A 72,089-nucleotide genomic window follows, 5' to 3' on the forward strand; every position below is an offset into this window, starting at 1 on the left:
GAAAAATTACTTTGCCGTAAACCATAAAAAACAAAGTCTTATTACCTGGAAAAACCTATTGCAAAAGATACAGCTATATTTCTGCTACTTCTCAGCATAAGAAACATCGGAACTATACCAATTGTCATAGCGTCGGTTACCTATTTCCATTAGAGTGTCATAGAAGTCTGTCGCCTGGGAAGAAAGGCAGCCCGTCACATTTGTCTGCAACATTTCACCTGTAGGAAAGTGTGCCCAGACAAGAACGTCTTCAGGTGCAATAACACGTGAAAGTACTTGACAGCAAGATCGGAGCCATGATGGTCAGACATCTCCCAGCGAAACGTCTACAACATATATTTTGTGGAATTCCCCGTATGCGTCCGATGTTGTCGTAGGACACCACAACACCAGCACTGAGCATCCCAAACCATTTGTTCTGAATGGCTCTTCAGATGTTCTATAGTAAAGCGCAATAAAGATCAGCTTTCACCGGAGCACCACTCGCCAATACGTCAATGAGCAGAATGCCTTTACTATCCCAGAATACCGTGGACTTCAATTTCCGTGCATAGACTGAGGATCGTCCGGCGCGTGGATCCCTGTGACGCCAATCAATCGTGAGTTGCTGTTTTCTGTGGTGAAGTGAGCTACCCACATCTCATCACCTGTAACGATTCTGTTAAATTGCGTTCAGTAAACTGATTTATGTATCTGCTGGCTCTAGTTCTTTGTGTTTAAGTTTTGAGTATTCGAAATGGAACTCAAATGCAATCAATCATATATATAGATTACATATTAATTCATATATTTGAATTAAATACATATTTACTTACCGGCCCGAAACTTTCTTAACACGTTGATCGCGGCGCCGCTCTCTGGGGACCGACAGTGAACTTTCCGTGTGGCCGGCGTCGGTCCCTGGGAACCGGCACTGGAATTTTCGTTTGCCTGGCGTCGTTCCACGGAACCGACAGTATATGTTAAAAAATAAATATAGTCTGAATGAAATGTGATCAAATTTAGCATTAATGAAATGTACTGAAACATTCTAAACACAAATACGGCTTAGCTTTAAGGCTTAGCTCGCTGCCGGCTGAACGGAAAGGACAGCAAATTCGGCGCAGAACTCAGCGTGTTAATTAGAAAGCTACCGCTCGGCCTTAAAAACGCACAGCAGTTTGGTTTAAATAACCATTGATAACACTATTCTATAACGTTCTATAACATTTCTATAGCGTTTCTATAACGTTTCTATAACGTATCTATAACGTATTAACGTATTATTCTATAACGTTCTTTGTACGTTAAAGTACATATAGCACAAGAGTGTGCAAGGAAACTGATATATAACAAATTTATTTAATATTTTTCATATAATAAGGATAATTTCAAACTGTAAACATAATTCTAAAAATCCATGACATTATCGAATTGAGACCTGTTTCGATGTCAGATATATCTCGTAATGAAATCTGAAATTTTTTGAAATTTAACAACTAATTTTTCGAGGTATTTGACAGTCCAACCTGTATAAGTTTCATTTATTTGTTTAAATGTTTGTAAAGTGTTATCACAGATTTTCATAAAAAAGGGTGTGAGAGATAAATGATAAAATTGATAGATAGAAAGGGAGGGAATATTATGCATTTGTTCAGAAACATAAACGTAGTATTTGTGAGATTTCTCGCACAGCCAAGTTATAATTGTTTTGTTAAATTCTTTTTTTTCATATTTAATTCTTTTAAATTACTTTCTCAAAGTTTGTCATAATTTATGTGACTCAACTAGGTACGAAAAATTGATTCGGAATGTAAAAGAAATATATGTATTCTGTAACATTATTTTTTGTAAAGTTTAATTTTTTTTAATTAACAAGGTCTGTAACCAATGTTTGCACTTATTTAATGCACGGAGTTCCAAGCAATTTCACTCATCATCCTACAAGCTGCAATAAACACAAAAACACAACTCTGAAAATGAAATATTCTAACAAGGATTGTAAAGCCAAAGGCATATAATTAGTCTCCTCTGTATGCTCAGTTCATTCAATATGATTTTTCTCACAGCTTATAAATTTTCAGATGAGTTACTCACGTTCGTTTTTAATGGTAATCAAAATAATGTAAAACTGCAATTAAAAAGATTAAAATTTCGACAAATTGACTAAATGAAAAATATATTCGCTGGTCGCTTAAAATTGCTTCAACGGTACCTAGTTCCAAATTGCAAGACGGGTATTCCACACACGGATAATCGAGAATTAGTATAACATTCTATAGCAAAATAATGCAAATTCCATGCTTTTTCATATAATGCATTCATGCTGTCAGATTTATTATGTCTAATCTTATAATATTATTGTAAAATTACTGCCGGTAGAAATCATTCCTTGAAAATGAAGGCCCCTTGCCACCTTCTTGATGCCTAATTTCAAATGGATAATTCAAACGTGGCCAAAGGAGAAATATTAAAATTTTCAAAAATTCGTGTTTACGGTTTTTTAATACCTAGATTTACCACTGCTAACTAATATTATGATATAATAATATATTAATAATTAGTCAAATGAAATTTATGTGGCTTCGTGTCAACCACTTGGTATTTTTAACGCTGTGTTTGAACAAAAACAGAATATTGTTTATTTAAGCTATAATAAACATCCTACAGTAACATTTAGTTATTGTACATTGTTTTTTATCAGCACTTACGAGCTGAAGTTTCGTCTTATTAAACTATCCATATTGGTGTTTTTCATGCTCCTATATTGTTTTTGTATATAAATAATGGAAATTACAATTGTGATGATCAGTTCCATAAAACTCTCAGTATTCTGCAATCCTAACCACATGACCAATGGTGCCCCAAACATACAAGAAACAAACAGATATTTACTAGTAGGAATGATTTTCGAAACGTTTGCTTGAACAAAACTCAAAACAAAATAAAACAAAAGGGTCGAATCAAAATGTTAATGTTTCATAAAAATGTGCAGGATAATGTTAGATGTAAAGCCTGTTTTCGTTTCCCTGGCAGACGTACTAGGAAGTTTCATAAATGAAAGTTTTCTCTTTTGGTGGGATAGTGGCTGTGACTTATACATCGAACATTCATTGCTGGACAGTACGTGTATAATTACAGATAGATAGAGATAAGTAATTAACAGAGTATTTGACATATATAAACTCATCATTCAGATTTCCAAAGTGTTCAAATAGTAAAAACACGATACCGTATGCTTTTACCACTTCACTTATGATGTATACTATGCCCATATGAGGTACTTCTCCCTGTTAGAGTTAACTAAATCTTAGCTATTGAAATATAGCATTTTCAAATTCTTTCCATTTGAATTTAACATGAATAATTTTACTCTGATCTCTCTCTTTCTTTTCTGTTTGTTTCTTACTTCTAGCCATCTATATCCAGATCTATATCTTCTACTTGTGCCTCTGATATTTAATGTAACGGCATTTTGCTTTAGAGTAAATAGATTTAAAATAATTAAAAATTGCATTCCTATTTTCAAAATACTTTTATTAATATTTCAAGGTAAACATTTTGATATTCGTCAAATGGAACTCGAACCTAAAATTTAATTTTTATTAAATCTTTAATCTATTTCCAGCACTATGCATAAAAATACCCTTTCTTGTTAAAATAACGAAACTGATTTCAGATTTACTAGTAATGAATCAAATTGCAAATTGCTTAGATGACATTTTTCAGCTCTCAGAATACATTCCATTTAACTATGCAGTAAATCGAATGATTGTTTGCAGTTAACAATATGTAAAAAGCTGTTTGGGCCAGGTGGAGAAACAGGTGGTTTACATCTGGAGAAAACGAATGTTTGACAATGTCTATATACTATATATAAACTAATAATTAGAAACTTCCGCGTAATGCCCTTATGAAATAATTCACTGTATATTAGAAAAGTACGAGAAACAGACGCATATTTTTTCGAATGAAAAAAATCGAAAAATTATGTGCTTACTAAAATCAAAAATCTCAGGCGAACAACACATAAGGCCTTGTAAAGGCGTTATGTGTTGTTCGCCACATAACGCCTGGATATAGATAATCTGGATATAGATATATATAATCTGGATATAGATGGATATATATTATGTTATGTTCCTTATTAGTTATGTGAATTTCCTTATAAGGCCTATTAAAATATACGCACTTTTTGCTGCTGATCATTTAAATTTATTTCTTCGAATTGCTCTTTCAAACTTGAATACCCGATTCCTAAAAGAAAGTTGCTGATTTTGAAATTACGTATACTGCACAATTTTGGTCGTGCGTTTATGAATTTTTTCTAATTTTATTTCTTTATTAGCGGAAGTACCCGATGTCAGTTAAGTTAGATTGAAAGCAATGTATCTAACAACAGAGAGAACGATACCGTTGTAATCCTTCTCTAACGATGTAAAAAATACGATTCATAGTTATACATTTTTCAGTCTGGTGCGATATGCAACCCCACATAAAATATTTCGATAGAAAAATATAATTCTCTCTCATTGTATCAGAAGCAATGTCACTCAGCTTTTAGTGATTTTCGTCTTTCTAATCAAATGGCCATAACAGCTCAAGTTCCATCCAATATTTCACCTATATTCAACTTTAGTCGATTCAATGTCGCAAAATATTTATCATAATTGATCAGAAATCAATAACGCAAACAAACAAACAAACACACAAACAGACATTCTTCTTTATATATATAGGTTATGTAAAATTTACAAATTTTTTTATTAACAAAATGTACGATTTGCAAGCGAGCAGTAGCAACACTTTTCGAAATAAAACAATTCTATCTCCAACGCCCGAGACTGTTACCACTAGGAAAAATGAGTGCGAAAATTAGAACTTTCAGAATTTTTAATTAGTATTTTGGCTCATGAAAGTGGTTAAGATGAGAATAGTCGAAATGGCTTCCCTCGAATTTTCGGAATCGGGAACAACGTATTTAATGTTTGGGAAAGCTATTTTTATTTCATCTTTTATCTATTTTCGTATTTTAACAAACTTTAGGATTTGAAAGAGAGCAATGGTAACAACTTTTGAAATAAAGCAGATTTTCGTCTCCAGCTTGCGAGACTGTTGCCACTCGGAAAATGAGAAAGAAAATTATCGTTTTTCCGAGTTTTTAATTTATAGCTCTGATTTTAGCTACTTTTTTCTTTTTTTTTTTTTTTTTTTTTTTTTTTTTAGAAAAGTGACGTCGACCTAATTGTAGAAAATTTGGTGGTGATAGCTATAATAGTGACCGAGTTATGAGAGGACAAACACACAAACTTTCTTCTTTATATACTATATAGATAACAAGTATGAAACTTTCCCAAATGTAAGTATACGAACCGCGAGACTGTATTAAAATTTGGATTTACTTATTTGTCAAAAAAGAATTTTTTTAAAAATTTGACATCGCCAAAACATGAATATTTTCGTGATTTAAAAACATTTCAATAACTGGAAGTATATTACTACAAGCAACGATTGCAAAAATAAAGGTCGTGTAGGGACTTTTAAGCCGGATAAAGGATGTTGGTGTACATATACGTGAGCATATACATATACGGTTGGTACAGCTAACCTGCAATATAAAGAGAGAAGCAAGCCTACTCTTTAGAAAATTTCAATATTCTTCGGCTAATCGTTTTTGAGTTATGCGAGATACATACACACATATATTATATCTACATACATACAGAGAACACGAAAAAATCCCTTTTGAACGCATTATAAAATATACTATGAAAAGGAAGAAGTCTTTATTCTGTCCGTATGAGATGTCGCACAAAAATCATCCAAATGGATTCAGATATGGACAAAATGGATATTTCCACTGAAATGTGATACTTGAAAATTTTCGTAATTATAATACTTCCTTTATATTGTAAAATGCAGTAATAAAATATTACCTAAATGGGAAATCTTAAAAAGATGAGAATTAGTACCAGAATTCCACAGCTATACTTTAAGAAGTGGTCGTAAAAAAAAGTGGTTCGCTGAGAACTTCGTTCTAAAAGTTCAAGCAATAACTAAAACATTTTCGAATAAATTGTGTGTGAAAACTGTATGTCCCGTCGTTCAAAAGTAGTGGACTGTAAATTCACTTGATGTTCCCTCAGTGTAGAACCCAAGAAACCTCAGAGTCATAATGTTGACCGAAACTACTTTATTGGCTTTCAAACATTAAGTTGGCTGAGGAACGGCGGCTAACTCTTTGAAATCTCCGACTTCAGTAGCGGCTCACCAAGTAAACTCAGGAGAACCTCTGCTTAGTTGAAACTCACCGCAACTTAAAAGCTCTAAACCCGAGCTTTACGATCCTAACAAATTTGTGTCTGCGCCTCTCCTCGGTGCAAAGGGAGAAATACAATTTGCGTAACATAGAACTAAAATATTTAATCCTTTGCGGCGCACTGTACGTTAAAGTCGGAATTTCAGCAAGAAACGTTGTATTCAGTCTATTTAGTCCTAAATAAATATACAGGTAAAATGTTGTAAAAATTGCACTTACCGTTTTAATTCTGTGGGTGTTCCATGAGGTGGAACACTGCGCCGCCAGAGCTTATAAAAGTGCGACTAAGCGAGCTTTGCAGTGAAGCACGAAAATGAGTAGAAGCGTTTGCATAAGAATGAAAAAACTCTGTATTATGGCTGTATACATGGTTTCCTGGATATACACAATATTCTTGAATATATACGAATAAATGAGATACATATCTATATACACAAGTCCTATATACAAAAATGTTTATAAATTTTCCTATTTCTTAGCTTCGTGAAATTGTTCAAAGCAAGTCACACCTTTTTGATGGAAGCACAAACCAACTAGGATTAAAATAATTAACTACGATTAATATTAACAAAAAAGAAAAATAAGCTTATAATATATAGATACACGAAAAATATCTACACAATTATTGAAAATAAACGGGAATGAGACTAAAAAGACAGCAAAACATTCGCGTAGGTCTAAGTAAAGATGAGTGAAGCTACTAATGAAATTCCCGCCTAAAAACTACCCCCAAAAATTTCGAGATGCCAATATTAATGCTTTCATAACACAAAACCCACCTCGCCCCTCAATGCTGCTTTGTTTGAATTCATTCCCTCCCCAAAAAAAATCAACGGAAAGAGAAAACGAAAACAACGGATGTTCTCTCCTGAGAGCACAGATGTTCTGATTAGTAAGAGCATGAGATTGCTAAAGGCGCAGTGTTCCCGCTAATGGAACACCTGGTTTTATTCAATGATTCTGCGTATGATTTTTGTATGAAAGATTAAAAAAATAATTTGGAGTACAGCCAAAAAAATTATGCCTATTTTTTCTCCAAATAAAACTTTTATATCATTAAAAAACAGAGAAAATTACTTGAAAAAAATGGATTTTAATAACACATAATAAATTAAAGTTATGTGTCTCCTTGTGATATGCTGCTATCTACGGTTTAAAAAGAAAAGTTCAAAGTATATTATAAAAGCATTTTTATCTATTTACGGTTGAATTTAGAGGCTTTCGAAGCGATTCAATTTGGGTGTTCCATGTAGTGGCACACTGAGACACAAAAGCTTAACCATATTTTAGAATCATTTATAAAAATATATAAATGTAAAGTTAAATATAAAATAATCGTTTCAAAGCGATCGTTGACGATTCCATATCTCTTTAGTCTTCCGTTAATGCGGTCATCTTAGAGAGACATTGTGAAAAACCTATATTTACTTATTTTTTCAAAAACATCGGTCATCTGAGGATGGTAACCGACAAGAGGATTTATTGTACCTATATTTTCTTTTTGTAAAATTCTGCGTTTACATTTTCTAGATCTAAATTTAAATTTGATCTTTCTCAAAAAAATAGTGTGAAAATGAATGCATTTCCGTTAATAATCTATTCCGTTAATAACTCTATCTGGCTGCAGTGGTCCAGAGGTAAAGTCGTTGAACGCTGGTAGCTAGACCCAGCACAAAAACACGCTGCTTGAGAATTTTGTGGTTTTTCTAATGTGTAATGTGCGTACGAAACTTTTCCTGAGAAAGTCCTCCCCAAACGCTTCCCTCCCCTTAGTAAAAGAGCCCTAACGCGCTCTTCCAATAATCCAATAAATTTAAATACGGTACTGAAATATTACGTAGTTCATCCTGACTTGTGTCATCTCAACTAACGAATCGCAACATGCAAAGGATACTTATATAAAAGGATTACTTTGAAGAAGCTGAAGGAAAAAGAACAAAAGAAGTCTTAATTTTATTCAAAGAACATAATATTAGAAATTTCATACATGCATAAAACTTTTAAATACATTTAATCTAAAGTAAATGCTCCTTTTCCCTTTTTTAATTTTTTAAAAATATATTGTTCATGAAGAACTGCCAATACAACTTTATGAAATGACTTAATTAAATAATAACGTTTAATAGTTAAGTAAATAAATTTAAAATTCTCTTAAAATAAAAAATAAAAAACTGCGTAGTACTCCCATACGTATCATTAATTTTCTACTTCCTTTCAACTTTTCAATGCAAGAGTTCCTTCTTGGATTTTTAGCAAAAAATTATTAATGAAAGGAAATATATGAAATATAGAGGTAAAAATATTCCTCATTCTTACTCGCACCTAGAATTCATTATTCGAATACGCACCAGCACCTTTTAAAAGTAGAAAAGATATATCTGCAGAATAATCGTCATGCGATTATTTTATTTACTCTCTTTTATAGGAATATATTTTCCACGACGATATTTTTAAACTGCGAAGTTTTGGAACCGCTTTCTGTTCTTTGTCGATGTTTTGTACCACGATTGTTTTCTTCGATGATGTTTTAGACTTACGATATGTTTTCCTGCCTTCTTTTCTCCCACATGTTTTCTACAACGAAGTTTCCGTCTTACGTTGTTTTCTCCGCTACGTTTTCGTCCGTGATGTCTTCGTCGGACCTCCTAGAATTCACTCGCAAGCAAGCGAAGTAATCGTTCCATTTAGACTCTTGTCCTTCGATAAAATAATACCTGGCCCATTATGGATTTATGCAAATGTACAGAGACGTATAAGATTATGGGGTTCATTTAAAAATGACTTTTCAGTCCACTTTCATATTAGTTTGATTACCATTAAAAACGAACATGAGAAAGGTGTCTAAAAATTTGCGTCTTATAATTAGGAATTTTTGAATAAGATTACAATCAAATTTTTTTTCTTATGGTTGGCACTTGCCTATGTCGGCATCGTCCTGCCCTAAGAACAGATCGGTAGTCTCTTTATCATGGAGGCGCCTAGTAGGCGGGCCATCATTGCCTCCTATGAAGGGACTTACAATTTTACATCCATGCCTTCTCCGGGATTCGAACCCGAGCCCTTCGGTATCGCACTAAGTTTTCCCTAACCACCATAACGCTAAAAAAGGCTTGCAGCTACAGATTTGATTTTATTCTTGACTTATCATTATAATCGTTAGAATATTTTATTCTCACAATTAAATATTGTTTTTTTTTCTTTAGCTTGTACAACGATGATTCAAATTTTAGTGTTTTTCCAGCATCAATGCGGTGCGCACATTGATTACAGACATGTTGTTTAAAAAAATAAAATTTACGAAAAAAAAAATGCAGATCAATTTTTTAACAGTGGGAATCAATTTTTCGTAACTATTTCATTAGTGTCAGTTAGGTCAGACTTGTAGAGATTAATATTAAAATATTAAAACTGAGACTCGGTCTTTCAGAAAGCCTCACAAGTACTTTCTCTCTTTCCATAACAATGTATGTTATTGTCGTTATGATTGATCAATACCAGTATTGATCACCGATAATTTTTGAGAAAATCTGTGATAACTCTTTACCGACTTTTAAACAAAGGAATGAAGCTTATACAGTGTGAGCTGTCAAGTACTTCAGAAACTGTGTTCTTAAACGTTTAAAAATATTTCATATCTTTTAATGAAATACATCTGACACTGAAGCATGTCTCCATTCGATGTTGCCACCGATGCTTGAAATTATATTCACAGTTTCAGCATGTTTATAATAAAAATTGTAACCAATGTGCTACTCACTGGTTTTCTCATATACTCCTGCGCTTTATGTACTTTAAAATTACAAACGGCTACAACTGTGTCTCTGTTCACCTTGTTTATTTAATCAAACTACTTTGTCTTTAACTGACAGAGTGTTGGCTTTATAGTAATATATACTTCTCACACTTCTGCTGCTTTGTTTTGTGTTAAAAATGTTTCTTCAGTTTTATTTGGACCGTAAACTCTTCAAGAAAGTAATTCAGAAATCTGATTTAGAATGTGCGTGTTGATGATTGACTGATTCAGATGCTTGATTATTTTCTGATTAGATCTCATTTGCGTCTGCAAGAAGTGCCAATAATTAGGTAATAAATCTATGCAGACTTTCGTCAGAACTCGTTGGTATGCAAGTAAATAAAATGCTTACACAAATGAATAAAATACTCCTCATATTACCATTTCGACGTTTCATATACAGATAATTTGACTAAAATCTGATAATAATTTATATTTTCTCTCTCATTGTAATGTTTCTTTATACTTTTATAAACGTTCTTCCAAATAAATGTTTCCACAAAATTATTACAATAGGTTCTCAAGCATTACCCTCTTAACCTTCTAAAACCGGGCCGAAATTCTCATATTATAGCTTTCAGACCAGCACGATCCGAAACAGTTTTGCCCCCTCTTTGACATTTTCCTAATGAGAAAAGTCGTCAGTTCTCCATGGATGAAGTAAAATTTACATGTTTGTCGGACGCCTACGTCCCATAGTAGAGGAGTTGCTAGATTTGCAATTTTTTCGATGATTATTTTGCTTTCATATTTAAATGAAAGCAAATTTCTAAATAAATAGTGCATAAATAAATGTGCAGTACTGGATGCATATCCAGTGCACACTTTATTTAGAACAAAATGTATGCAATGTTTATATTTCATTCATTATTTCTAATCAATCTCGTAAATAATTTGTGAATTTTTTAACTTTGTTTTCACTCTTCATTTATATTCGCGTATTTTCGTATTAGAAATTAGAAAGCGAGAACAAAATTTAACAAAATATAGTAAATACAGACTAGATCTGTAAGTCTGCAGGCCGGAATGCGATTTTTAATAACATATTTTCATTAATAAAATAATGGTAATGACTAAGTTAATGAAATAATAATAATAATATTTATTACCATTAGATGATTAGAATGAGATTCAATACAATTAGATTTTGAGATGAACTTACAGCAATAATAAAGCTTTACATAACAATAACAGAGATTTAAATCTGCTTTTTTCGATAATTTTGTTATTATAATATAAAAATCAAAATCCGAGATACATTGGTTGCGTTTAATAATTAATTTTAACAAATATTACATTGGACTATCAGGCAAAGAAGGTATATCTTTAACGAGAATTTTTCTTTGTAAAATTGGCTTTTGTATATGTTAGCCGAGAAAAAAATTCGTGACTTATACATGCAATCATCAAAAGAATTTTGAGAACAGTTTTAAATGTTCATGAAGAATTAATTATACCTCAATTTCTTTCCATAGGTAGAAATTTCGTCTAAAACTATCGTTATATCCAAAAGTTGAAGTCTATTTCATTTTCAACGAATATTCTATTTGCCCATAATATATTTTCTAATTTATTTTAGAAAGAGTAATCTTTCACGTTTTCAAAAGAATAAGGAAATATTCGGTGTAGATACCATGTAGTAAATTTGTTTTTTATATTTCTTCCAGTAATGAAAACGATTACACTGCCATATTTTCAAAGCGAAATTAAGAAAACCGTTTGAGCCAAATTTTGCATAAAGTATCTTCTCGTGTATATTTTTATTTAAAGTGTGGAATTTTCTCTTTGAAAATATCAAAAATCATGAAGAGCAAAATTAATTCATGAGAAATAACTTTGAAATGCAATAATTCCATTGTAATATGACATAGTGGATAAAAGTCCAATACAGTTTATTTATTCACAAATAATCCCCCTCATATGCGAAATTTATGTACTGTCGATTGAGAAATATAGGTTAGTAAATTAAACCGGTTAATTCAATACTTTTCCTTTATCAATATTTTTACCTGCTCTTCAGTAAAGCGGTAAAGGTGGCTGAACACTTATAGCTCGCTTGGATTTGAATCCCGGATAAATAGTTGGATTCATGGTTTTTGTGTAACGTAAATGCAAGCCAGCTTCTCTTAGAAAGTCCTCCGCGAAGACATAACTCCCCTTATACAGGTAATCGTTGGGTGCTTTGATGTAATTCAGTAAGCGAACAAATTAATCCAATCAATACCGAAAAACGGGTTGATTACATGTGGAGTTTTCCACCAGGAATGTAAATGCGAGCAATTTTCTCTTAAAAAGGTTTACACGAAAGCATCCATTCCCTTAAGCAGATAGCGTTCGCGTGCTTTTCCGTAATCCAAACCTAATTTTCATACATTTAGTAGTAAGTTGACATACACCTTATTACAGACAAAATAACAACTTTTTTAAGATATTTTTTTATCAACTTGTCTGAATTCTCTCTATCTCTTGAAGAGTATAAGAATTTCAGCAAATAAAACTGGCCAAAATTTTATAAAATTTTACTGATGTTTTGATTCAGTTTAGAAGTAACGTGAGCTTTACTGATATTTAAATATTTTTTGGCAGATCTCATCCTAAAATAGGGTGTAAAGATAAATTAATTTTATTTAATTTACAATCAATGAAAATCATTGAAAGCAATCACTGAATGAATGAAAATCAGAAAAACTATTATGCATACAATTGTCTCTTATTTATCTCCTGATAAATCAGACAAAATTGCCTGCATAATAGAAGCACTTTGAAAGAGTTGACAGTTCTTAAGGGTTTTATGCACTCCACAAAACAATGTCAAAATAAAATCTTATTATTCATAAGTATGAAAATGAAGTAAACGAGTAAACGATAAAAACGGTTTTACCTATTTTCTAGAAGGGCATTAAATCTAAAATATTAATCTATTCTTATTTGTTATGATTAAAGAACATTAAATATGGTATGCTTAAAGAGCGTGCAAAATCGCTGACGTTTTAATCATAGCAAAAGTCAGTACTAAAAAAAATAGCATTAAAATTATGAGACAGATTGAGAAAGAGATGGCCTCTATTTAATTTTCAAGTATATTCGCGCGAGACGAAACCTGCGGTTTTTGCCAAAATGTAGCTAAACTGATAAGAAGAGGGAAATAATGCGTAGCCAGCGGCTACTCTGAGCAGCGACAATGGACCACCCAAAGATCTACAGATAGGCGATTCTCTAAAATGGGGAGGGCATGGATGGTACGACAGTTGTACCAATGCCGGCGTCTGAGAAAGTCATTCTCCTTGTACAACTGCTGTACGAGCCGGCTTCGAGAGGTTAATCGCATTTACGTTTACTCGGCTGGAGAACTCAGTAAAGGACTTCTTACCACAATGCCCACAGTTGGATAATCTTCGGTTTCTGGCAAGTACTATCTTAGCTGGTAAAAGGCAGCAGACCAACAATAAAGTGCTATTCACATTCAATGTTCCCATGTTTAGCTATTGTCTATTTTGCCTTTCTGCTCACTTTTCGAATATTTGATTTTGAGTGAAATGATCGTTAAGATAGTAGGTGCTTTGAAATTTATAATCATTCATCCTTTGGTATTTAAATAGGAAAATTCTCATCGGAAGACTCAGTGTGAAAGTAATTCAGCTGACAGGAAAGTACTGCTATATGCGGTAGAATTACATTTGCATAAAGGTATAAAACCGGCCCTTTAAAAGAGCTTCAACGTTTTCATATGAACGTGTATTTCTGTTGAAATTCAACTAGTTGCAAAAGCACAAATCATCATAATTTATTTTGAGATGTTGGAAAAACAGTGCTGATGTGTTATCAAGCTAAAAAAAAAAAAGGGGGGGAGGACTGTGCTATATCTCCCGTTCTACTGGGCCGATTGACAAAATTCAAACTGCGTTTTTCATGTCTCGAAAGCGCGACTTAGGAATATATTAGATTTATACATAGCACTATTCTAACATAGGCATCTAACATAGGCATGTGTTGAAATCTTACTCCAGCTTTGGATTAGCGTGAAACGTGATTGCTTACAAGCTCTTTTGCGATTTCTAAATTTCTTTTGACTTTTTTGAAGGTGCTTTTATTATAACAATGCAATTTTTGTTTAGTATTTTTATCACCTGATAATTATGGAAAATTGTAAGGAAGATGTAAAAAATAAAAGGTCTTATATTCATCGACCAAAGAAAAGAAAGTTCCAGGGAAATCAGCATAATGATACAATGAATAAGAAGTGTGGTGTCAGTTCTTCGTTTAAAAAATTATATAGTGACACTGTTTTGCCACCAAGAGATAACGATAACTTTAGAGCCTAATTTTAGTGGTTATAGACTATTTGATTTGGATATCCTATTTCAATTTATTGAAAATAATTTATGTTGTAAAATTTGTAATGTTCATTTAAGTGAACTATTTCATCATGGTTTAAGCTCAAAATTTGAGTTACTATGCTCAAAGTGTTCATGTAAAAGAACTTTCAGAAACTCTAATATGATGGGTGTCCGAAAAAATATATCAGAGCTAAACAGAAGATTTACGTATGCAATGCGAACTCTTGGTCAAGGGAAAGCTGCTATGCAGAAATTCTGCTGCGTTATGGATCTCCCTCCTGTGATTGCACACCGTTCTTTCAAATTCGTCGTTAAATAAGACTGTAAGTGGTGACGGTACGTGGAAGACTCGAGGACATACGTCTTTGGTTGGAGTCTGTTCCGTAATAGGGTCAGAAAGCAACACAGTAATCGATACAGAAATACTGTCTTTATATTGCAAAGGTTGCGAGTCATTTCTAGGAAATGGCGTAAGTGAACACAAGGCCTGTTTGGAGACTCATGCTGGTTCTTCAGGAAAAAAGGAAATGAATGGAAAGATAAACAATTTTTCATGTTCCATGGAAAACAGAGGTGTAAAATATACTTCTTATATTGGTGACGGTATCAGGTTCAATGTTCTGTCTTACTTTCTTCGGGAACATGCAAGGACCTGACTCGGAACAGAGAGCTTACTAAAGCTATGTTCAATAACTGTGGGAAGTAGACAGGATACACAAGAAGGGTATACAAAAGCCTTTGTTTTACTCTCTTTACAATAATTTCCGTACTTTGGAATACAAAGACCCACTACTTGTGGTCTAAACGTAAGAATATAAAAATATTTAACTAAACTCTAACTTAACTTTGGAATAATAAACGTGGAAGATTGGCCGTATATTAACAGGAAGCCGTATGTAGTACAGAGAACTGTTAACACTACAATACGTTTAAACATTATCACGAGGATTAAAACTCTGGCCTGGAAGGCAACCAGCAACTGAGTAAAACTTCTAAAGTAAGCGGCCTGCTTCGACTAACTCCTTCCTCTCTCTCGCTTGGCAAAAACCATATCTTAAGTACTTGGCGTTCGCCAGATAAATTTTGCATAAATAAGTTAACGCTTTTAATTCTGGCCGGAAGTAGAAAATAAGAAGTGATAGTAAAGATTTAAAATAAAATAAACGTTAGTAAAACTTAAGATCCTTACATACTTCCCGCCAGAGTTAATTAGTTTTAAACTGAGGTCTAAAGCGACCTTGTTGAAAACTTTTAGCTCTAGAATCTAACGCGAGGCCTAATCTTTTACAAACATTTCTCACTAAAAACTTGAAATTAAAAAAAAAATTTGTTTTTACAATAGCAGCTCCAAGGACACGCAATTTTTCATCTGTACTGCATCTAAACAGGAGCTTTTATTCAAATCTGGTTCCTTCCAGAGATCTGGAAGGAAAACTAGTTTAATGAAATGTTACACAATGTAATGGCAAGTAACATGCATATTTATATTTCTCTTAACATTCTTATTTCATTCATGACTATTTTAATTATCTCTCCCCGTGCTCTCTGACATGTGTTGTAAAAGAACACCAAACACGAATGTGTTTATGTATACGTGTTCAACACTTCCTCCTACAATCAAAACACTAACGTGTTAAAAATTCAACATACCAAGACCTCGTAACACACCCTAACTTCAACTCTAAACCCTGAGGTACTATTCTGAAAGTGGCTAACTCTGAAGTGTAGCGTCAGAGAACCTAACTACATTCATTCAACCTTTAACACATATTCACCATCATTTGGTCTTTTTACAGTCACACGAATAAAAAAAAATTAACATTACTTTCACTTTTACCATATCACGGTATTTCTTAACATTTAAAATAACAGTTCACGTTGTATATAAGAACATATTAAAATGCCGTTAATTTTACGCATTTGAAAAACATACATTAGTAGTACATTGTTAACTTCTATTCTTTTCAAATCAAGTGCCAATTCTTCTACATTGAAATACTACATTTCAAAAAGTCTTTCAGACTAAAATTTCTTTCTTGCCAGAATGTTTTAAATAAAATTTATACAATAACTTTTACAATATTTAAGTCTTTACATATTCCTATTATACATCAACTTTAGTTTTACGCGCGAGTAATTGAAAAACATAATACCAAAATCGGTAACAAATCATTTCTCGCCTTTTTGGCGATAAAGGTAGACCTCGCATGACGTAAAACTTCTTGAAATCTGCCACTTGCAGTAAGAATGAAAGATTAACTTAAGTTTGCAAAGTAACATAAAATTTTACTTATGTTTGTTATATTCGGACATTCTTTTCTGAGCCCAGTCCTGGAAGGTAGCAGAGATTCTCGTTTGATTTATTCTCCTTCTTGTGCGGGCTCGCCCTTCAGTGCCTTCCTCTAGAAGCTTTCTTTTTTTCTCGCGTTCGGTCACCCTTGAATACCTTCTTTTTCGCCTCTGCCTGTGGTCTTGGCCGTTTGATGGCAGCTGGTCTTGGCGGAACCGGGAGACTTCTTTCGCGTTCCTGCTTGGACCTCGTTGCTGGCCGTTCAAATTTTCCTTGTAACTTTTCTTCCGCCGCTGGTGGCCCTTCCGCAGTTCGGCGACATTTGCTGCGGAGAGTCCTGTCGGATGAGTAGATCTTCCGTTTTAGAGCCGGATTATAGTTGCCGTCTTTTGTACTGGCTCTCTTTGCATACGTCGTCCTTCTCCCTTCTTCATTCTGGGGGTGTTCGTGAGCTCTCTTTTCTGGACGGTGGAACGGCTTCTTTTTCTTGTTACCTTTAATTTTCCAGCGGGGAAACTTTCTTTTCACTTGCTCCTGCCTCTTAATGGCTTGCCCTTGTACTTGTCGTTGTTCCACATCTGGAGCTTGTGCCCGCCGTGTCTGCCGTGCCGGATCCTGCAAAAGATCTGTAAATATTTGCATTTTATTACGATCATAGTAGGGTTTGATTTGATCAATGTTTGCGGAGCAGGTTTCACCATTCCTGGCTTTTAACACTACTACAGCGTGAGTTATTTTTTCTATGACATATGGATCTTCAAATCGTGGAAAAAATTTGGCAGTTTTATCTTCTGGTGCTGAAGAAAGTGAATGCTTAATTTTTAACACTTCATCCCCTACTTTATAAGTTACTCCCCGTCGTTTCAAGTCATAATACAGCTTTTGATTTCTCTGTGCTACTTCAGTATTCTTTTTTGCTTCTTTAATTAGTTTTTCTATATCAGCCATTTTAAATTCTGTGGCTCTTTGTTGCACATAAAATAATTTTTCTAACGGCGTTATAATCTTTCTACCTAAAAATAACTCAGCAGGAGTTTTGCCCGTTGTATCATGTTTTGCGGTCCTAAGGGCGAAAGCAAATTCATTGAGATAGTTATCCCAGCTTTTATGAAAATTGTTAACATAACTACGGATAATTTTCACTATATTTCTGTTGACCCGTTCCGCTATATTTGATTGCGGCCGATACGGGACCATTTTTAAATGACGTATGCCTAGTTTTTGGCACATGTCTTCAAATACATTACTTACAATTTGAGGACCATTATCCGATATAACTTATAGGGGCGCTCCGTATTTTAAAATATATTTATTTAAAATAGAATCAGTAACTAATTTCGCGGAGTCTCGCTTTAAGGGAACAATTTCGGTCCACTTACTAAAATGATCAACCATAACAAGGACATAGCGACTTTTATTTAACTGACTTTTTGGGAAAGGGCCCAATAAATCGATGCCAATTATTTCATTTGGAAATTCGGATTTAATACTATTTAGAAACCCGGCCGGGCGGAAATTAATATAATTAACTGCTTGACATGTTGGGCAGGACTGGACATACGCCCTTGTTAACTTTTGCAGTTCAGGAAAGTAGACTGCCTCGCGTACGCGTTGGATAGGTTTTCGAATACCAGCATGAGAAGCTAAAGGGCTGTCATGGAGCTCCTGCAGGATATTTAATCTAAGACTAGCTGGGATAACAGGTCGAAATTCGTTGTTGCAATTCGTAGTTTTTGTATAAAATAATAGACCATCTATTAGTTCGTTATGGGCCGCCCTATTTCTTATCGCCACAATATCTTGGTGGCTAAAATTTTCAGGATCCTTTAAATGCTAATAAATGCTTTCAAACTCAGGATCCTTACCCAGTTCGGTTATTACAGTTTCTCGGGAATTTATTGTACATGCTGTGAGCATTGCCACCTTTACAGTATTACCTTCTTCATCTATTTTAATTCTAGATAGGGCATCTGCTACGATATTTTCCTTTCCGGGGGTATGCTTGATTACCATTACTTGAGATGGGCGTTATATTCTTGTAGCTTGAGTGCCCATCTTATTAACCTTGGGGGTAAGTTTTTCCCTGAGTACAATCTAGTTACCGCCGCATGATCAGAGTACACTGTTATTGGCGCCTTTCCAAAATAGACTCGGAACTTTTGCACTACTAACAGAACTGCAAGTGCCTCTCTCTCGGTCGCGGAATAGTTTCTTTGTGTTTGATTTAAAGTTCGGCTAAAAAATGCCACGGGCTGCTGATTTTGCGAAAGTAGCGCTCCTACCGCATAATCCGAAGCATCCACTGAAATTTCTAAATTCTCATCCTTTTCAGGAAATTTCAGCACAGGGGCTTGCGTTAATGCTTGTTTTAATTTTTCGAAAGCACTATTGGCTTCGGCCGTCCACGAGAATCTTGCCTTTTTCCTTTTTAATTTTAACAATGGTTCAGCAATAGCTGCAAAATCTTTTATAAAGGACCTATAATATAAACAAAGTCCTAGAAAAGAAGAGAGCTTCTTCGCCGTGTTTGGAGTCGGATACTTTTGTACAGCGATTATTTTTGATTCGTCTGTCTCTATTCCTTTCTGAGATATTTTGTAACCTAAATATTTTAATTCAAGTGCTGGAAATTTGCACTTTTCGACATTAACTTTTAGACCGGCCTCATTTAATAAAGAAAATACCTGTCTTAAATCCTGTACATGTTGGTCGAGATTATCACTAGTAATAATGATATCCTCTAAATAGATAAATGTGGACTTTCCATGAACATTCCTTAACACAATGTCCATACATCGCTGAAATGTTTCCGGTGCCCCTGAAAGGCCAAACGGCATGCGCAGAAATGCATAAGTGCCAGACTTGGTTATAAAAGCAGTCTTAGGCACGTCCTCAGGCCTAATCCCTATTTGAAAATAACCAGTCGTTAAGTCTAAAGTCGTCATATATTTCGTGGATGTTATGTTCCTTAGAATTTCTTCAATAATAGGTAACGGATATACCGGATATTTAGTTATGGAGTTTAATATACGGTAGTCAATTGCGAATCTCCACCTTTTTCGATGTGTCAATGGATAGTCATTATTTATCTTACATAAAACCACCGGGCTAGCATAACTACTTGAGATGGGCGTTATGATCTTTTTACGTAGCATATCGGTGATATACTATTCTATAATTTTTTCCTTATTCTTATCATACCGGTATGCTTTGTGGCGAACTGGCATTGAATCTCCGGTGTCAATACTATGGTTAGTATCCTGAGTAAATCCTGGAATATCACTAAATAACGAAGCAAATTCACTTACCACTTGTCGGATTCTTTGTTGCTCTTCATTAGGCAGGTGGTCAAGGTTTAACATCGGCGGTTCAGCCTTTTCTTCACGAACTGGTTTCATTGTCAGCTTAAGAGACGCTTCATTAAAATCTAGCGTTGCTTGTGCCTCTGAAAGAAAATCTATTCCTAAGATAATATGAGCTTGCAGATTCTTTACTATGAAAAACATAACCTTTACTTGTTCGTCCTTGATACGGACATACAGCGGTAATTTACCTATACACTTACATCTTTCTCCTTGCGCAGCTAACACTGTCGTATTATCCGAATTATATATACGATATTTACGAAAATACTTCCTAAAAAAATCTTCTGCCACACAGGAATACTGCGCGCCTGTATCCAGGAGTGCGGTGGCTGGGATATTATTTACCAACACTTTAATCTTCGGAAGAGTCAAATTTTTCACCATTACTGTATTTAACTTGAAGGAATACGGGTTTTCGTGGCCTTCGGATTTTCGCACCCTCCAGTCAGCAGAAATCCGTTTTAGTTTAAATTATTTTTCATTTCCGTGCTTTCCTTCTTTTTCCACTGGCCTTGAGACTTTTTCCTGGATTGCTATTGAACTGTCGACGTTCGCCGGCTTTTTTTGAATGCTCGGGTTTCCTTGCCCACTGATTCGCTTTGCTTCCGTAGCCGTGTGCTTGAGTTTGCTGTAGTCTTGGCGCACCAAATTGGTTTCGCAGTTGATATTGACGTCTTCTTTCAATGTCCGCCGTTCTTCTACTTTCAAACTGGATTGCTAGCTCAAATAACTTTTCCAGTGTAGTCGGATTTCTTAATTCAATAAAGTCTTGCACTTGGGGCAGTAACCTCGGCAAAATCACTTGAATTATCTCAGGATCCGGACGGTTTCCATACAAGATTTTGAAGACGTGAATTTTTCTTAAAATACAGCTTGAGAGATTTTCGATTCTTTGCTGATATATGCTGAAAAGTTCCGTTTCTAATTTCGCACGATCCCTTACGTCAGGGAAGGCTTTTACTAGGGCAGTCTTGAAATTCTCGTAAGTATAGGTGGGACTTCCTGCTTGACCCAAGAGACTTCTGCCTATACATTTGAACCAATTAAGCGCTTGGCCCCTCAAAGCGCTGGTAGCTAAGGTAACTTTTTGAAATTCGTGCACGGGGTAGAGCATGAAGTGGTCATCCAATTTTTCCAAAAAACTGATTACCGGTGAGTTTCCATTAAATGTTGCTTCTAGTTTCATCGAAGCGCGCAGGGTCAGGACGATGTAACCAAATCTTTCCAGGGCGGCAGCTGGCATTTCTGGATTCTGAGCCGCTTCTGCAGGCAGCACAGGTTCTTCTTGAAACTCGGCCATGGTTATTCTTCTTCGTTGGGCGCCACTATCAGGTTCAATGTTCCGTCTTACTTTCTTCGGGAATATGCAAGGACCTGACTCGGAACAGAGAGCTTACTAAAGCTATGTTCAATAACTGTGAGAAGTAGACAGGATACACAAGAAAGGTATACAAAACCCTTTATTTTTCTCTCTTTACAATAATTTCCGTACTTTGGAATACAAAGACCCACTACTTGTGGTCTAAACGTAAGAATATAAAAATATTTAACTAAACTCTAACTTAACTTTGGAATAATAAACGTGGAAGATTGGCCGTATATTAACAGGAAGCCGTATGTAGTACAGAGAACTGTTAACACTACAATACGTTTAAACATTATCACGAGGATTAAAACTCTGGCCTGGAAGGCAACCAGCAACTGAGTAAAACTTCTGAGGTAAGCGGCCTGCTTCGACTAACTCCTTCCTCTCTCTCGCTTGGCAAAAAGCCACATCTTAAGTACTTGGCGTTCGCCACACAAATTTTACATAAATAAGTTAACGCTTTTAATTCTGGCCGGAAGTAGAAAATAAGAAGTGATAGTAAAGATTTAAAATAAAATAAACGTTAGTAAAACTTAAGATCCTTACATAGGTGATGCAAAACCATTTGCAGGTATAACTGACGCCAAACCATATGGTTCATTAAATATAGAAAAAATTGAGTGCGTTGGACATATTCAAAAACGAATGGGAATATGGCTACACAAATTAAAACTTGAAAGAAAAAAAGTAAAATTAAATGACGGTAAAATCTGTCTGGAAAAGGGAGACTAACAGATAAGTTAATAAATGAAATAACTTCGTATTATGGTAATGCGATTAGAGAATATAATGAGTCTGTTAGTGATATGAGAAAAGCCATTTGGGCAATTTACTACCACAAAATATCGAGTGATGAAAAGCCGATTCATGACGTTTGTCCTACAAATGAAACCACATGGTGCAAATACAATAAAGCTGATTATAAGCATATAAATTCTGAACCAGTCGCTGTAATGGAGGCAATAAAGCCAGTTTTTATAGATTTGTCACAACCTTCGTTATACAGACGTTGCCTTGGCGGCAAAACACAAAATAATAATGAATCATTTAATTCCTTAATTTGGAAATTTTGTCCAAAGACATGTCGTGCTGGTAGTAGGATAGTTCAAATTGCTGGAAATGAAGCAGTAATTGCTTTTAACGAAAGGTCTGTTGGTAGACATTCTGTAAAAAATGAGCTACAGCTTTTTAGAAGTAAGTTTTCTATTGAAGGATTTTTACAAATTGATAACAAGAGAATAGATAACGCAGAAAAGAAAGGCTTGTCAGAAACAAAACAACAGCTAAGCTTGAAAGGCAGCAAAAAATGTCAGAAGTGCAGGCCTCCATAAAAATGATGGGGATGTTTATTGTGCTGGTGCGTTTTAATTTGTAAATAAAATTTTAGCAGTTTAGCATACAATTTGAAGTAAGTCGTAAAAGATTTTTTCACCCATGTTAAATAATATGTATATTATACAATATAATACATATCATATGCTTAAATGCTTGAGTTTATTTAACTAAAGTGGTTATGTAAAAATAAATTTTTGTGCAAATATGCCACATGTATTTTAATATACGGCTATCATTCTGTCATGGTAATGTATATAGCAAGGTAAATTTAACGTGTTTCATACTAACAAAAGCTTCTGCAATTTATTAGGATTTATACTTTTTAAATGTATTTTCAAAATAAATATACTATGCACTTTATTATTAGAAAGTTATATACTGAAGTATTGGCATTAAAACTCAAATTTCTTAAAACACGATTTTTCGCAGTTTTATACATAGCATTTAAAGTATGCTAAAGTTACATTGTGGAAGAACTATTAAATGTTTTATATGTTTGATATACAGTAATATATTACAGAGAACTTTAGCTAAGACATTTGGCTATAAGTAAATTCTTATTTGTAAGGAAGTTTTAGTTTTATCATTCTTAGTCGATATGTTATACTTCGATGAATGTAGCAGTTTAGCATACAATTTCAAATAAGTCGTAAAGGTTTTTTCCCACCTATGTTTAAATAATATTGCATAATATGATACATATCATATGCTTAAATGCTTGAAAGTACTTAACTGATGTGGTTATGTAAAAATAAATTATTTGTTCAAATATGCTACACGTATTTTAATACACGGCTATCATTCTGTCATGGTATTTTATATAGTATGGTAATTTTAATGTGTTTCATATTGACAAAAGCTTATGCAATTTATTAGGATTTATACTTTTTAAATATATCATTTTGAAAATAAATATACTATGCACTTTATTATTAGAAAGTTGTATACTGAAATATTTGCATCAAAACTCGATTTTCTTAAAATGCATTTTTTCCCAGTTCTATACATAGCATTTAGAGTATGCTAAAGTTACCCTGTGGAAGAACTATTAAATGATTTATATGTTTGATATACAATAATACATTACAGAGAACTTTACCTGAAACATTTGCCTATAAGTAAGTTCCAATTTGTAAGAAAAATTTTAGTTGTATCATTGATAGCGTAGAAGTTTCAAATCATTTTTAGTTGATATGTTATACTTTGATGATGGCAGCTTATTTTACATTAATTATGCTTATACCAACTATTGGAAATTGTATAATATTACAATATCTCTCAGAAAATAAGCATTTTATATATTTTATGACAAGAGAAGTATTTAAAAAAATATTTACATTAAAACTTGATTATCTCAAAAAATAAATTTTCACTGTTGCGCGCATGATATTTTAAAAACGGTTCTTGGTACACACTTTAAATTTAATGGACTTCTTTATATGAGTATTATCATCTAACTGAACCAAAAATATATTGAATATTTTAATAGTCAAAAGTTTTACGCATGGAAATATTAAAAATTTTTTATTAAAATGCATTGTATAAATTTAATTCTAAATAAAATGAGAATTTAACATGAAATTCTTAAGGTTTTTGGTTCACAGTAGTCTTTAGTTTCTATACAAGCTGTATATTAACTATGAAGTTAAAATATATAACAGAATGTTTTAAATTGTGCACGCAAAGTGGGAGTATTACGTGAACATATAATAAATTACCTCACAAAGAAGATTAAATTATAAAAACATTTGTGGCAACACAAACTATTTGCTTACTAATTCAGCTGTGCTATGTAGTGAGCTGTAAAAAACTGGAAGTAATAGCTTTAAAAATAAATATGTTATCCCAATCCTTACAACAGGATCATATTCAGAGGTTTTGAGGGTTTTAAGGTGTACGAGACCCCTTAACGTAGTTCAATGGAGAACGTGATGCAACCACTTCGCATTCCCCAATGACTTTAGCTTTGGCACTTACGTTTCAACCGTCACCGGAATGACGGCCTTGATAATTCAACGAAAGAACATATTATTAGTACTCATTTCGTGCTCTTAACGTTCTTAGCATATTTCATAATGCCTTACCGGAAATTTCTGTTTTCAGCTATAATCCTGGAAGGAAAAGTTCTGTTCATGCTGGTTCTATCATCTCGACTTGAGGTTTTGGATGATGGTAAATTACTCATGTATCGATTGTTATACTAAGGGAACTCTATTTGTATGCCTCATGATTGAAAAGTCCATTATTGCCACCAACCATAACCGAAATCTGAAAGGATTTTATGTTGGACTTCTCAACATCTGGCAATCTCTGGCAAATTCCGCTCAACATCCACGATTTGTTTTCGTGACTTCTTGCTCATTAGCAGCATTATCTTCTGTGTCCTAATGTGTTCTGCAGTTCTTTCGTAAATGTTCATCACCACTGCAGTTCTAGCATACTAAGGTCGCTTTCGTCTGACGTCTGTTCCGCCTCAAGGCACTTACTTAAGTGGGTAGACTGCCTGGACGAGCTGTCACTTGTCCACTAGTTTCTGGGTTGGAGTAGTTCCGATTGGGCAATGGTGTGTGCAAGTTTCTAAAAGGACTGCCACGTTTTTCATGGCGTACACTCTAGGCATTTTTTAAATCTTTGAGATCCACTATTCGCAGTTGTTTCTATACCTCAGGTTCCCGTATGCCACCGAGGAAGTATTTCATGGATTGTACTTCACGTATTTCTGTTGATCAGTCAAAAAAGTAGAGATGGACCAGCATTTCGATATCAGTGGCGAGCTTCTGGATTATTTTGGTGAGCTTCTGCTATCGAGATATTAACTGCAGCCTTCTGTAGCCTTTTAAACACTTCTTAGTAGAGCTTTCGCGTACCGGGTACAGCATCAAAATCTCTCCTCTGGGTTTCTAGAAGAGTGGGACCGATATCGTCTTCTTCTATTCTCAGAGAAGCTGCGAAATTACAGGTTTGTCTTCGGAATCCTACCCATTTCCATTTGGAGCTATACAGAACTGGGCCTTGTCCATATGCCAAATGTTTTTTCCATCACACGTGGAAAGCATGAGAAATGGGTCGGAAAACATAGGTACCAATTTAAAGGTATCAGAATCGTCTCCAGTTGTCATTATGAATGTGTTCAAGCTGTCAGATTCTTTGGCGACAACAGCAGAAACTCTGTCATCGATTTGTTGTTCGACATCAGAAACTCTTCCTTTGATTTGTAGTTTGACAGCATAAACTCTTTCTTTGATTTGCTGTTTGACAACAGAAACACGTTCTCCAGTTTCTCTAACTCTCCTTTCGACCATGTTATTTCTGCTTTCAAAATCCTCGAAAATCTTCTACTGTTGTCTTTTATTTCTTCTTGACAGGCTTAAGTATCAATTTTGGATAGATTCCATCTTTCCTTGAACTGGTATTATTTCCCCTTTCCCTCTTTTGTAGGACGCATTTATCTCTTCTGTAAAGGAATCAACCTCTCCTTTTATATCTTCCTGGAACGCAGCAAAGACTGTCACAAGCTGCCCCAGATGCTCCTCAATTGTTCTTGTCACTAGCATTCTGTCCTACTTCTAACACCCAAAATTGTTCCTGGCATAAAGATTCGTAAAGCATGCGGAAGAGCTGGTAGCTTGTTAGAATTTATTTGTCCCGAAAAAACACTAAACAATTCTGGAGTTTTTCGAAAAGTACGAGTAAAAAAATATAATTCCAAAAATATACGAAATATAAAGGAACACTGCTAGTAGTTATCACTTTAAAGTGCTGAGAATGATGAAGAAAATACGATGAAAAGCGCACGTAAAGAGCGAACATAAATCTGTCAATACTCCTTACTCTATGCTGAACTGCAAAGTTCAGAACTGAAGTTCATTCTGCTCTTATCTCATTTTCTCACTCTCCATACCAAAAGCCCGAAACTGACAAAACTGTTGGACGTTCGAAATTTTGGAAGAGAAAACAAATGAAGCCACAAGGGAAAATCTACATGGCTTATAAGGATTGTCACATTAAAAAAACTATAAACTGTATTTACAGTGGTACCTCGATATACGAGTGCCCCAACATACGAGTGTTTTGAGACAGGAGCTACCGAGCGAGCGATGTTTTTGCTTTGAGACGAGAGCAAGATTTGAGATACGAGGAATCGCACACTACACCGCTGTACACGACCGCAACATGCGCGCGCATGTAGGTGTCGTGTGCAGCGTCTAACAGTTTCTGCCACCTCAGACTAGTCCTCAGTCTGAGTGCTTGTTTCCCTCGTTTTGGAAGCATTTTTGTTAAGTTGGGTTCGCGTTTTTTGCTTTTTGTACATTTAGAAAACATTATCATATTTATTTTTATAACCCTGGGTCCAAAGAAGATGATGATGTCTATTGAATTAAAGCGTTAAATAATAGAAAACCATGAGCAAGGTGTGCGAGTAATTGACTTGGGGACGATGTACGGGCGTAACACATCAATGATATTTACTGTGCTTGAACAAAAGGAGTTGATAAAGTATAACGCCAACTAAGGGCGTTACAATAACTTTTAAGCTCCGACTTCTCTCCGTCAAGACATGGAGAAACTACTGATGGTGTGAGTGAGAGAGAAGCAGCTTCATGGAGGAACCTTAACACAAAGCATCATATGTGAGTAGGCACTATTACGAGTTATTTACGAGCGATTTACGGTTATTTTCTAAAGAAGATCCCACACACTTCTACAAACGTGGAATAGGAAGACCCGTTTAAAGCCAGTCGGGGCTGGTTTGACAAGGCCTGGCTGGGTGTTACAACGTCTGCATGGAAGAAGTTGTGGCCTGAGGCTGTAGCTGAAAGAGAATTCGAAGGATTGGAACCCAAAGTGTCAGTGGTAGAGGAGCTTGTTTCTCTGGGAAAATCCATGAGTCTGGAGGTGGAGGAGAGAGATGTGAACGAACTCGTAGAGGAACAGTCTCAGGAGCTGACAACCGAGGAGTTACACGATCTGCATTTGCAGCAGCATACGGTGGTTCAACGAAAAATTAGTTTTGAAGAGGAGCCAGAGATGGAGAAGGTTATCCCTACAAGAGATATAAAACAGATCTTGAGAATGTGGGATAAAGTTGTAGAGTTCGTGGATGAAAATCACCGCGAAAAAGTTGCAACTAGTCCTAAATCGGAGTTGTTCAACTAAACTTGCATAACTCGATTCCGCAATACCTTGACAGGTAGGAAGAAACAAACCTCCTTGGACAGTTTTTTTAAACGATCTGCGGGTGAAAATGAGCAGATCATGACAAAAAGAGCGAAGACCAGTGACAAAAATTAAGCGCTTCCATAGGCACTTTTTCTTTTAATTATGTTTTTATAGAATATGTATTTGTTATTTATAAATATATGTTTCTTCTTGTTTTTGAATAAGAAACTACATTTTTCTTATTCAAAAACACTTAAAAAAACAGCTGAGGTCGTGTTTTGGGAGCTGGAACGGATTAATGGCATTTCGATTACTTTCAATGCGGAAAATTGCTTTGAGATACGAGCAAGGTTGCGAAACATATTAAACTCGTATGTCGAGGTACCACTGTACTTAATTATATAATCGTTAGCAAGCAGATAGTAATAAATAATTTTAAAACTGTGCTGCTATCAATACAAATTATGTTGACTAGTATAATTAATTTAGAATTATGCGAATACATATAATATAAGATGATGTATGTTACTACAGATACGTATTAATATAATACATATATAAGTCTGTGCATATATATGAAATCATAATTCTTTTTATACCAGTTAACAGTTAGAATTACTGAACAACCATGAAAGGTTCCCCAAGAATGAAATATGGTGTAACAATGAACACTTAGTTTAGAAATTCGATTCTATTATATATTGTTGTAAAAGTCATTGTAAGAGTGAAAATTCTTCATTGTGGCTTAATGCGATTTTTTGCGTTTAATGCGTTGTTTGGTGATTTTATGATCCCGAATTATATTGATGTGATATATTAATACTGCATTTCTAGATATACGTTTTTTAGAAACGAGTCAAAACGATTGATTTTTTGTAAAAATTTGGATTTATCCTTATTTTATTGACGTGCACCAGCATTGAATTGAGAATGGCTTGTGCTATGCTTCGATGGATGAAGAAGCGTTTGTAAGTAATGAATATTATGAACGTTTGAACATATTTAAATGAATAGTATTAAAAGTATATATTTAGTTATATCATATACTAATAGTTTATGGTAAATTTTTCATTATAAATCTCATCACAGTTTCGTTTCTCATTCTATTGCATTTCTATAGCGGTACATAAATTTTGTGGTTTACATATTGTAGATTGCATCAGTTTTGCAGCGCAATTTATTCCTCGGTATGTTACTTGTAGTGTTATTAGAAATTCCATTATTTTTGTATTTTTTCTGCAATTCGTAGTATCTGATTAGGAAATTTATGTTTTATTTCAAGATATATATGAAGTTGGTTATATCAAGTGTTAAATAAACTTTGTTATTCGGGCAATAGCGTTAGCTTTATCGAGATAGATGAATGCAATTCTTATTTCTTAAATACTCAAGATATAAAGACACATTCGAATAGGAGATTCACTCACTTTACGTTTTTTAAGGGTTATATATATACATTAAGGGCGTGTTCAAAACAACCATTGACGAGTAGTCTTGGCGTAATTCGTATTCATACCAAGATTATCCATTTCTCAAGGTAATAATTTTTGTTATTTTTCCTAAACCGTTTACGAAAATATAATTTTCCGAATCCTGAACTCTTATGCATGGAAAGGCAGATTTTAAGATATTTGTTTTGCAATTTGATGCAAAATTCGTATTTTTAAAACACCGATGTATATGTTCTTTTTTTTAAATTCTGCCAGTATATAACATTATATAACATTCTTGTGTTATCACCATTTATAGTTGTCGCTTGCTGTACAGCATGCTGAATACATTTTACTTTCTAGGTATCTACAATTACATCGTGTTGTTTCGGTACGAACAGGGGCGAAGTATTCATCACATAGATACATTTAAAGATAATTAATTAATTTTTTCTGATTTTGATATCTATAATATATAGACAGGATTACTGATAAGAAATTTAAGAAAATAGTAAATGAAGAAGTAAATAGAAAAATTTCTTTCAGGTATTGTGAGATGTCAATATAAACTTCACAGATTTTACTAGGGGGCTGTTGACAAAGCAAAATCTTTTCTATACATGTCTACGAGCTCTACGTATACAGTGTTTTGCTCAAAGTAAACTTCCTGCATTGTGAAGAGTACTACGTGTATGTCGTGATGCGTTCATGCATCACGACATACAAGCTTGTTTCCTCGTATGAGCTCTGCCTCTTCGAACCGAAATTGTCCGTAATCTGCAGCGTCTTGAGTTGTTTATGCAGCTTCTTGAGCTGTTCTCGTATTTCCTGTCGAATCTGACGATGACGCGGACAGTCTTGTATCCTTCGTTTACTTGCAACAAATTTCTTGTACTTGCCTGCTGAGTCTCCTAGTGCTATTTACTTCATTTTTTCTGTAGCTCGCTGTAACGTTTGTGCTGTCTTCTTGCGTTCAGACATTTTAGTAAATTGAAAAAAAAAATATGTAACTGTAGTAAAGTAACATTGCATCTAAAATATGTTAAATACCTACAGAAGTTTAAACTTCTACTCAGAATGGAACTATACAATAAAAGAAATTAAATTTTTATAAATAAAATTAGAATAGCATAAAATGCATAGAAACATTTCATTATGAAGAAAATGTATTCATTCTTTCCTAGCAACCAGCTATTCGTAAATAAATTTTTCTTGACATGTCAGGAAACAAAGACCTTTGACACTTGGGGTAATACATTTGAAGTTATTATTTAAATTAATTTTAATATAACAAATTTGCAAAATCTCAATAAAAGAATTAACGTAGCGATAGCATATCGTGTCACGTATCTAAAGGTGAAACATAAAAGTTGCCAAAAGCAGCTATTCATTTAAAATACTGAAATTAACGAAATATTTTTCGACATACAGTGACGTTATATGGAATCACGTGCTTTCTTCAACTCAGAATATAACCATAAATAATAACAATAAGTTTCGAGTTTGGCAATACTATTTACTTCATATTTTTTTAACTTAAAAATTTCTCTTAAACAATACGATTTGAGAGTGAGAAGTGCCATCATTTTTCTAAATAAAGCAATTTGATCTCCAGCGCTTTCCGAAATTTTATATAACATCTCGAGTGATAGTCGTAGGAAGATAACAATAGTCGAAAAGTTTTACCAAGAATTTTTGAAATCCGAGGGTACCTCCTTTTAAACTCAAATCTCCCCCCCCCCGTTCCGGAGAATATGATGTTACGAAGAAAAAAAAAACAAAGAGGCAAAATCCCACATATATTTAAACTGCTGATTCCTGTTTACAATATTCAATTTCCTTTAAAAACATTAAGCTTCATTTAAATAAAAGGAAAATAAATTCACACATTTTCCCTAGCTTTCAAGCTTTTATTGTATTTTTAAATATTCTTTTTGTCACTGTTGCGCAAGTTTTCCGCGGCGTCATTAGGAACCGTAGGTCGAAAACATATAAGAATCATTGCTGTAAATAATGATCATATGATAAATTGCATACATATGCGATTCTTTTGATTAGAATTTGAGTACAATTCTTTATACATCAGCTACTATGCCCCTTTATGTAACGACAAGGATTATTTTCAATGATTATCCGATGAGAATGATTCTTTACAATGATTATTTTATGACAATGATCATTTGCAAAGAATATTAAAAGCCGATGACTACGATTACTTAAATAGAATATGCATGTCATACGATGACAACGATTATTTCCAAAGAATCTTCGATCACGTCACTATTGTATATCGCTATACTTCTGGGGTTGGGGGGGTTGTGTATTGTACTACGGCCCTGTAATTAAGCGTTTTAAATGACATCAAAAACGTTAGTAAAACTTAGGATCCTTACATACTACCCGCCAGAGTTAATTAGTTTGAAACTGAGGTCTAAAACGACCTTGTTGAAAACTTTTAGCTCTAGAATCTAACGCGAGGCCAATCTTTTACAAACATTTCTCTGTAGAAACTAGATATTAAAAAGTCGTTTTTACATTATCATCTCTATGGACAAGTATTTTCATCTGTACTGCATCTATAAACAGTAGTTTCTTAGTTGAAATCTGGTTCCTTATGGAAGGAAAACTAGTTTAATGAAATGTTACACAATCAAATGGCAAGTAACATGAATATTTATATTTCGCCTTTAAAATTCTTATTCCATTCATGACGTTATTTAATTATCTCCCCGTGCTCTCTGACTTGTGTTGTAAAGAAAAACACCAAACACGAGCGTGTCTATGTACAAGTGTTCAACACTACCGCCTGCAATCAAAACTCTAACGTGTTAAAATTCAACATAACAAGACCTCAGAACACACCTTATATTCATCTCTAAACCCTGAGGTACTATTCTGAAAAGTGGCTAACTCTGAAGTGTAGCGTCAGAGAGCCTAACTACATTCATTCAACCTTATTCATTCAACCTAATAACATATTCACAATAATTTGCTCTTTTTACAGTCACACGAATAAGTTAAAATTTTTGGCATTACTCTAATATTTTTACTTTTAACATATCACAATATTTCTTAACTTTTAAGATAACAGTTCACATTGTATATAAGGACATATTAACATGCCGTTAATTTTACGCATTTTAAAACATACATTAGTAGTACATTGTTAACTTCTATTCTTTTCCAAGCAAGTGCCAATTCTTCTGCATTGAAATTCTACATTTCAAAAGTCTTTCAGATTGAAACTTCTTTCTTGCCAGAATCTTGTAAATAAAATTTTATACAATAATTTTTACAATTTTCTTAAGGTACCTTTCTGAAAGATTATCAATGCTTTTTCAATATTCAAGTTTTTACACATTCCTATTATACATTAATTTTAGTTTTACTCGCGAGTAATTGAAAAACAATACCAAAATAGGTAACAACTCCTTTCTCGCCTTTTTGGCGACAAAGGTAGGACTCACATGAGTTAAAATTCTTGAATTCTGCCACTTGCAGTAAGATTGAAAAATTAACTTATGGTTTCAAAGTAACATAAAGTTTTACTTATCTTTGTGATATTCAGACATCCTTTTTTCTGCCCAGTCCTGGAAGGTAGCGAAGACTACGGTCTGGTTGATCTTCCTTGTTGTGCGGGTTCGCCCTTCGGTTCCTTCCTCCATGAGCTTTCTTTTTCTTCAAGTTCGGTCACCCTTGAAGACCTTTTTTTTAGCATCTGCCTGTGGTCTCGGCCGTTTGATGGCAGCTGGTCTTGGCGGAACCGGGACAACTGTCTCTCGTTGTTGCCTGGATCTCGTTGCTGGCTGTTCAAATTTTTCTTGCGTCTTTGCATCTCCAGCTGGTCTTCCTTCATCAGTTCGTCGACATTTGCTGCGTAGACTCCTATCCGATGAGTAGATCTTCTGTTTTGGAGCCGTGTTATAGTTGCTGTCATTTCTCCTGGCTTTCTTTGCATTAGTCGTACTTCTCCCTTCTTCATTCTGGGGGTGGTCGTGCCCTCTCTTTTCTGGTCGGTGGAACGACTTCTTTTTCTTGTTACCTTCAGTTTTCCAACGGGGGAACTTTCTTTTCAATTGCTCCTGTCTACTAATGGTTTGCCCTTGGGATTGTCGTTGTTCCACCTCTGGAGCTTGTGCCTGCCGTGCCGGATCCTGCAAAAGATCTTGAAATATTGGCATTTTATTACGATTCTAAAATGGTTTTATCTGGTCTACGTTTGCGGTGCAGATTTCACCATTCCTGGCTTTTAACACCACTAAGCCTGAGTTACTTTTTCTATGACATATGGTCCTTCAAATCGTGGATAAAATTTGGCAGTTTTATCTTCTGGTGCTGAAGAAAGTTAATGCTTAATTTTTAACACTTCATCTCCTACTTTATAAGTTACTCCCCGTCGTTTCATATCATAATAAAGCTTCTGTTTTCTCTGTGCTACTTCAGTGTTCTTTTTTGCTTCTTTAATTTATTTTTCTATATTGCCCATTTTAAATTCTGGGGCTCTTTGTTGAACATAAAATAATTTATCTAACGGCGTTATAATCTTTCTGCCTAAAAATAACTCAGCAGGAGTTTTGCCCGTCGTATCATGTTTTGCGGTCCTAAGGGCGAAACCTAATTCATTGACATAGTTAACCCAGCTTTTATGAAAATTTTTAACATAACTACGGACAATTTCCATTATATTTCTATTGACCCGTTCCGCTATATTTGATTGCGGCCGATACGGGACCATTTTTAAATGACGTATGCCCAGTTTTTGGCACATGTCTTCAAATATATTACTTACAAATTGAGGACCATTATCCGATATTCCTTTTAGGGGCGCTCCGTATTTTAAAATATATTTATTTAAAATAGAATCAGTAACTAATTTCGCGGAGGCTCGTTTTAAGGAACAATTTCGATCCACTTACTAAAATGATCAACCATAACAAGGAGATAGCGACATTTATTTAACTGACTTTGGGAAAGGGCCCAATAAATCGATGCCAATTATTTCATTTGGAAATTCCGATTTAATACTATTTAGAAACCCGGCCGGGCGGAAATTAATATAATTAACTGCTTGACAGGTTGGGCAGGACTGGACATACGCCCTTGTTAACTTTTGCAGCTCAGGAAAATAAACTGCTTCGCGTACGCGTTGGAAGGTTTTTCGAATAACAGCATGAGAAGCTAAAGGGGAGTCGTGTAAATCCTGCAGTATATTTAATCTAAGACTAGCTAGGATAACAGGTCGAAATTCGTTTTTAGAATTCGTAGTTTTTGTATAAAATAATAGACCATCTATTAGTTCGTAATAGGCCGCCCTATTTCTTATCGCCACAATATCTTGGTGGCTAAAATTTTCAGGATCCTTTAAATAATCATAAATGTTTTTAAATTCAGGATCCTTACTCAGTTCGGTTATCACAGTTTCGCGGGAATGTAACTTACATGCTGTGAGCATTGCCACCTTTACAGTATTACCTTCTTCATCTATTTTTATTCTGGATAGGGCATGTGCTACGATATTTTCGTTTCCGGGGCGTGTGCTTAATTACCAGATTATACTCTTGTAACTTTAGTGCCCATCTTATTAGCCTTGGGGATAAGTTTTTCCCTGAGTACAATCTAGTTCCCGCCGCATGATCAGAATACACTGTTATTGGATCCTTTCCAAAATAGACTCGGAACTTTTGCACTGCTAACAGAAGTGCAAGTGCCTCTCTCTCAGTCGCGGAATAATTTCTTTGTGTTTGATTTAAAGTTCTACTAAAAAATGCAACGGGCTGCTGATTTTGCGAAAGTACCGCTCCTAGCGCATAATCCGAAGCATCCACTGAAATTTCTAAATTCTCATCGTTTTCAGGAAATTTCAAAACAGGGGCTTGCGTTAATGCTTGCTTTAATTTTTCGAAAGCACTATTGGCTTCGGCCGTCCACGAGAATCTTGCCTTTTTCCTTTTTAATTTTAACAATGGTTCAACAATAGCTGCAAAATCTTTTATAAAACTCTAACTTCAATCTTTGGAAGAGTCAAATTTTTCACAATAACTGTATTTAACTTGAAGAAAGAGGGCTTTTCTTGGCCTTCGGATTTCCGCACCCTCCCGTTAGCAGAAATCCGTTTTAGTTTAAATTTTCTTTCTTCCTTTCCATGCCTTCCTTGTTTTTCCGCTGGCCTTCAGACTTTTTTTCTGGCTTACTATTGAACTGTCGACGTTCGCCGGTTGTTTTTGGATACTCAGGTTTCCTTGCCCTCTGATTCGATTTGCTTCCGTAAAATAAAGGTGGAAAGATTTTCGATTCGTTGCTGGTATATGCTGAAGAGTTCCGTTTCTAAACTTGCACGATCTCTTACGACAGGGAAGGCTTTTACTAAGGCAGTCTTAAAATCTTCGTAAGTATAGGTGGGACTTCCCGCTTGACCCAAGAAGCTTCTGCCTATACATTTGAACCAATTAAGCGCTTGGCCCCTCAAAGCGCTGGTAGCTAAGGTGACTTTATGGAACTCATGGACTGGATACAGCATGAAGTGGTCATCCAGTTTTTCCAAAAAACTGGTTACCGGTGAGTTTCCATTAAATGTTGCTTCTGGTTTCATCGATGCACGCATGGTCTGTACGATGTACCCAAATCCTTCCAGGGCGGCAGCTGGCATTTCTGGATTCTGAGCCGCTTCTGCAGGCACCACAGGTTCTTCTTGAAACTCGGCCATGGTTATTCTTCTTCGTCGGGCGCCACTATCAGGACTTGTATTCTTCTTTACTTGCTTTGGAAACATGAACTATCCTGACTCGGAACAGGGAGCTTACTCAAGCTATGTTTACTAAATTACGTGATTCAGATCTTATTTATTATAACAACTTAAACTGTTATGACACTTTCAATTGCACAAGAGGCCCTTGCTTTTACAACTGCATTTATTTGTGGAACACTTCCTTTTGCAATAACAGTGTGTACATATACTCCTCTCTTTTCAATCTACACCAGAGCATATCTGTGATAGTCGACATACACCGGTGAGGGTCCGAATGTAGAAGAATGTAATGCAATATTCGATCTTTCACCGACGTATTTGGTGAATGTTAACATTCTCCGGTGAAAGTCGACATTCTTTAATTTCGGTCTTTCAAGGTAACATATTTTTATACGATTATATATATATATATATGAATATAATATATAACACTTTCAATTGCACAAGAGGCCCTTGCTTTTACAACTGCATTTATTTGTGGAACACTTCCTTTTGCAATAACAGTGTGTACATATACTCCGCTCTTTTCAATCTACACCAGATCATATCTGTGATTATCGACATACACCGCTGAGGGTCCGAATGTAGAAGAATGTAATGCAATATTTGATCTTTCACCGACGTATTTGGTGAATGTTGACATTCTCCGGTGAAAGTCGATATTCTCCAATTTCGGTCTTTCACGGTAACATATGTTTATAAGATTATATATATATATATATATATATATATTGTTTATATATATATATATATATATATATATAATCGTTTATTGCAATGCATTGTCGGAAACGCTTTCCTGGCCCATAGTGACGAGAGACAACACAAGAAAAATAGGGTACGAACATTGTAAAGATATTTGTTTATTTTCCTTAGCGCAGCGGAAACCAAGAAATAAGAACAAAAGCAGGGGATCGCCATCAAAGAAAGTATTCGAAAATTCCTTCGGAACGTATCTAAACATGGGTTTGGTAGGGATAGTCCAGTGCAGCAAGATCACGAGACCTAACTTGCATTATCAGTTCGTCTCGGGGTACTTCAACACATAAGTGCACGAAACCCCAGTTAGAAGTCCAACAGGAACTTGTGGCACATATTGTGGCAGGTGCTCGGAACGTCCTGGGGATGCACAGTATTTTCCAGAACATCTCATGTTGGATGTGCGAGAGATGGGATACCTGTAACAGGGTGCAGGTCGTAATTTCGAACACCTTTTTTGAGGTCCATAAGTGTCTAATTTTGTTGCTAATTTTTAATTTCTCTTGTGCTAAGCATAACTGGTGTCCGATCTTTCTTGTGTTTTGTGTTGTTTGCACCGGCCAGGAAAGTGTTTTCGGCCATGTTTTGCCATTTAATTTTTCGTCATCGTCGTCTCTCTCATATATGTGTATAATTACTTATGACTCAAGTGTTGCTACTATATGATGACATTTACAAACACGGTGTTTAAAATGCTACATATTCCCATCCGAAAATATATTTTTCTTTTCCTCTTGCCCTTCAAATAAGATATATGTGTCCTTCATTGCAAAATTTCCTGGAACTTTGATTTTTCTTTTTTCGAGGACAATGGAGAACATATTTCAGTATAGGCAGCTGTCGATATTCAAACATCAAATTGTAAAAGCCATTAAAGTGTGGCCGAAATGATCAGAAGGGCTAAATTCGCATAAGGATTTAGGAAATACATTTTGAAAGATTTTGTAAATTTTCCTTCAATAAATTTAATGCAACAGGCAAAAGAAATTACAGGGAACAATAAATATAGTTGAAAACAGGTATATCTTTTCCTAATTTACTTTGATTTGATTGATTTCTTTCTTTCTTCCTGTATAAATAAATAAACTTTAAGAATGCAACTGAAGAATGAGAATAAAAGTTTCAATTGAAAACAAATGGTGGCAAAAATCCTAGTGCGGCTCTGCTGGACGACGAAAAAGACCAGCAATATGATCCGAATTTGGAATAACGAGAGAAAATTTGAAATCTGTGCAGCCAGCGATGCAAAGAGACTCGTTAAAATACAGGTTTTGCTGATTCAGAAAGAACGTTACGTGTATATCTTCTAAAATGCTTTTTCCATCCTTTGTTTGTAGTTGTTTCCCTTTTCATTTCAGTTTCCTTTTTTCCTCCTATTTTGCAATTTTCGTCATTGTTTCCCTCTGTTTTTAAGCCGCCTGTTTATTATTTCTGTTATTATTATTGCAACTTATGTAAAAATTAAGTAAGGAAAAGTAAGGCACTGAAACTTTGCAAATTATTACGCTCTACGTGAGATTCATGGAGGCCGCTTATTGCATACAAATAACGCAAAATACTTTAACTTATCTGCTTGGCTTTAGGTCAGAACAACGAAAACAACAAATTCACCCTTTGTAGAAAACAATTCTGCCAGGCAATAATCTACGGGGAGATTTTTCCCTATGAAACTGAGCCAAAAGTGTTATATAGTATCTAAATATGGAAGTGTTGTACATGTTAAACGTAATCGTCATTGCATTACCTTCACTATTTTACTACTGAAATAAAGATATACCAATTTTTTTTTTTTTTTTTTTTTTTTTTTTTTTTTTTTTTTTTTGTAGATTGGAAAATCCTCCTTGTGATCATGAAAAGGAGCAAGAACTGGAAAAGAAGCGAGAACCGGAAAAGATGCAAAAACTGGAAAAGAATCAAAAACTGAATAAAAAGGAAGAACAGGAAAAGAAGGAGAAACTGGAAAAGAAGCAAGAACTCAAAAACAAGAGAAAACTGGAATTGACACAAAAACTAGAAAAGAAGCAAGAACTGAAAAAGAAACAAAAGCTGGAAAAGATACAAAAACTAGAAAAGAAGCAAGAACAGGAAAAGATACAAGAATCAGAACAGAAGCAAGAACTGAAAAAGAAGCAAAAATTGGAAAAGAAGCAAGAACTGAAAATGAAACAAGAGCAAAAAAAGAAGCAAAAACTGGAAAAGAAGGAAGAACTGAAAAACAAACAAAAACTGGAAAAGCAACAGAAACTAGAAAAGAAGAAAGAACTGAAAAAGAAGCAATTACTGGAATGGATTCAAAACCTAGAAAAGAAAGAAGAACTGAAAAAGAAGAAAATACGGGAAGGAATACAAAAACTAGAAAAGAAAGAAGAACTGAAAATGGAGAAACATATTGAAGAGATGCTAAAACAAGCACACAAAAATGAACTGGAAAGGCAAAAGTTGAGGGAAAAATTGCAAAAACCAAAAAAGAGAGACCTGAAAATGAAGAAGGAACTGGAAAAAATGCAAAAACTGAAAAAGAAGCAAGAGCCGGTAAAGATGCCAGAAATGGAAAATATAGAGGAGTCTGAAAAGACGCAATACCTGGAAAAGAAGCAAAAAACGGAAAAGATTCCAAATCTGAAAGACAAGCTGGAATTGGAAAAGAACTGTCAAACTCGAAAAGGAAACCGGTTGAACTGCGAAAAGAGCCAGAACTGGATACCGACTGTAGAACGATTGATTTAATGACCAAACGAAGCAAGACCCGGAAAAGAAAAATAGAACAAATAAATCATATACCTGCTTCATTTTACCAAAATTTATTATCAACAACATTTTTATTATCAAGAACTTTATGGTATTCTTAGTATATGGACGGCATTTGATAATATTTTGCTCGGTAAGTGTAACTACTGATATATTATTAGCTAGTAATTAGTCATGCTAACTTTAAGATACCAGTATTATTTTAGCAGCAACTAAGTACACTCTTTCGTAGTTCAGATCTATGTTTTCAGTGCCTTTCATGGCTGCGAGGTCTTCCGGTTTTACCTGGAAAGTCACAGTTTATTGACTTTTTTAACACATAACTTTACACATGACAATATTTTTCAACAATAAATTTATGTTGTGCTACTGGATTTAAATTGTGCAAATAAATATTGCACGGCATATCTTTCATAATTGAACTCATGAAATTAATTTATACAAATTTCATTTTAAAATTTGTTTGACCCTGAGCTGTCTTATCCAACTGCAGATATTTATAGGACTTTATATCAAGGTTCAAAGAAACGCTCAAAAAGGAATGTTTATCCGCTTTTAATTATGTGTTAATCAGCATGATTTTCATTACTAAGATTGTAATTCTAAACAAATTAAAAGCTATTGTAGTATGTACATTAGCTTTTCATTTGCTTTCACCTTGTTTAAATTCAGTTTGACATACCACAGTTTCCGACTAGCGTCTACGGAGAGAAGGCAACTTTTGGGATCGTGATCTGATCCTCCTGTGCGCATCTCAATTTGCGCATATGCTGCCGTGCACTTCGTGAAATTTTGTTTATTTACGTGAAGTACTTTGTGGTTTTGAAATTTGCGTCATGTGTTAAGAATGGATGAAATTGTATTACATCTGTATTTGATCTACAGTGAAATACAGTTCAATTAATAAATCGGTGTTTGTTAAAAAAATTAATTTATGCTTGGAGATAAAAAAATAAAATTTTTGCTAATGAAAGTTATTAAGCAGTGCACTTTTCATTAAAAAAGTTTATTTCTTTTAATACATTAAACATTAAATTAATTATATACATTAAATAATAATGAAATATTAATGATTGTTGTTAATTAAGCATGCCTATCTTCTGTAAATTATTGCTAAAACATGTGCAAATAATGAGGAAATATACGTTATGCTAGTTTATTTCTTAGCAGGTAATCACAGGACCATGATGGAGAGTGTCTATTATTTGTTCCTGAAATTTCTTTATTGCTTATACTAAGCTTATGCGTTAAAGTGTATTAAAAAGCTTATTTACGACACATATGAGCACATTCTGTTGCATCAGCTATGTGATAAGTTGGTGTTACATCTGGCATTTCAACTATGAATTAAACTATTGACATTTCATCATCTGTACAAGAGCAATGAAGTGCATTGTTTTTCCATATATCCTGACTGTACTGTATTTTAATTATATCATTAAGTCGTGCATGTGAGACAAATGCATTAAATTGTTATTACAATAGTGTGAAAACAAGAAAATTAAAGTCAATTTCTTTGAAAAAACTGTTACTTTTTGGAAAAAATAAATACTTTAGACATTCATATTCATCATGTTATTCTCAATATATTTACAATGTCAAGCTAATAATACCTAAGTATTATTTGTGATAATTTATCATTTTAAAAGAGGTATATTATATGTCAAGGACAAGGTTGACAAAGAAAGTATAAGAATTCTTTCTGTAACTAAACATGATTCACTACTCAGTACTAAAATAAAGAGGTTTATCAATCCATGAATAACGTGTTTTTATGTACATCATCTTACTGGATGGTTGCTGCCAATGAATCGACTGTCTGTGTAACAGCTGGAGAACAAGGTGCTCAGAATTATCATTGATGCTCTGTGTTTTGTCTTAAAAAACATACATCAACCTGGATTTTAAAATGAAATTAATAGACATGAAGCTTAAATAGAAGTATCTAATTTTAAAATAACTGTAAGAGCCATAGCTGCAGTTTACTTAATAATTCAGATATTCGTGATTTTATCATTGAGGAGCCTTTCAATGGCTAAGGATTATGTAACATAACAGTATACTAGTAGACTACAGTTAGTAAATTTGCAACATTTTTATTGCTAGTTCATAGTTGAGATATTAGTAAAGACCATTTCAGGTTGAATGTTAGCTATAACATTCTACCTGAACTGCCTACAGTACTTCGATCTTGCATGTATTTTCACTTACTGTCTCCAGAGGCAGTATTTTTTGTTTTTACATCCAGAGCTCTTTGATAGTGTTTTTTCCACACATGACAGTTCAACACAAATCGAAAACGGGGGACACTTCTACATAAAAGAAACATTCAATTGTTGGATGGATGATAGTACTTTGTACAGTTTGGTGGCATTTATGTAAAAATTATGTGTTGGTTATTTTTCAATAACTTGCAACAGTGATTTTGATTATAAATTTGTTTTAGGAAATTCTAAGCTACTGGATAACAAAAATATAGATTTTAGCAAAATGTTCATGTTATGCGTAAAAAATGAAAAATACCTTAAGATACATTTAAAATGTCAAAATTTCGGAAAAATATAACACTCTTTAAACCTCAGTTTCCTTACATCTAAATAGTATTAAGTGTGAAATTTTTGTATAATTTATATATTTTTAATTACTTGTATAATGTATGCACTTGTGAATTCAGATCAATTAGTTGTTTTAACTGTTTTAAAAAATGAAGCAATATTATGCAGAGTAAGGAAATCAAGATTGTGATCCGATGACAATGAGATTAATGTTTAAATGTGAAATGGAAAGTTGTTATTTATTATATTATCAGAGAATTATTAAACTGGGCATAATCGCCAAGGAAGGTATTGAATGCTACGTGAAAATATGTTTACTAAAAAATTTGAGTTTCATAATGAATGTATCCAAACACATGTTTTGAGTCAAAAGTTTGAAACTTGATGGCTGAGTGTAAATATAAAATTATGGATGTTTAAATACTTTGTAATTAGGCACATAGGTCAGGTTAATCTTTTTAAATAAGGTAAGGAATGCAAGAGCTATATACCTAAAGGAAAATATGCCTTCATGGAGGAATTTCAAGGCAAAACTGACGTTTGAGTGCATATTAAAAAATAATACATCTAATTTTCATTCAACTTATACATATTTCATATGTAAAAAATTCTGATATATGCTACATTACTGTTAATTACTTTACTTGAAAAACATAGTAAATACACAGAAATTTAAGATTTGCACATTTCGAAAAATGTTAAATATATGAGTATATTTAAAAAGCATAAAATACATAAATATTTATTAAATTATTATAAATGTATTTGGAAATGAAGGATTTATTCTTTCATAAACCCCTGTTAACGTTATTGTGAAGAAATCTAGTTATTAAATATATCTAAATTTATAATGATTATAAATATTATTTAAATATATAATAACCTTAACATTTAATTGTAAACATAAATTGAAATTTTTTAGCAGGAATTTTTTATTTGCTATTTCAGCAACAATTATTCATACTGGAAAGCAATCTGTTAAAAAGTGCTGTAAAGCACAGTCTACAAGATGTGTACTTAATTTTATCTATCAAATGCCTGGCTATTGACCATTAAAGTGCAGAGCACATGTCCAGATGAGCAGTGTCCATGACTTGTCCAGAAACACGCAAAGTACATAAAAGTGAGGTAGACAGATGTGTACTTAAGGAATTAGTAAAAAATAATTTTTAGAATATGCATTGTTGAAATTAAGGATATAAAAAAATATAATACAGTTAAAAGTCTTTAATCCGGACTCGTCGGGACATCAGTGATTCCGGATTAGGGGTTTTTCCAGATTATAGATCATAAATTTAAATCTGGTAAGATGGCATGCAGAAATTAGACAATTAAAAATATGAAACCATAATTTCTGTGTTGACGCATGCGCAGAAAGTTTGTAGCTTTGAGGTTCGGATTATAGATCATTCCGGATTATGGACGTCCAGATTAAAGACTTTTGACTGTAAGTATCAAAAGAATTCTTTCCTTACATTTTGTAATAAATCAGTTACAAGTTTTAAACAATATTAAAAATAAACTTTTTTAATCCATTTCAAAAATACTCATAGAAAGTTAAGTACATGGAAATCAGTAGCAATATTTAACGTATTTTACTATGGAAATAACAGCTGCTCTAATTTGAAATTAACCGAACTGAGCATTAATTATAAAGTAACTCTGATTTTTAAAGGATGCCTCAGAAGCTAAAAAATCATTCTGCATTTGAGAAGGTATTTCAGGAAGAAGCTCTGTAAATAGGAAAGAAATAATGCATAATTTTGATTTTAGTATTATAATAAACTTTGATCTTAATTTTTGTAATCATTAACCAAATAAAATCAAATTAACTTAAAATTTCTTTGTAATGTAATTAACAAGAACTTGTGAAAATATTTCATTCAAATTAAACTTTTCTGGGAAAGTATAGCATTTAATTCCGCTCAGAATAAAACATTGTTTTAAAATATTTTCTTTTTACATACTTATGACTTTAAAGTATTACGGAAAAAGAAAATATATATATTTATATGTATATTTACGATGTAATTACAAAATGTGTACCGCCGATTATGTTAAAACCTATTGATCTTAATGGATAGTCACTGAATAGTTTGGTTTCCACGAGAGGTGCACTACTGCTTCAGGGCAGTACACGAGGAAAACCAGTTACGACCTCTCCTCTTATTTCTACCTCCATTATTTAAATTGAGGATTTTGGATCTTTAGAGAGTGTTTCTGGCATCTGTGTTGGATGGTCAGATTCTTCCAGCTCTAGTATAATTAAAAGTATCAGCTTTGTGTTCTCATGCCACTGATACTTTAATCTGATGTGCCAGTAAATTAGTGGCTAGCTTAATAATTAACTATGTAGTCTTAGACTACTGATCAACATTTTTCATTTATTTGATTGTTCGCATTTATTTGCATCGCCACTAGCCGTGGTTATGCTTTAAGTTCAGGCCATGGTCTGTTTTGTTAAAAGTTCAGTTTAAATAAAAAGGTTGTTTTAAAATCTTTCATAAAGCTTTGTCATAATATCTCAAGTGATAATTATATTAGGGTTATAAGACTAAAATTCCATTATTAGACCAAGAATAACCTTATAACTTAATGGAAGTTTAAGATATTCATAATGACTAAATGTGTAAGTTTATTAAAAAGTTAATAGAGACAGAGCTTAAATTGCACCGGAGCCTGGCTCCGGTACTTCTTAGTTTTTGGAATAAATCATAAATATAGCCTAAATAAGAAGGCTCCGGCACTTCTTTTATGCAACTGAACAAAAATTTGATCTCAAACATTTAATTTTTTGCAGTAAAACTGTATTACAAATCGCTTATTAAATTTTAATTTATCTCTTTACATTTTACTTAATTTTAATTACTTTAATAATTTATTTAATTAAATAACAATCATTAATTAAAAATAATTGATACTTATTAATATTAATTAAATAATAATGAATTAATTTGGTATTAATTAACTATTTAATTTTTAAATTATTAATGATTGTAACAGTCATTTTATTTATTTATTTACTTTTCTTCCCCTTTGCTGACAGTTTAGCATAGGGTTCTGGCACTTCTAAGTTTAGAAATTAAGTCCTGAATAAGGATATTTATTAATTATAGGAACTTGATAAGTAACCTTCACCAGCAATTTAATAGCCAGTTGATTGTGTTGTTGCCAAAGTAATTTTGTCATGATTTGAACATGGTTATCTTCCACTGTCGGGGCCGTTCCTAGCGCGGTGCAGCTGTAAAATTATGCAACAGCTGAACACTCGCGATACTATGACTAAATATTTTTAATTCATTGTACTTGTCACATGTAAATACTTTTTATACAATTTGTCACATATAAGTACTTAGTGAGTATGAAATAAAAATTCAACTAATCATTAAGAATTTTTTTTTAAAATTTGGGCACTGTATTCTTAGGAAAGTACACAGGCAGCCAATGGCCTAGGGACGGCCCTGTCCACTGGTGTAAATCTGTGGTGTTAGTCCAGCTGACAAGTATTTCATATTTCTGGTGTATAACTCTCAAGCTACATTCTGCAGTAGAATTGCTTAAAAGTAAGAATGAAACAGGGATAACACATATGTCATTCATTTGCTGCACAAAGTCTAACTCAAGATATTTGAAGTTAAAGCTCAGTTATATTCACTGCATTGCAACATGTCGAGAGAAAGGCAATTTTTATCCTTACCGTCCTACACCAGGGATGGCCAACACACGGCTTTTACTTTTTATGCAGCAACTACAGAAAAGTATATCATTTTTAATAAAATTCCCAGCAAGTCTGTAAATTACTTCCAGAGAACAAACAGGCTCTAAACAATAATGATATTGCTAATATGAGCTCTAAACAATCATGCATACTGCTTTATTTCAAGCCTTTCACATTAACTATTACAGACTTTGATTTAACCCCTTAACTGCCGCGGGCGTATATATACGCCTTGCTCAGCCGATGCGTTAACTGCCCCAGGCGTATATATATACGTCCTTCCAAACTGCTATCATTTGCTTTGCACTGCTACACCTAAAATTATTCGCAAAGTTAACGCATCTCCTGCGCATCTGGGGCAGTTAACGCATCGGCTGAGCAAGGCGTATATATACGCCCACGGCAGTTAAGGGGTTAATATTGAAGCAAATAGACATAGAAGATATGCAAATTCTAGTGATCTGTTTGCTCTAATGCGTACCAATGATGGTGATATGTTACTTAGGGTTATCATGTTTTAGGTTTGAAAATGCTAGACTGTAGGAATCTGCAGGAAACGGGAAAACGAACACTTGCCCCCTCCTCCAGAATTGAGTAAAAAATATATTTTTGCATCAATATAATATTGTATATGTCATAATCTGCTATAAAATCTTCAAAATGTGTGCGTGTGATTATGGCAAAGCCTCGACGGCTATCTGCCTAAGAGGAGGGATGCCTTCGTGGAGGACTTTCTACGGAAAACTGCCTCCTATACACGTTACACATGGGGAAAACCACGAAAACGCCCATGCAGCCAGCCCATTCACGGGATTCGAACTTCAGACCAAACTACTAGTGTTCAGCGACTTTATCGCTCGCTCGGCCGCTGGTGGGCCCAAAAATCTTCAAATTAAGTAGTTAAATAACAATGTGTTGATTTGATTGTTGGAACTGGAATATGGCAAAGATCATGTGGGGGAGGAAATACCTTCATGGAAGACTTTTTAATCAAAACTAGTTTGTTGGTTTGGTTTATTTTATTATGGCAAAGCACTTGATGGCCATCTGCCTAAGGGGAGGGATGCCTTTGTGGAGGACATTCTAAGGGAAACTGGCTCGTATACACATTACACATGGGGAAAAACATGGAAATGCCCATGCAGACAGCCCGTTTGAGGGACTTGAACCTCGGACCAAACTACCAGCGTTCAGTGACTTTACCGTTCGGCCGCTGGTGAGCCAAAACTAGCTTGTATTCATATTCATAAATACTTCAGGTGTTAACTGACATACTTTATCTTTCAGATGTGCAAAGAAAACAGACAAAACTTCCTGCTCACTTCTGTTTGTAATAATAAATGCACAGGGAAAGCCGTGAAGCAAAGCATCAAGTAAAAGCAGTGTGATTAATTCAATTCTGTAACCGTTCAACCTATGTGTACCATTTATACATATATAGTCTGATCCCAACTTTTGAAGAAAGTGCCTCTGGGAGTCATTCATTTTCATTAATGTGAAATCATCATTTTAAAATTCAGGATAACTTTCTAAAATTCTATTTTAAGGCTTATAAAATAAAATAGAGTTGTTATCCTCACTAGTAATTTTATTAACCCCAGGCATTTCATTAACATTTATACAATCATTTTTATGCCTTACAGCATTTGATTGTGGATTATAAGAATTTTCGGTACACTTCTGTTACTGGGACCAGATTCAGAAATGTATACATTCATATGTACACATATATATGCATACATGAACACATCCATCCAGCCATACATGCATACATTTCTGATTCTGGTTCTGATAACGGAAGAGTACCGAATTTTCAATATTCCATAAATCATTCTTTGTCAAAAGATGCAGTATCATATACAGAATCTTGAATTTTATCTAAAATTTCATCAAAAGATACTTTTCCAGCAATTTAAGTTACATAAATTAACATTAGAATGGTATAACTGCTGTTCTAATTTTGTAAGAGACAGATGCCCTATACCCTTTCTATGACTTACAATGGGTTTTTCTATATAAGCAGTACATTTTCCATTATTAAACTGGCTTACTGGACAATAAGCATTAATTTTGTTACTCCCTTGTATTTTTAAATGTCCCATGCCTTGCACTTTAGATATAAAATAATGTCCTGAATGATGGCATACAAAATAAATATCTTTTACATGTAATGGGTCATGTTTCTTTGTAAGTTAAAAAAATTTAGATTATGTTTCCATTTCAAAATTCTCCTTTCACAACATGAAATCATTAAACACAGAGAAATCTCTCTCTTCTTTTTCAATGACTATTTCATGTTCCATTTGCAAATGTAATGAAAAGTTTTCCTTTGGAAAACCTTCATTACATAATGTGCATTTATATAATTTTTTAATGATGAACACTCAAGGGCAGTAAATGCACTATCTGATTGTGAAAATAATAAATTTTTATTATTGTTGAACTGACGACTATATAAACTGCAATTAAATTGGAAAACTTTATTTTTACTTGCTTTGAGTAATGTTGTTTGTTGTGATATATGCAATTTCATGCAGTGACATTTTAGATTGCTGTTACTTGAGAAACATTTTTTTGGAATCAGGGCAGCTAAAACTTTTTTGAAGTTATACTGGATTTTGAAGCAAAAGTATATGAAATCGAATTACCATTGACGACTTTATAAAATGCATGATCTGAATTGGAATTAAATATTTCAGCAGTAGAAATATGCTTTTTATTGGAATGTATGTTCTTCAAATGATGCTATAAATTGCTGGCATTTGAAAAACACTTTTTGCAAATAGAACAGTTGTAAGATTTTGAAATTACAGTTTTCTGAAAGATGTTACCAATCGTAATCAAAGCGGAAATGTGAATTTCAGATCTATTGTCTTGAATGATCATTGAATCACCACCCAGCTCATTTAAATTGGTGCTATATATTCTAATATTCTGAAGCAGAATCCTCACAATATTCCTAAGTATTTGGCCGTGAGAAGGGTCTTTTATTGAGAGATTCTTCAGTTCATTATAAATATGTGAAAGCAAAATTCACATACTAACGAAGCATAAAACGCACGAAGTTATGCAAAATGTAAACAGACACATTTTTGACGTATCTGTTAACGTCACATGATGCGCGAACTGAGATGCGCGTAAGACGGGAGGATCAAATTCATGATCCCAAAAGTTGCCTTCTCTCCGTAGACGCTTGTGGCAAGGAAACCCGAGCATTCAAAAACAGCCGGCGAACGTCGACAGTTCAATAGCAACCCAGGAAAAAAGTCTCAAGGCCAGTGGAGAAAGAAGGAAAGCACGGAAAGGAAAAATAATTTAAACTAAAACGGATTTCTGCTGACGAGAGGGTGCGGAAATCCGAAGGCCACGAAAACCCCTCTTCCTACAAGTTAAATACAGTAATTGTCGCGTTTGCTTACTAGAACTTTACTTCCACGAACGCCCTCTGGCGTAAGAGACTAAAAGTAGTCAGTTGAACGGCTGACGCGTCTAACAGATGTATAACGATAGACCGTCTCCGTATAAATTATGCTTGTAATCATTATAACTTGTAAATATTTTGTAGATATCTTTCATATGAATTAAAATTTCTTAAAAAGTTTATAGCTGTGTTTCGAAGTGAATCGAAGTTCATTATAGAGACGGATACCGACAAGAAGGAAAGAAGGCAGTTCAGGGCAGCCCTATTTAGAAGGTAAGTGAACTTTCACTTATCTATTTAATGATCAAAAAAAATTTTAATAGTACAAAGTTGATAAAATTTTTTAACATGGCGCCCGAACAGGGACTGCCAGTAACTGCTGTTTTCCTAACTATTGAAAGTGTCTAAATTGATATCAGTTATATAGATAATACATAAGCATAAATAATTAGTGAATTGCTGATACTTGTTGAATTGTTGAATATTAAATAATGACGGAATTCATCGACACATTGAAAAGGAAACGCGGCCACATAAGGGCTGCCGTTACAAAATTAATTGGCCGAATCGAAACTGAATTACCAAAAACAGAAGTGAATGCAGAGGAACTAGAAATTTCTTTAGAACTCTTAAATGAAAAATCGAACGAGTTAAAACAAATAGATGCCGATATAGAAAAATTAATAAACATAAAGGATCTAGACCAGGAATTAAACGGTGTTGACGAATATCGTGAAAGAATAACTACATTTAAATACAAAGCTAACAAAAAATTGAAAGAAATTAATATAGAACAACAAAAATTTAATGTGTTACGAAGCACTGAACAGTTAAGTGAAAGTATTATAGAAAACGTTAAAATCGAAAGTCATAATGTGAAGCTTCCTAAACTTACGATTCCGAAGTTTTATGGCGAGAGCTGCGAATGGCTGACATTTTGGAACACTTTTTCATCAGCCATACACCAAAATAAAACGCTTGACGCTATAAGCAAATTTAATTATTTGAAATCCTTTTTGGGAGGCACTGCTTATAACACCATTGACGGTTTCGATTTAACCGAAGAAAATTACGAAACTTCAGTTAAACTCCTCACAGAAAATTTGGAAATAAAGATGTACTGATCAACGCCCATATAGATAAATTACTGAAAATAAGACCTCTAAAGGATTCTAATGACATTCAAAATTTCCGTAAGTTATTCAATTATATACAGAAACATATTCGATGTCTTGAATCATTAAATATGACCCCAGAAACATATGGAGCTTTATTAACACCTATTTTGCTTAAAACATTGCCCGCAGATTTGGTTTTGGAGTATAATAAAACAGTTCGAAAATCAAATTACGATTTGAATCACCTAGTGGAATTTCTTTCTGAACAGTTAGTTGCGCGGGAATGTACATTCCAGACGGTCCAGCCAAAGGCGGCGCCGCAAAAGCATAACAAACTGAGTGAACCCAGACCTATTGCGAAACACACAGCTGCGGAGTTGACGAACGCAAGTTTGCGGGGGGGGGACAAACACCATGTGTTTTCTGCGACTCTTCTGATCACGAGTCTATAACGTGTAAACAAGCATCTTTATGGTCTACTGAGAAAAAAAGGGAGAAATGCAAAGCGAAAGGGATCTGTTATCGCTGTTTACGCCCACGGCATCTTAGTTTTATTTGCACTTCTAGAATAAGGTGTGAATTATGTAAACAACGACATGCCACTATAATGTGTTTTAAAACCGAAAACGGAGAAATTAAGGAAGAACAAATTGAAAATAAGGCCTTAACGAATAATTCATCCTATGAAAGTGTAATCTTGCAAACTTTAATTGCCAATGTTTACGGAGATGGTGAAAGCAATTTTACACGAATAATTCTGGATACCGGAAGTAGCAGATCATATATCAGCACATTTCTTGCGGAGAAATTAAAACTAAAATCTTTAGGTCAGGAAAGTGTGACTCATGGGCTTTTTGGAGGAATAGAAAAAAGGGAAAATCACAACAAGTATCTGATTAAGTTAAATAATCCAGAAACAGGATTCACATGCGAAATGGAGGTTTTGAGCCAAAAAACCATATGCTCACATATTCCAAAATTGGAGGATAGGGAATGCTTAAAGAAACTAAGAGGTTACAAAATTTTTCCCAGTGATGTAATTAATGAGAATTCTTGTTTATTTGAAAACCACCCTAACGAAATACACATGCTTGTAGGAGCAGATTATGCCGGAAAACTCTTTACAGGGAAAATAATACACGTAACGGAGAGTTTAGTAGCGATGAATACACACCTTGGTTGGACAATATTAGGGAGAACGAAGGTAAAGGGAAAAAATTTTAATGAAGTTCTTTTATCACTACACATTAGTGACAGAAAAATTTGTGACTTGTGGTCTTTTGATTCTATCGGAATAACTGAACCAGCTCTTTCTCAAACAAAACAAGAAATAGAAAAGGCTACAGAAAATTATTTCATCCGTACTTTAGAAAGAGATGACACTAGAAGGTATCAGGTATCACTGCCATGGCTTCAAATTCATCCTGAGTTGCCAGATAATAGAATCCTTGCAGAAAAGCGTCTGAAGTCTTGCGTGAAAACCCTTCAGACAAAGAATTCCTTAGAAGCCTACGAAACTGTTTTAATGGATTGGGTAGAAGAGGGAATAATTGAACCTGTCGATATTTCGGAGGCAGAAAAGATCAAAGGGCATTATCTGCCACATAGACCCGTGTTTCGGGAAAATTCGACTACCAAAATTCGACCAGTGTTCGACGCAACTGCAAAGGAGAAAAATTCGGTATCTCTGAACGACTGCCTGGAAAAGGGTCCTAATTATCTTGAATTGATCCCCAAAATTTTGACAAAATTTCGAGAGGGGAAGTATGGAGTAATTTCGGATATAAAAGGAGCATTTCTTCAGATAGGTGTGAACCCAGCGGATCGAGATTTTCTCCGATTCCTATGGTGGGAGAAAGGACAGCCTGAAAAACTGACTATATATCGGCACCGAAGGGTTGTATTCGGCGTAAACGCCAGCCCCATTTTACTCGCTGCCACGATTAACTACCATTTGGAAAATGTACCAAAACATCATCAGGAAATAGCTTCAAAGCTAAAGAAAGCCATGTATGTGGATAACTGCGTAGCGAGCGTGGAATCAATTGAAGAATTAAACTCATTTATCAAAGGATCTAGAGAAATAATGGCTACTGCAAAATTTGACCTAAGAGGATGGAAACATAATAGACTTAAAAATGAAACTTCAATTCTAAACCTTTCTGATAAAGATTATGAAGATGTTGTGTCAGTATTGGGATTGAAATGGGACTTGTTTGACGATACTTTGTCTTGTCACGTAAAATATGAAGAAAACCCTGTATTCAGCAAAAGATCTGTTCTTTCCGAATTGAGTAAAATCTTTGACCCAATTGGGTTTACTAGTCCAGTTACTCTCTTGCCTAAACTGATTCTGCAAGAGTGCTGGAAACAGAAAATTAACTGGGATACTAATTTGCCGAATGATCTAGCAAGGAAATTTTTCACATGGTCATCTCAGTTAAAATATTTGAAAGACATCAAAATTCCTAGATTGCTTCCCAAAATAGACGAAAGTACGACTCTGCATGTATTTTCGGACGCAAGCAAGGACGCGTATGCGACCTGCATTTTTTTAGACACAGCGGTGAGAGTGGAGTCACTTGTCAATTGATACAATCTAAAGCAAGAGTTGCTCCGCTAAAAGCACTCACCATACCTCGACTAGAGATACTCGCTTGCACTATTGGAGCCAGGCTCTCTCATACAATAAGAGAAGACTTGAAATTAAAAGAGGTTCCAGTTTTTTACTGGACGGATTCCACAAATGCTCTCTTTTGGATAAAACAGAAAGAAAATCCACTTTTGTAGCCAATCGAGTAAATGAGATTCGAAAATTGAGTAACTCAGATCATTGGCATCACATTCCCGGAAAGTTTAATCCTTCGGATTTGACATCACGCGGTTGCTCTGCAAAAGAATTGAGGAAATCCGAATGGTGGAAAGGACCAGATTGGATTTATCGACCTCCAGAAGAGTGGCCTATTGCAGATGGAGAACATCCTGACTTCGATATAGTAAATGGAGAGAGAAAACGAACTGTGGTTTCAGCCAGCAATAACACGAATGCAGATAAATTTAAACTTTTTGACAATATTTCAAAATTCGAAAAGATCATAAAGGTCGTATCTTGGATCTTTAGATTCGTTAAAAATGCTACAACACCACCATCTGAAAGAACTCATGGGAGAATTTCAGTCGAAGAACTAAAAGGAGCTGAAACAGTGGTTTTCCGACTCATCCAACGAGAATCTTTCGAAGGATTGAAAGATAAAAGAATACGTGCTCTAGAACCTATCATGGACTCCAATGGCCTTATAAAAGTGAAAACACGTATCTTTCAGAGAGACGACGATGCTGACTTTCGTTACCCAGTTTTACTTCCCTCAGAACATCCATTAGTATTAAAACTGATCAAATCTGAACATGAAACGCTAAGTCACGCTGGAGTACAATTCGTTATGTGCGCTTTGCGTGAAAAATATTGGATCATAAAGAGTAGAAAGACCGTACGCAAGGTTATCCAAAACTGTGTACGATGTCGAAGGTTCCACTCTGATTCATATAAGATTCCTCAAGCGCCACTACCTGAAGACAGAATAAGAGATGCTTTAATTTTTGAGATTATTGGTGTTGATCTGACGGGTCCCTTAATTTTAAAAGGAGGCCAAAAAACATGGATCGTCATTTTTACTTGCGCAATATATAGAGCAGTTCATTTAGAGCTAGTCTCATCTCTATCAATTGAAAGTTTCCTGCACGCGTTCAGGCGATTCACCGCTCGAAGGGGTAGACCTGTCACTGTATACTCTGACAATGGAACCAATTTTGTTGGATCAAATAATTTGTTTAAGACCATAGATTGGAATTCTATCTTAGAAAATGCAACAGTTAAGAAAATTGAATGGAAATTTATACCCCCTTCCTCGCCATGGTGGGGAGGATGGTGGGAAAGATTAATTGGAGTACTAAAGAGAATTCTTCGAAAGGTACTAGGAAAATCTTCTCTGAACTACGAAGAATTGTTGACTGTTGACAATCATTTGTGATTGCGAGAGCATTATGAACAACCGTCCTCTCACGTATTTGTCAGAAGACGTAAAGGATTTAAGAGCTCTCACCCCAGCAATGTTTCTAACAGAAATTCCAGAGACTGGAGTTCCTGAATTAGATCTTTTGGATTCTAAATCCATCAATAAAAGATACCTTTACAGAGCCAAATTGAGAAAAGATTTACGAAAAAGATTTCGATCAGAATATTTAGGGCAACTAAAACAAAGCTCAAAATTCATCCGCGAACCATCTTCTGTGAAAGTTGGTGATCTTGTAATTGTGTCCAACAACGAAAAAAGGATAAACTGGCCCTTAGCTAGAATCGTGGAAATTTTTCCATCCCACGACGGACACATTAGATTAGTGAAACTGAAAACTGCACAAGGGGAGATTATAAGACCTACTAAGAACCTCATAGCTCTTGAACTCAACTTTACACCTGAGTCAGATATGCTAGTGAGGTACAGAACTCGACGTATGACGGAAACTCAAAAGACTTGAACTACAGGTCAGTTGAGGTCCATCCTCTGTTGATACTGGACCTCAAGGTGGGAGTGTCGCGTTTGCTTACTAGAACTTTACTTCCACGAACGCCCTCTGGCGTAAGAGACTAAAAGTAGTCAGTTGAACGGCTGACGCATCTAACAGATGTATAACGATAGACCGTCTCCGTATAAATTATGCTTGTAATCATTATAACTTGTAAATATTTTGTAGATATCTTTCATATGAATTAAAATTTCTTAAAAAGTTTATAGCTGTGTTTCGAAGTGAATCGAAGTTCATTATAGAGACGGATACCGACAAGAAGGAAAGAAGGCAGTTCAGGGCAGCCCTATTTAGAAGGTAAGTGAACTTTCACTTATCTATTTAATGATCAAAAAAAAATTTTAATAGTACAAAGTTGATAAAATTTTTTAACAGTAATGGTGAAAAATTTATCTCTTCCGAAGACTGAAGTCTTGGTAAATAATATCCCGGCCACCGCACTCCTGGATACCGGCGCGCAGTGTTCCTGTGTGGCAGAAGTCTTTTTTAGAAAGTATTTTCGCAAATACCGCATATATAATGCGGATAATACGACAGTATTAGCGGCGCAAGGAGAAGAATGTAAGTGCGTAGGTAAAGTACCTTTATCCGTATCAAGGAGGAACAAGTAAAGGTGATGTTTTTTATAGTAAAGAATTTGCAAGCACATTTAATCCTAGGAATAGACTTTCTTTCAGACGCACAAGCTACACTGGATTTTAATGAAGCGTCCCTTAGGCTGACAATGAAACCAGTGCGTGTAGAAAAGGTTGAACCGCCAAGGTTAAATCTTGACCACCTGCCTAATGACGAGCAAGATAGAATCCGACAAGTGGTAAGTGAATTTGCTTCCTTATTTAGTGACATTCCAGGATTTACTCAGGTTACTAACCATAGTATTGACACCGGAGATGCATTGCCGGTTCGTCAAAAACCATACCGGTATGATAAGAATAAGGAAAAAATTATAGAATGGCATATTACCGATATGCTACGTAAAAAGATCATAACGCCCATCTCAAGTAGTTATGCTAGCCCGGTGGTTTTATGTAAGAAAAATAATGATTATCCTTTGGAGCATCCAAAAAGGTGGAGATTCGCTATTGATTACCGTAAATTAAATTCCATAACGAAATATCCGGTATATCCGTTACCGATCATAGAAGAAATTTTAAGGAACATAAAATCAACCAAATTTATGACGACTTTAGACTTAACGAATGGTTATTTTCAAATAGGGGTCAGGCCTGAGGACGTGCCTAAGACTGCTTTTATAACCAAGTCTGGCACTTATGCATTTTTGCGTATGCCGTTTGGCCTTTCTGGGGCCCCAGCAACATTTCAGCGATGCATGGACATTGTGTTAAGACCTGTTCTTGGAAAGTCCACATTTATCTATTTAGATGATATCATTATTACTAGTGATAATCTCGACCAACATATACAGGATTTAAGACAGGTGTTTTCTTTATTAAATGAGGCCGGTCTAAAAGTTAATGTCGAAAAGTGCAAATTTGCAGCCCCTGAATTAAAATATTTAGGTTACAAAATATTGCAAAAAGGGATCGAGACAGATGAATCAAAAATAATCGCTGTACAAAAGTATCCGACTCCAAACACGGCAAAGAAGCTCTCTTCGTTTCTAGGACTTTGTTCATATTATAGGTCCTTTATAAAAGATTTTGCTGCTATCGCTGAGCCATTGTTAAAATTAAAAAGGAAAAAGGCAAGATTCTCGTGGACGGCCGAAGCCAATAGTGCTTTCGAAAAATTAAAACAAGCATTAACGCAAGCCCCTGTGTTGAAATTTCCTGAAAAGGATGAAAATTTAGAAATTTCAGCGGATGCTTCGGATTATGCGGTAGGAGCGGTACTTTCGCAAAATCAGCAGCCCGTGGCATTTTTTAGCCGAACTTTAAATCAAACACAAAGAAACTATTCCGCGACCGAGAGAGAGGCACTTGCAGTTCTGTTAGCAGTGCAAAAGTTCCGAGTCTATTTTGGAAAGGCGCCGATAACAGTATATTCTGATCATGCGGCGGTAACTAGATTGTACTCAGGGAAAAATTTATCCCCAAGGTTAATAAGATGGGCACTCAAGCTGCAAGAATATAATCTGGTAATCAAGCATACCCCCGGAAAGGAAAATATCGTAGCAGATGCCCTGTCACGAATTAAACTAGACGAACAGGGTAATACCGTAAAAGTTGCAATGCTGACAGCGTGTACAATAAATTCCCGAGAAACTGTAATAACCGAACTGGGTAAGGATCCTGAGTTTGGAAGTATTTATGAGTATTTGAAGGATCCTGAAAATTTTAGCCACCAAGATATTGTGGCGATAAGAAATAGGGCGGCCCATTACGAACTAATAGATGGTCTATTATTTTATACAAAAACTACGAATTCCAACAACGAATTTCGACCTGTTATCCCAGCTAGTCTTAGATTAAATATCCTGCAAGAGCTCCATGACAGCCCTTTAGCTTCTCATGCTGGTATTCGAAAAACTACTCAACGCGTACGCGAGGCAGTCTACTTTCCTGAACTGCAAAAGTTAACAAGGGCGTATGTCCAGTCCTGCCCAACATGTCAAGCCGTTAATTATATTAATTTCCGCCCGGCCGGGTTTCTAAATAGTATTAAATCCGAATTTCCAAATGAAATAATCGGCATCGATTTATTGGGCCCTTTCCCAAAAAGTCAGTTAAACAAAAGTCGCTATCTCCTTGTTATGGTTGATCATTTTAGTAAGTGGACCGAAATTGTTCCCTTAAAACGAGCCTCCGCGAAATTAGTTACCGATTCTATTTTAAATAAATATATTTTAAAATACGGGGCGCCCCTAAAAGTTATATCGGATAATGGTCCTCAATTTGTAAGTAATATATTTGAAGACATGTGCCAAAAACTAGGCATACGTCATTTAAAAATGGTCCCGTATCGGCCGCAATCAAATATAGCGGAACGGGTCAACAGAAATATAGTGAAAATTATCCGTAGTTACGTTAAAAATTTTCATAAAAGCTGGGATAACTATGTCAATGAATTTGCTTTCGCCCTTAGGACCGCAAAACATGATACAACGGGAAAAACTCCTGCTGAGTTATTTCTAGGCAGAAAGATTATAACGCCGTTAGATAAATTATTTTATGTGCAACAAAGAGCCCCAGAATTTAAAATGGGTGATATAGAAAAACTAATTAAGGAGGCAAAGAAGAATACTGAAGTAGCACAGAGAAAACAAAAATTGTATTATGACTTGAAACGACGGGGAGTAACTTATAAAGCAGGGGATGAAGTACTAAAAATTAAGCATTCACTTTCTTCAGCACCAGAAGATAAAACTGCCAAATTTTTTCCACGATTTGAAGGATCATATGTTATAGAAAAAATAACTCACGCTGTTGTAGTGTTAAAGGCCAGAAATGGTGAAATCTGTTCCGCAAATATTGATCAAATTAAGCCCTACTTCGATCGTAATAAAATGCAAATCTTTTCAGATCTTTTGCAGGATCCGGCACGGCAGACACCGCAGGTACAAGTTTCAGAGGTGGGAAAACGACAAGTACAAGGGCAAGCCAATGAGAGACAGAAGCAAGTGAAAAGAAAATTGCCCCGCGGAAAAATTGAAGGTAAAAAGAAAAAGAAGCCGTTCCACCGTCCAGAAAACAGAGTTCACGAACACCCCCAGAATGAAGAAGGGAGAAGGACGACGTATGTGAAGAGGACCAGGAGAAATGACGGCAACTATAACTCGGCTTTAAAACGGAGGATCGACTCATCCGACAGAACTCTCCGCAGCAAAAGTCGCCGAAATGCGGAAGGGCCATCAGCGGCGGAGGAAAAAGTACAAGAAAAATTTGAACGGCCAACAACGAGGTCCAAGCAGGATCACGACAGAAGTTTCCCGGTTCCACCAAGACCAGCTGTCTTCAAACGGCCAAGACCACAAGCAGAGGACAAAAGGAAGGTGTTCAAGGGTGGCCGTACTGGTGAAAAACGGAAGCTTCCAGAGGAAAGCACTGAAGGGCGAGCCCGTACAAGAAGGAGGATCAACCAAGCTACTATCTGCTATACCTTTAAAGACTGGGCCCAGAAAAGGATGTCTGAATATTACAAAGATAAGTAAAATTTTATGTTACTTTGCAAACTTAAGTTAATCTTTCATTCTTACTGCAAGTGGCAGATTTCAAGAAGTTTTACCTCATGCGAGGTCTACTTTTATCGCCAAAAGGGCGAGAAATGAGTTTCGACCGATTTTCGTATTATGTTTTTAAATTACTCGTGCGTAAAACTAAAGTTGATGTATAATAGCGTTGTGTAAAGACTTAAATATTGTAAAAAGTTATTGTATAAATTTTATTTAAAACATTCTAGCAAGAAAGAAGTTTTAGTCTGAAAAACTTTTTGAAATGTAGTATTATTTCAATGTAGAAAGAATTGGCACTTGCTTTGAAAAGAATAGAAGTTAACAATGTACTACTAATGTATGTTTTCAAATGTGTAAAATTAACGGCATGTTGATATGTTCTTATATACATGTGAACTGTTATTTTAAATGTTAAGAAATACCGTGATATGGTAAAAGTGAAAGTAATGTTAAAAATTTGTTATTCGTGTGACTGTAAAGATTAAAATCATGACGAATATGTGGTAAAGGTTGAATGATGTAGTTAGGCTCTCTGACGCTACACTTTAGAGTTAGCCACTTTTAGAATAGTACCTCAGGGTTTAGAGTTGAAAGTAGGGTGTGTTAAGAGGTCTCGTTATGTTGAATTTTAACACGTTAGTGTTTTGATTGTAGGAGGAAGTGTGGCACACGTAGACAGAAACACATTCGTGTTTGGTGTTTTTACAACACATGTCAGAGAGCACGGGGAGAGATAATTAAAATAGTCATGAATGAAATAAGAATGTTAAGAGAAGTATATTCTATATGTTATTTGCAATGTCATTCTGTAACATTTCATTAAACTAGTTTTCCTTCCAGATCTCTGGAAGGAACCAGAATTGAATAAAGCTCCTGGTTAGATGCAGTACAGATGAAAAAAAAAAAAGATTGTTGTAGATCCTGGGGGCTGCTATTGTAACAAATTTCTTTCTTTTAAATTTTCTAGTTCTAACGAAGTTATGATTGTAAAAGGTTGGCCTCGCGTTAGATTTTAGAGCTAAAAGTTTTCAACAAGGTCGTTTTAGACCTCAGTTTCAAACTAATTAACTCTGGCGGGAAGTATGTAAGGATCTTAAGTTTTACTAACGTTTATTTTATTTTAAATCTTTACTATCACTTCTTATTTTCTACTTCCGGCCAGAATTATAAGCGTTAAGGATTTTATGCAAAGTTTGTCTGGCGAACGCCAAGTATTTAAGTGTGGCCTTTTTGCCAAGCGAAAGAGAGAGGAAGCAGTGAGTTCGAAGCAGGCCGCTTACCTTAGAAGTTACGCAGTTGCTATTTGCCTTCCAGGCCAGAGGTATTAATCCTCTTGATAAATTAAACGTATTGTAGTGTTCACAGTCTCTGTGCTACATACGCTTCCTGTTATTATAAGGCCAATCTTATTCTAAAGTTAAATTAGAGTTTAGTTTTATTTTGATATCTTTTACGTTAGACCCCGAGTGGAGGGTCATTGTATTCCGAAGTACGGAAGTCATTGTATATAAAGAAAAAATAAAGGGTTTTGTATACCCTTCGTCTGTATCCTGTCTACTTACTACAATTAGTGAACATAGCTTTAGTAAGCTCTCTGTTCTAGTCAGGTCATTGTATGTTTCCGAAGAAGGTTAGAAAAAACATTGAACCTGATAGTGGCGCCCAACGTAGAAGAATAACCATGGCCGAGTTTCAGGAAGAACCTGTGCTGCCTGCAGAAACGGCTCAGAATCCAGAAATGCCAGCTGCCGCCCTGGAAGGATTTGGGTACATCGTCCAGACCATGCGCGCTTCGATGAAACCAGAAGCAACATTTAATGGAAACTCACCGGTAACCAGTTTTTTGGAAAAATTGGATGACCACTTCATGCTCTACCCCGTGCACGAGTTTCAAAAAGTTACCTTAGCTACCAGCGCTTTGAGGGGCCAAGCGCTTAACTGGTTCAAATGTATCGGCAGAAGTCTCTTGGGTCAAGCAGGAAGTCCCACCTATACTTACGAAAATTTCAAGACTGCCCTACTAAAAGCCTTCCCTGTTGTAAGGGATCGTGCGAAATTAGAAACAGAACTTTTCAGTATATATCAACAAAGAATGGAAAACCTCTCGAGCTTTATTTTAAGAAAAATTCACGTTTTCAAGCTCTTCTATGGAAACCGTCCGGATCCTGAAATAATTCAAGTGATTTTGCCGAGGTTACTACCCCAAGTGCAAGACTTTATTGAATTGAGAAATCCGACTACACTGGAAAAGTTATTTGAGCTAGCAATCCAGTTTGAAAGTAGAAGAACGGCGGACGTCGAAAGAAGACGCCAGTATCAACAGCGAAACCAATTTGGTACGCCAAGACTACAGCAAACTCAAGCACATGGCTACGGAGAAAAAGCGAATCAGTGGGCAAGGAAACTAGCGTCTACGGAGAGAAGGCAACTTTTGGGATCGTGATCTGATCCTCCTGTGCGCATCTCAATTTGCGCATATGCTGCCGTGCACTTCGTGAAATTTTGTTTATTTACGTGAAGTACTTTGTGGTTTTGAAATTTGCGTCATGTGTTGAGAATGGATGAAATTGTATTACATCTGTATTTGATCTACAGTGAAATACAGTTCAATTAATAAATCGGTGTTTGTTAAAAAAATTAATTTATGCTTGGAGATAAAAAAATAAAATTTTTGCTAATGAAAGTTATTAAGTAGTGCACTTTTCATTAAAAAAGTTTATTTCTTTTAATACATTAAACATTAAATTAATCGGCTTTAGCTTTGCTAGCCATAATGGCTTCATGAAAAACTGAAGCCTGAACGAAAGGGTACTAGGCGCGTTTTACTTTGTATTTAACCCTTTCCGGCACGCTACCTTTTAAAGTCGGAGTTTTGATAAGAATAAGGTAGACCATCTATTTAGGCCTAGAGGATTCCACAAGTAAAATTTTGTGAAGATAGCACTTATCGTTTTAATTCTGTGGGTGTGTTCAAAGTGGGCACACTGATTGGAATAAAGCTTCGAAAAGAGCGCTGAAACGAGCATTGTTGTCAATGAACTGACCGATGAGATGCGGAGAAACAAAGAATACAGACTCTCAGTTGTCCTAGATTATCGGTGAGCCCGGTTTGGGCACACTTAGGGATCGCCGTTTGATTTTAGGCAAGATTTCAAGGTAAAAATTTAAAACTAATATAGAATAAGGAGATTAGCATACAGCCAAAAAAGCATAGAAATTTCTTTTCATACACTTCCTTTTATACCCTAAAAAAAATGTGGAAGATTTCTTTGAAAAATGAGGGTCTTAAAAAACTAAACATGGCTAAAATATGTGGACTGGTTTGTGTTGAGCTGCCATCTACGAGAAATAAAGAAGGTTCAGAGTAACTTATAAATCCTTTTCCATTCCATTTTTCTGTGCGTACAGAAGGAAATTTTTAGGTGTGTCCAGACCTGACTCACTGTGCCGCAAAGGGTTAATATTTCAATTTTACTTTAACATTTATTCTGAATTTACCATAAGCTGCGGAGATTTGATTTAAAGCTAATTTTGCTAAATTATGTGAACTTCAGGTAATTAAACTGCGCTTTTTTCAAGCCTTCTTCTGAATTTGTGTTATTCTACTAGACGTTGAGACTGAACCACAAGTCAATCTGACTGCTTTTATGATTCCAGGAGTTAACATTTGAACTTGAACCCTACAAATTTATTTCTTAACCATTTCACCACACAACAACCTATAAACACAAGTAAGGAACTTAATGTTTTCGGTCCAAAAATGGGATAGTGAATTTCAGTGAATATGCACGAATTAGGATCACCACCATATTTTTTTACTATTGTTATAATGATGTATCTTTGTTTGTTTGTCTATGTCTGTGTGTCTGACGCACCATTGGAAGGCTAATTTCTCTAATCAAAAAATTTTAAATGTTGCAGTTTAGTTTAGTATGGCAAAGCGTTCGAGGAATATCTGCCTAAGGAGAGGGATGTCTTCATGGTGGACTTTCTTAGAGAAACTGGAAGGTATACACATTACACATTGAAATAATTTATAAGGTATTTCTCCCGCCTTCTTAGCATGCCTTCGTAGTGTAGCGGTCAGCACGCTCGGCGCGTATTCGAGAAGCCCGTGGTTCGAGTCCCAGCGAAATCGTTGCTCATTCTATGCATATCCAGCTTCGAGAAAATATCTAATGTCTCTACAGTGGCACCCGAACTAAAAGGGTCAAATAATGAATCTTCACTACCAGGATTTGGCGAGTGAGTCCCCTAAAACCCCAGTACCTCTTTAAAAGGGGGTATATGAAGTATTTCTCCCGCCTTCTTAGCATGCCTTCCTAGTGTAGTGGTAAGCATGCGCGGCGGGTATTCGAGAGGCCCGTGGTTCGAGTCCCGGCGAAGGAGTTGCTCATTTTTCACATCTCCGGTTTTAAAAAAAATACCTAATGTCAAGATCATAAGTGATGGTTATGTTTTAAATCATTAATTATACTTGATAATTACAGAATTTTGAATAGCTTGTGTTTATGTAGCAAATTCCGCTCAGACTTTAGGAAAATGGTCAAAATTTTCTTCACGTTTTACAGAAGGACCTATTTATCAAGAATATTTTGCGGCCATTTTACGAAAATTTTATACTTTTCTGTAAAAGCAACATTTGTTATATTCCCATTGCTGGCGTCATTAATAAAAGAAGTTTTGTTTACTAACTTTATTGCATCATGTACTATTACCATTATATTGCATCCTGTATATCATTGTATCATGTACCTTAGTTCTTACTTTGCATCTTGTATATCTACGTGTTTTCTTGTGCGTACTATTATTATCATGGCTTCATGAACTACTGTCATCACATTGCTTCACGTATATATGCGTGCCCTATTGAGTGTCCTCTCAGTATAACAAGCGCTGTTTAAATAATTACGTGCTATTATACGTCTCATAACATCATCAAGTGCTTCGTTTTTATGTGTCCACATTATATAATAGTTTGCATCGTGTTTATCTATGTGTGTTCGGTGTTTATTTAGTTACGTGTAGTTTAGTGTATCTTAGTGTACCTTTTTGTGTTTTTAGTGCTTTATGTGTTTCTTTGTGTTTTTCTTTACATGTTTCCATTTATGTTTTATGTTTATGTCTTATCTTGTTCTACCTCTGTAACCATAACCTTCAGTTGTCTCACGTTCTTACAATGTACTACATGTAGTCTAGCCCTTGTATGGCCATGTTAACTTTTAAGATCCTAATAAACTCCCGGGGCGGCCTCATGGGGCTCCAGGGAGTTGTTGCCTCTACACAGTGGAGGACGCAGGGCATATGCCTGTTTACCTATGTTAGACACCAGGCGCCCCCGTCCTCCGTCACCTGTCACATGTGGTTAATCTCACGTGTCTGACATAATCAGAAGAAGCCCTTGAGTTTTATGGTGGCAAGGAGTGAGCCTCTCGTTGGCATGAACCTTGAGCACCATCTGATGGCAATAGGACTTTCCTCAGTTCAATCCCAATTTTGAACGACAAAGCCCTGGGGAATGACTCTCAGTGCCTTCTATCCCTTTTTCTCTATCATCAAACCACTCGAGAGGATTTTCGGCTCACCGTTACTTTGAGTGCCCCTATACCATACAAACGAGATGCATTTATAAACATCCACGTCTTCTTCCGGATTTGAATCCGAGCCCCGCGGTATGGCAGTCAGCTGAACTAATCACTCTACTGTCTGGGCGGCTAAACAAGTTCTTTAATGTCATATATAGCGTACATCTCATTTATGCTATATTTTGCTTCGAGTCGATCCCCTTGTATAAAAAAAATCCTGAATAATTTTTTATAATGGTAAATATCTCCGTATTTTTAAACAGCTGAGATTAGGGAATATAAGTATAAAGTTACTGATATCCAAAAAGTCTTGAAAATCAACCAAGATGCTAAAACACTAATTTTCACGCAGTTTTCGTCGCACAAATATTTCATATCCTTACCTGAAGGAAATTTGAATCATTTAGACTATCAAACTTAAAACGCTTGATTTTATCGAAACTGAAGTATTCATGGAAAACGAAAATAGGACACTTCTGTTACAGTTTCAGTGAACTTGGATTATCAGTATCACTTCACGGCGGCTGAGCTATCTGTTAGTTTTCTGGAGCGTATTTGGTTTTTCACATTTAGCTTTTATCTACGTTAACTCTTGATAATGCTCCATTCCGCATAGCTCACAGTTTCTTTTATTTGAAAAGGGTCTAGAATGAACTGGATTTATTAAAATGCGATAATTCACACTGTGTTTATCTGCCTAAGGTCAATCGTCGACGATTTTTAAAAGGAAACTCTTTCGTATTCGTATTATACATAAAGGAAAATTGCGAAATTTCCATGCAGTCCGCCAATCCGAACGGATTAGAACCGATTCGAACTATTGCTATTCATCTGCTTCATCCTCACTAGCACTGGTAAGCTTAACTCTTTCGAAACAACAGAGGCCAAAATCTGTACCTATTAGACATCTGAAACGCCTGTAGAGAGGAATTTTTGTTAGAAAGTGTTTCATTCCCCCATGCTGCACGTTGAAAGCTACAGCATTAAAATTAACCCACTTAAAGGAAGCGATTACTTCTCTCTTGGGGACCTACATGCGGTTTCCCCTTAGGACAGAAGGGCAACCACGAGCATCAGTAGTTAAACGTTGATGGTAAACGAAGAAAAGGGAAGATGCATATAAATAACAGACTCGCTTCAAAAGAATGATTGTAGAGGCATTAGGATTTTTTTGCAGGTAGAAAACATGAAAAATAGCAAACGCCTTCGCCGGGTATCGAACCACGGACCTCTAGAATACCGGCCCAGCGTGCAGAACCACTGCACCACGAAGGACGCTAGGAAAGTGGGATAAATACCTTATATACTCCCCTTTTTAAAGGGCAACTAGGGTTTAAGGGGACCTAGTCGCCAAATCCTGGGTGCGGAGAATCATCATCCACAACCCTTTTAGTTCGGGCGCAACTTGTAGAGTCATTAGGATTTTTTAGAAAGAGACAGAAAAGAGGAAAAATAGCAAATGCCTTCGCCGGGAATCGAACCACGGACCTCTGGAATACCGGCCCAGCGTGCAGAACCACTACACCACGAAGGACGCTAGGAAAGTGCGGGAAATACCTTATATGATTATCATGCGATTTAACAACTCTTAACCAATGAGACGTGTACTAATGTGAGGGGGGAACGTACCAGGTAGAAAAGGGATGCAGGCGTTCGGGCAACTTGCCGTTGTCTGAATGCAGGAACATTTCAGGCAACTTCGCTGGGAAAGAGTTAAGAAAGCTCTAGAAAAAGTAAACAGTTTGAACAATAACTGTATTTTATTACATTGAAAATAAATCTCTAGATGTAATTTCAAGATTATAAAACATAGGTACTTCGTTACCTAAATATCATTTGCATTTCTTTAACAAATATAGGCATAAAAATCGAATAGGGATTTTTACATTTATTAGTTCCATCCCTGATTTTCATTATTGAGAATTTATAGGTTTTCTTTTCAGTATAATTTAACATATTTCGACCTAATTAAAAAAAAATCCGATGAGAACGCCACATGACTTCCTTGTACGGCTTATTAAATTATACGCATTTCTTACTGCACTTTATTTAAACTTATTTTCTCTAATTATTCTAACTTAATTAACGGACCCCGTGTGTAACGTGTATACGAGCCAGTTTCCCTTCGAAAGTCCTCCACGAAGGCATCCCTCCCTTTAGGTAGATAGCCCTAGTGTGCTTTGCCATAATTAAATACACACAAACACACACACACAATACACACCTTAACGCAAGTTGAAAATGACACAAAAAACCGCAAATTTTGAAATTAAATATTCCGGTCAATTTTGTCGTACGGGAGTCAAATTTCTCATAATTTTTGTAAAACACTACATACCTTTAACTAAAAGAACTAGTATAAAACTTTCCCAAATATAAGTACAGGAACATGGAAGACTATATTACGAGTAAAAGTTGGATTGCGTTATTCGTCGAATTTTTTTTTTTTTTTTTTTTTTTTTTTTTTAATTTCTACATTGCGAAACCATGAATATTTTTTATCATGTGCACGTTTGATATTGACGATTGCAATAAAAAACGGATGTGCACAGCACACAAAATTTCAGCACTCTGAGGCAAACCGATTTTCAATACATGTACATGTAGAAATATTTATGGGCGTAGAGGCGTCACGAAAAAAAATCCCTTTTCAATGCATTTTAAATCTATTTTATAATCTGTTTTTAAAGAAGGATGTCATTTATTCCGTCGTTACTTACAGATATCAGGCAAAACAAAGTTCGTTCAAATGGATTCGGGAACGGTCAAAATAGATATTCTCATTATGTTCTGAAAAGCGAAATAAACAAATATTCGATACCTAATCAGAGTTGGACACATAATCACTGTTTTTGACTTTGGTTCTGAGAAAACTAGCCATAAATTACTTTCAGTTACAAAACTGGATTTCGTGGAAACTTTTAACATTCACAAAAATTTAAATAATGACAGTGATTCCTATCCAACCTTTTTTGAAAACTTTCAGAAATCTCTTAATTTTAGTTTTTCACATTTCTTTATCATATACAGTATCTGGACTTATAAAGGAACTCCATATCTGAAATATTCTTAAATACTACTGAATACTCAATACTATATTCTTAAACGTATTTTCTATTAAACTCATATTTCAATTTCCGCTTTAATTAAAAACAGTAAGTGAAATATTTTTTAATTATTTATTATAATAAATTACAATAAATTTATTATAATATTTATTGTACTAATTTATTATTATTGGTCATTTTATTAATTTATTATAATAAATATTTACGTTAAGTAAATATTTATTTCTTATTATTATTATTATTCGGGGAAGGATTATAGCAAATGGAAAACTTTTGGATTCGAATTTGGGTTACAATTCGAATTAAAAAATATTCACTATTTATCTTTTTTCTAATAGACAGTCTAAGAAGTAGAAGACTCAGAATTACACTGCCGAATCATAAGGTATCATAAAGTATTATAGAAGAATCCCTGGAAAATTCACAGAAAGAAACCCTTTATGATTAACATCAAATCTAAAAACTATATTATGAACTTCGAAATAAATACTATCTAATACTACTATAAACGAATAAATATGTTTATTGTAATTTTGCAAACACTAAGATAGTATTGTAAATCTTCCAGTGGCAAAAGCCCTTTGATATTACGCCCATAAATATTTCTAGCAAAACACTATACTAATATTTATTGAGTCGTTTAGTGGAAGTATTTCCAATATTGCAGCGATCATAAATATGTCCAACGTGTTCCGCAATCTCAATGACAAGAAAAGGAAAAGGAAAGAAAACTAGCTTTACGAAATTAAAGAAATGATACATTTTTTGAACGTTATGTCTCAAAAGTATTGCATGATTAAATTCTATACAGAGGCTGTTCGCACATATTTTAGACGATTTTGGTAAGCGGAAATGAAACATTGTTTGCTGCAAAAGTAGTAATTGCAATTGTACTACAGTGTCTCACAAAAGTGATAGGACACTTGTGCTTTACAAAAGGAAACTGTAGTAAAATAAATTAAAAAAAACATGTAAACATTTTTTGTGGGTGTGTTTCATACTTAAATTTAGTAACAATTATTACATAACATACATTTTCTTAAAATATTAAAATATTAATTTAATAAAAATACAATTGTTTAGAACGGAGCAAAAAATGGCTCACATAAGTGATGGGACACTTACTTTTCCATCAAATATTTATCCAAAAATTTTAATTTTTAAAAGGTTTTAATATTTTGTTGGATTTCCTTTTACTTTTAAAACATGATTTAATCTTCTTGGGATGGATTCGACTAATTTTATTGTGATTTCTGGAGTGATTTTACCCCATTCTTCTTGAAGCACCGATTTTAAATGTTGTTTTGAAGAAATGGTGGGTTTGCGAATTCTTGATTCCAATGATTGCCAAATATTCTGTATGGAATTTAAGTCTGGAGATTGTGGTGGTATTTTTATTATTTCAGGACAGTTATACAGCAGCCAGAGTCTAATGTTCAAACCAGTGTGCGTGGGGTCATTGCCCTGGTAGAATTTAAAATCGTTATGAAGGTTCAATTTTCGCGCTGAAGATCTCAAATTTTGATTTAAAATGTCAATATATTTGTACTGATCCATTATACTTTCAATAAAAACAAGAGTACCAACTCCAGCGGACGACATACAACCGCATACAATAACTCCTCCTCCACCATGTTTTACTGTTGGCACCAAGTTCTGTTTTCGAAATTCTTCCCTGGGTTTTCTCTACACCAAGATTGGTGTCCCATCACTTATGTGAACCATTTTTTGCTCCGTTTTAAACAATTGTATTTTTATTAAATTAATATTTTAATATTTTAAGAAAATGTATGTTATGTAATAATTGTTACTAAATTTAAGTATCAAACACACCCACAAAAACGTTTTACATGTTTTTTTAATTTATTTCATTAGTTTCCTTTTATAAAGCACAAGTGTCCCATCACATTTGGGAGACACTGTATGTTTTCAAAAACCAAAATTATCGTCTGCGACTTGAAAGTTTAGTTTTTATTCAAAATGGCGAATTTAACAAAGCAGTGGTTCAAAGGCTACATTTACGCTCTTTCCGAACAGAAATATGCATACTCTGTTATCCAAAAACGATGCGAGAGTCATGGTTTTCTGTTATCTAAAGCGTCAATAGGTAATATCATCAATATCATTTTCCTTTCGGAAAAAAACGTCAAATTGGAGCCTCGAATGGGACAAAAATTCCAAACAAGTATCCAAGGAAAAAACGGACATCTTGGACTATTGCAAAGGTACGCTGTTTAATGTTAAAAGAAAATCTCCCTAGTCAAAGGACAGTTACAAAGTCATTAAAATGCTCGGTGTCCACTGTAAACAAAATGATAAACGTTGATTTAAATCCTAAGAAAGTGAAGAAACGCAATGTGCATCGTCTTCTTCCAAAGCATATCGCTCGACGCAGGACACGCAGCAGAATTCTATATGCGAAACACTTATCCAAAGAAAAGTGGAAAACAATTGTTACAATAGATGAAGCATGGGTGTATTTAAATGATTGTAACAAAAAAGAGCCATTTATTATCATAAAAGGGGACAAAAAAAGTTTAAGTACATGGTTCAAAGAATCGAAAGAAACTTTTTCTAAGGGATTCATGATTGTTGCTGGTTTTTCTTATAATGGCAAGTTAAAAATAAAGAGTGAAAAAAAATATCAAGATCAACTCCAAATACTATCAGGAACATATTTTATCGCCAATTTTTGTGAATGAAATACCATCGCTTTACCCACGGTGCCATCTATCTGTGAGATTCCATCAGGACATAGCTAGCAGTCACACATCAAAATCCACTGTAAATTTCCTAAAAGAAATGGAACAAAAAACTGGTATCAAGGCTATACCCTTCACTGATATCCCTACTGAATCTCCCGATGCGTCACCTATGGATTTTTGTGCTTTCGGACTTTAAAAAACTGCATTATCCAAACGTTGTCCCAAAATCCTAACAGGACTCTGGAAAGCTGTTCGAGAGGAATGGGATAGAATATCTCTTCTGCCACTTCAAAAGGCATTATTATCCTGCAAATTGCGGTCTCGAAAGATAGTTCAGAATAAGGAATGTCGAATAGAACATTCAAAACACAATAATTTTATGTAATTTAGTTTTGTGAATACAGTATACATCGTCTAAAAAATGTGTGAACAGCCTCTGTATATTGCATTATTAAATACTATATAACCGCGGGTTCATGGTTCATTACTAATAAATAAATAGCATAAACCAAGTTTTGGACTACGGCAATTTTGATTACGTGATACCTGTTAAGATCATTAATTTTTTTCTTGGTAGAAAAAGCATGTACTATCATGTCTGCCCTCGTCAAAACTCGAACCACAGATTTTTAAATTGCGAGCTTGTTGCGCAAACCATTTACACTACAAAACCATGCAAGAAGAAAATTTGATAACGTTTCGCCGTTTCCACGAGTTAAAGAGAGGCCAAGGAGAGGCACGAAACCCAGTCGACTAAACCTACATGGGGACGAGTTATCGTCTGCAATAGTTCAATTCAGATACAGCTGCAGAGACCATTGCAGCCCTGATCAATTTAATAATTAGCGATGCTATGAGCCATATCATTGAGCCATGGTTTAAATCCCAAAGAAAGTATAGATAAGCGAGCCGTAGGAGTACTTAAAATACTGACGAACCGAAAGTCTTCTCGAGTGGTTTAGTGGTAAGAAAAGAGAGGTGGGAGACGCTAGGATCTGCCTCTGGAGCCTTATCTATCAAAACTGGGGCGGAGATGAGCATCTCATCTACTTATCACGACGCTGGAAGAAACCTTCCAAGGAAACGAGAAAGATTCCTACCCGAAACTGCCTCGCTAGAAGAGATGTCGTGGATATTTACGCAGGTTATTTCGAGATACGTGCGAAAGTGTTTTGCTTGGAGCTCTGTCTCGCGTAGGTTTCTGCGTAAGTCATCTACTCAGATATCTCGAAGATTCCCGAAAATGTTTCTTTCGAAACGCAATCCTTGATAACTTGCAGATGTGATAAGAGTTCGAGTATGGTCGGACTATTCTCGTACGATTAACAAGATATCTTTTCAACGGGTACTTTCACACTGCGGTATTTATGGGAATGACATGGCTGATATGCTTTCAAAAAAGGGAGCTACGGTTCTCCAAAAGCCAAAAACGAGTGCAAGCCTCCATTCTCTTAAGCTTCTGACATCGCTAACATATCAAAAGATTTTGCCACTCGGGCTTGTGAGGGAAAACCTTGGAGTGTTCTCTCAACAAACCCAGCTTTTGTTCCTGACCACCCGCGAACAGTTGCGGTTGCATC

This window comes from Stegodyphus dumicola, chromosome 7, assembly GCF_044657685.1.
Source record: "Stegodyphus dumicola isolate Sdum_Otavi_A_Nest chromosome 7, ASM4465768v1".
Lineage (NCBI taxonomy): Eukaryota > Metazoa > Arthropoda > Arachnida > Araneae > Eresidae > Stegodyphus > Stegodyphus dumicola.